Genomic DNA, 72089 nt, shown 5'->3' with positions numbered 1-72089 from the left:
GCACCCTAGGAATTCAGCCGAACAAGTGGGCTTTAGACTGTTCATAAAGACACAGCTTCTGGTTGTTCTGAGCTTCTGCTTCAGTTCTCTGTGAGAGACCATGGTACTTCACTGGGGCATTTGATAATGAAGATCATGCAGCACTCAAACACAATATTAAGGAGAGACAGCAGGGGCTACGAGGTATCAGAACATAAGATATTTGCTCCCTGTTGACTGTAGATGCAATGAACCTTATAAAAGTATTTGATAACAGAAATACTGTCTGATTTCGTCTTCTTGGGACTAAAGGAAAAGTATCAACACATCACTTGCACAAGGGTGCAAAGGAATGTATTTCTAACAGAGTACCATGCATGTATGTCACAAAGGTAATATTGCATGCAGTGCAACATTGAAGAGGTTTAATTCCTTGTTAAATTACAAGAAGAAAAAAATGAGGACATTATCATGAGGAGAACCTTCTTTACAAAAGAATTCATTTCAGTCAGCTTTTCAGTCAGAAGTCATCCTCTTCAAACACCACTGGAAGTGTCTTCTGACAATAGCAAAACTGCTCCTGCATTAATTGATGACAGCAAAAAAGGATGTAATCAGAAGTGCCATGAAGCCGTTCATTCGGACTGTTCCACTTGTAGCAAAACATTCATCCCCACTGTGCTGAAGATGCTTCAGAAAAGTGTATAAACAATGTGAACTACACAGAGTAACACCTTCATCTGCCACAGCATTGCCAAGTAACAGACAGTTTAGCTACCATTTAGACTGCCCACTCAGATTACTTTCATCAGAGTGAGTCCCAGTGATCAGTACCAAATATTTAACACTTCTCCCACCTGTTTTGCAGCAACAGGAAAGACTAGAATTTATTGGCTGTACGATGTTCTCTTGCCACTGGATTCATTTAGTTACAAGTGTACATTATTGGTTCTGCAGAATTTTAAACATTTGATTTCCATACTACCTTGATTTTACGGTGCAATAGCTGGTGAAATCTGTAAGAAGCAACCTGCGTAAGGATGTAAGATAGCACATGTTCCCACACCTTCGTGTCTGCTTTGTGTGCACAGAGAGTAGCATGCTCTTTTCATTTATTTATTTATTTTTTGATTGTAATCCCATTACCTTTTCTACTGATCAGGGCAGTCTGAGTCTGCCCAGCTGATTAGCTATTATTATGTCAAAATACTTTGTAATTCCCTCTGATCTCTTCTTAGCAGCAGTGCCAGGGCAGTGATACACTTGTTTGAATAAGCTCAAACATGCAATCGTAGGAATGATGCAGTGACCTTATCAGTTTTCAACTCTTATTTATTTACTACCAGAATCACAGGCCAGTTTAGAAAACAGTATTTTCTGCTTCTGACTTTTCACAGGTCCAAGACACATCAGGAAGCTGCTCCAGAGCTACCTGGTGTACAGGAGAGGGGATATATATCTTTTGTGGACTCTGGTCACCAGCTGCCCACATATCCCACACCTCCGTATTTCCTTTCATAGAATCCTAGAATCACAAGGTTGGAAACGACCTGCAAGATCATCTAGTCCATCTCATTACACTGCTACCACAAGCACTAAACCATCTCTCGCAGCTCCTCATCCAGGTGCCTCTTGAACAGTGCCAGGGACGGCGACTCCACCACCTCCCTGGGCAGCCATTCCAGTGCCTGACTCTGAGAGGAAAACTTCTTCCTTATATCTAACCTAAACCTTCTGTGGTACAACTTGTGTCCATTTCCCCAGTTCCTTTTTGTTGCCTGGGAGAAGAAGCCAAACCCCTCCTCATCACAGCCTCCCTTCAGGAAGTTGTACAGTGCAATGAGGTCTCCCCTGAGCCTCCTCTTCTCCAGACTGAACAATCCCCAGTCCCTCAGCTGTTCCTCATAAGACTTGTGCTCCAGACCCCTCACCTTGGTTTTCCTTGATTATCAGTGCACTGAGGGATGCTACTCACCCATGTCTTCCTTTGGCACAGCACCAGGATTCTGCTTCTCAATACAGAATGTGGGAAGCAAGCCCTGAATTCCCTAGTCCTCAGTATTTACATTTCCTGTGTTTCTGTGTCTTACAATAAGTAAATCAACAGCTGTCCCAACTAGAGTTACTGTTAGGTAGCTGCATCCTGAGTCTTTGCCACAGCAGACAAAAGACACAGAACGAAGAGAAGAAAACAACCAAAATTTTAAATTAAATGTAAAAAAACAAAGACACTGCTGTGCCGAATTCTCTTTTGGCAAATCAGCACAGAGTTATTTACATCAGCTAAGCAGAAGAATGGAAACTGCTGACAGAATGGGGGCTCACACGCACATGAGTCACCTCTCATTGAATTTCCATACTCTCGTGACCTAGTAGTGTTGAAGGGACATTTGGCAGAAGCTGCTTTCCAGATTTTTTTCTTCCCAGTGAATGAATTTTCTCATTCCGGGTGCATATTGGAGTTTTCCAAAAAGATTTCTAATGGTGAAGAAACAATTCAGGCTATCGGATTGAAATTAATCAGCTTGCATCTCAGGCAAAAACTATTTGCCAGGCAGATCTATGAGAGTAAAACAGCCTCCTAAGGGAAGCAATAGAAATTTCATATCTTGACACATCACAAGCTACACAGGATAAGGCACTAGCACATGCATAAGAAGAAGCAATCTTGCTTTTCAAGAGAGATAAGTTCAAACACTGAACTGCTGAGATACTTTGGGGACAAGTGTGATGTGAGGTCTAAAATAAACAGAGCACTTCATTGCACTATCAGTAATGAACTGTAAAGAACTACCCTGCTTGCTGTACTGTGCTAATAGGGCTCTATCCTGTAAAATATTCAACACCATAAATGCTTGTTTATAAACAAAATAAAGTATTTTCTAGAGGAGGAAAAAAAAAATAAATCATTTTGGTGATCGTATTTATGAAATATAACTAAAGAGACAAGACATATTGAAAATCCCCCATAAAAACAGTGCTTAATTTTAAAAGACATTTCAAAGGAACTACCTTTTCTAACACTCTTTTCAGTGTACGTTTCTGTTGCTTTATATACACAATTTAATTACCCTGAGTTTTCAAATGGGAGTTATGATCAGTATGACTACCTTTCAACATCTCATTGTAACTGCTTCATTAAAAATAAAAATTAATGTCTGCTCTAATTTGGAATTAGTCCTCACTATGTTTGGTATGTCTAACTCTGCCTAAGTACCTCAAAAAATTAATTATTCTTCTGTAGAATTTGGAACAGACATTCCAGCAGTTTTAATAGAATTCTGTACAGTGAATCTGAAGGTGGAACACTAAACTGGTTTCTTAACTACTTACACACCATTTGTGGAATTCTTCAATATAAAATATTCTTCCTAAAGTCCAGAAATCTGTTCCAAGTCCTCTGTTGCTCTGTGGGACTTCAGAAATGCTTAGCATTTTGTGGGAAACCTTTCAAAGAACATGATCGATCAGCATAGTATATTTTTTTGCTGTAATCAAATGTGAAGTCAGGACCTTAAGAGTCAAAATACACACAGGAGAGAAGACTTTTCATTTGTTCTGCTTTGTCATCATGTTTTTTCAGATAAGAGCAACTTTTCTTACCAAGTAGTTTATCAACTATTCTTTACTTAAACTTATACTCCCTGTCATAGATTTTAGCACATACAATTTAAAGTTATGTCATAATAATGTTAAGATTTTTGTGAAATAAATAGAAGTAGTAGCAGAATAGACTTCTCCTTTGCACTGTTCATAAGGAGCACAGAACTTATGATCTCTTCTAAAGATCAGAAAACTGAAATGGAAAATATTTTCGAGATTCTGCAAAGAGAGAGAGAGATACTGCCGCAGCACAGAAATAATTGTCCTGTGAGTGAAAGCCTGAACGTTTTCATGACTTCTAAGCAATTGTGACAACAAATTGAAATAACTCCTGAAATACTTGCTAAAACTTAGCTAAACTGTTCCCATTTTCCCAAACCATAGCTCTGAAGCTTGCACTGAAGCTCACCATTTCTCTAGATGTGTTTAGAAAACTCTTTCTGCAACAGTATGATGCTGCAAATTTTTGCATGAGCAGTATAGGGATGAAAACTATCAGTAGTAGTCAAGAATTACCAGTATTGAGGCATCCATGGTGATAGAAAAAGAATATTCTGTCAAGCATTTTTTTCTTTTTTATTTGAAGGAACAGTACTACGGTGTTTGCTATACCCAAAAATTCTTCCCTAAGGGATGTATAATTTTAGCTATGCATGAAGCTAGGAAGATAGCACTTCTTGTCACAACTGGCATGACAGTGAGTAAAAATATATATTTTTTATGCCTTTGCAGGAAAAAAAAAAAAGGTATTTACTGTATTTTCTCATCTCTTGCTATAAATTTTTCAACTTTTTTTTTTATTATTTATTTTTGTGTGTGTGTGTGTCATGTTAGACTTATTTTAATTATCTACCCCATTTGTATGCAGGCTTACATCTGACAGTCTGCTCTAACTGACTGAGGTGCTTCTCGGTATATATTGTGATGTCTTACAGTAATCACTGCTATCTGATCCATGCAAACTCATTTCTTTAATCCTTCCAGAAAGTGACAGCTTCTGCCTTTGAATATATCCCAGTTTACTGGGAAAGCATGACCACTGAAGTCACTGGTCCTGAAGAAGCCATCCAAGTGGAATACAGAAGTTGTGCTTCATCCCAATGTCAGCTCCTTATCATTTCTGACTGCTTTGTGTTGCAGAGGATCAATACCTACTAGGTGCTATCTATACAGCAAGGAGCAAGTATTGTTCCCATACAGCAAACATTCAGGCTGCATTAGACACATGGAATGAAGTAATCTTTGTATACCAGAAGATGAGCATAGAGGGCATGGAGAAATGGAAGATGATGATAATGTCTTCTACTAGAAGATAAGCATTCTTATAAAGCTCTTCATTAAGATTTAATTTAGAAAGCAGTATAGAAGAAGATGGCTCACTCCAAAGACTAGTGACATCTCAAGAAGAGCACAGTCTGTGAAGAGAGATGTTGCTTTCTCAGCTACTATCTCTTAAATGAAGGTAAGATTGCTCAGATGCAAGGTTCTGGTTGCTCAGATGTAAGCAATGTACCTGAGCTCTCAGGGTTAGCCACACCTTCTCACTTGGTGCCCAATCATTGGTTCAGGTTGAGATTATTTCTGCATTAAGCGTGCAAAGAAATATCAGAGATGTTACAGAATCACAGACTCACAGAACCATAAGGGTTGGAAGGGACCTCTTGGGATCACCTAGTCTAGCCCTCTGCTGAAGCAAGTCCCCTAGAGCAGATTACACAGGGGTACAAGCCTGCTGGAGTTAAAGGTGTGCTCATGCAGGAGTCTCACACAGATTGCTTGAATGTTGGGTGGTTTTATGTGGAACCAGGTGTTAGACTTGATCCATGTGGATCCCTTCAAACTTGTGGTATTCTATGATTCTAAACTGCTGAAGGCTGTGACTAAGTGTGTACAGACCTTGATTTCAAGCCATAATGACCACATTTGATAAGTGAAATAGTTTTCAGCAAAGGTAACTTAGACTGAACTACTAAAATATTGCTGAGTGAGCACTCCAAGTACCTCTATGACTTGCTCCCAAGGTCCTCATCTCACTCTAGCCAGATTCTTCAGCCTTCAGAAACTGAGAAGACTCTAAACCATTTTTTTCCTACAAATATTTTACCTCTGTCCTTTGCCACTCTTTCCATATCAATGCCAGGACTTCCAGGGGAGGCTGCTTCTCTCGAGCTGCACTTGAAGCTGCAAACCCCAGAGGAGCTGCATTTCTTCTATAGCCATGAGCTACTTAGCCAGATGGGGATTTACAGAGATCTACAGTAATAATTATTTCTGAAAACATCCTGTTTCTGTCACAATAAGCTGTTGATGATGCATATCAAAACTCTACCTTGCTTCATCACTTCACAACCAATCCTCTGCATGTGTCAACTGTTTGTTCTTTATATAGCTATTAACAATTTTTTTCCAGAAGTTTTCTTGCTTACATTACGAAGCAGAATTGTGGAGTAATATTGTGTTTTAAGAAGTAATCTAAAAATGAAGCCAAACCCATGATATGTTTTTTCAACGCTTTTGAAACAGCATTATCTCCAGATAACACAAATGAAAAAATCTTATTTCTTTTGAGCTTGATAGTTACTTTTTGTTAAAGGATTTCTTCAGGCTGAATTTGGAGCTCTGAACAAGATGTAATCAACATCCATACTGCTTAGCATCTCACTGTGAATGTCAGGTGGCTTGGCTGACTGATCCTATCTTTTCTTTCCCTGTGCAACACTGAGACTAGGGACATCTTTTTAAACAGAGGAAGGCTAGTTCCCTGAAGGGCTGAGGTTAGAAAAAAGGGCCAGTCTTTTAGTGTATAAGACTGATTGTCATGCTTTGAGTAACTGGAGCTTTGGAGGTCACTGCACCTAAAGCAGGTACAATGTCCTGCAGACTGCTACAGCAGTAGCACAGATGTATTGGTTCTATTCCTTATTGGTCTACAAAATTCACGTGGAGACTGGTAGAAGAAGTATTGGAAGAGACCTCTTTCTACCTTTTCATTCTTCCCTTGAAGATTCTGGCAACTACTTCAGGAAAAAACTCTAGTATGACTTGCACTTTGCACAGAGGCATGTAGGACCAGCTTCTGCTTCTCTGCTCTGCTGTAATTTGTGTCATCTCCACTGAGCTAGCCTAACCTTCCTGCTGCTGTGGTCCTGGCTCATCATGCAGCCACATAGTGCTTTCATTTGCACAGCCATTCCACCCTGGTAATGCCCAATCTAGTCTGATCTCAGATATGATATGATGATCTCTGCCAGCACAACACTCTTCACAGAATGCCATTTGGGTGCCATATAACTGCAGAAGGATTTTCAGTCTTTAAAATTATTTGTTGATACCCATCCAGGGCAAAAACACAAAAGATTTAAATTCATCTCCATTTTAAAATATTGTCATGCCCTCAAGCAACAAGTGGCTAACTCCTCATCTCAAAGCCAATGGTTTTGTGAGGATGGCAGAAAGTGGAATATGAGGCTGCTGTCCATACAGATAATTATCTGAAGTCACAGAGGGCTTGGCTGATAGCTGCGCTGTCAAATAATGAAGCACTATATAAATTGTGCATCCTTAGGAGAAGGCAAAGATACATCATGGCATTGAACTCCATTAATTCCTCCAAATAGATCCTATCACAAAGGGGACCTTTGCTATAAATAATTAACTTGGTCCACTGAGATAATTTTATCTCTAAAATGCTACTTTCACAGACATTTTCATACAAAAAAGATCCACTACTTCTGATATTCCCGATTTTTTAATGTGTATATTTAAAATGTCATGAATATTCTGAAGGCTTCATATTTGGAGGTCAGCAAGGGACTGTGCTTGCACTGCCCTCTTTAATATGCATATTAGTCACTGGTGGTTGGGGAGATTGCTAAGTGTACAGCATCAGCAGTTTGCTGAAGCCACAACTTTGTGCCTCCCTGCCATCAAACACAGATGAAACAGGGTTTTGCTTTAACCCTGAAAAACAGATTGCCTCCAGGATTGGAAGTCAATCTCATTAAGAAACAGGCATTACAAAAAAAAAAAAAAAAAAAAAGAAAAGGAAAAAAGAATAAAAGGAAGAAAAATTTAAAAGAAATGCAATGTTGGTATTAGTCAGTTAGCTATATGTTGTTTATTCACTTCAGTATAGGTTTCATTGCAACATTGAAGGAATACAAATTGACACAAAATTCATGTAAATTTATGTAAATGCATATATAAATGAGTTGCAGCCCTCAGGCTCCTGGCAAGTTGCCACAGTGGCTTTGAGCAGAGCAGAGATTTTGTGCCACTGTAGTACTCTGAGAGGCGTTATTGTGAATTAGAGTGTGGTTTTCTGAGAAACATTAGTAGCTTTATCAGTTCCTACATGAAGTTTGCCAAGGGCGAAAGAAATACCACTTTGTGAACTTTTGGCTTCTTATCTGAGTTAGTAATAGCACTGAGCGTAGAAATAGCTCATGTGTGACCACTACAAACTCTTTCACTTTCTCAGCAGAGTTTATAGTTACTGTGAGACTGTAACACTCAGTTCGTGAACATGATAAACTTCACTGGTATTTCTCTGGAATCTGTAATAGCCATTAACTCAGAAATAGCTAGTTCACGACCATTATAAACTCCTTTGGCTTCTCTGTGGAGACATTCTAATAGTCATGAACACAGAAATAGCTGGTTCACAACCATTAAGATCTTTGTCAACATGTCCATTGAGAATATAATGGTTGTAAATCGGGAACAGCTAGTTCACAATTTGTACACTTTTTTCTTTTTTTTTTTCTTCTTCTCCATATTGAAATACAACCCTGCAGCCAAAAACTTGCTAGTAACAAATAATGCCGTAATACGGGCTTACATAGGCATTCAGGGATAATGCAGCACAGTAAAATATAATACATTAAGGTAAATGGCAGAGCAAGATTTGGGTAGCTTTCGAAAACTTGTGGCTTGTATCTGCTAGTTATCTATCTAGCAGCTCCATTGGACTTGCATCCCTTCTTCATTAGTAAGGACAGCTCGCAGGAAGCATCACAGGCAAGGATAAATGCAGTTGTGGTACTGACTTGGAAGGGCAAAGGGCTGTCGGGGAGGAAGCACTTCTTGTTTTTCAGTATGTGGGATCTCAGAACTTCTATGGCCTATCTACAGCAGCCTGTAGGCAGGACTGCAGAGAGACTTGCGGGAATTTTGTAACCGAGAATGTCTGTCAGCCACATCAGGTAGCTGAGGTGACATCTGAAAAACCCACCTCAGCCCTTAACAGCGCTCATGGGTCACGCTCAGCTGTGGTATGACTGGAGGAAGCCTGCTCACAGGCCTCCTGCATCTCCATGCAATACCTGCTCTTTGCAAATGAGCCTCATCTCCTTCAGAAGTCTTCTGGAGTAACTGTGGGAGGTTGTTGGGATTCTCACAAGTCCTTTGCTAGCAAATAGCTATCATAATAGAAAGGAAACATAGCAGCAGTGTTCCCCTGTACCCTCAGCACAGCCTCTGGATCCACACCTTTTACTTCCCCATGAGCCCACCCTCTGCTGTATGATCCTTCCTTGTCACCAGTCTCCCAGTAACCCATCTGAAAACGTTTCTAATTGCAGAGAGAAAATTTTCTGGGAACTGGAAGTCTTCCCTTTTCTCTTTCAAGACCATGATGTAAAAGACAAAGTGGGGTCAACATGGCATAAAGGTACTGGTGGCAAGGAGGGAAGCACTTCAGTATTTATAAGCTCTTCTTACTGCTTCAAAGAATTTATTTCTGTTAGTGAGAAGTGTTTGTGTAATTCAGCCCCACATGATCTTACTGTCTTGGGACCTAATTCTGTTCCCACTTAACTCTGTGTCCAAATCTCTGTTGATTTCAAATTGAAGCAGCCCTGGGTCTTTTGGTGGTTTCTCTATTTTTCTCACTAAGAAATTGTTTTTTTTTTAATTTCTGACATCACATGATGCAACTCAGTGTAGAAATGGTGCTTTTGAGTGTGCATAGATGTAAAGAAATCATTTTTCAGTGATAATGATAAATTCTCTGCGGCATAGTGAGCGTGGGAAGTAATCACTGCAGGACAGAAAGCCTGTGGAAGAAGATGTGCCACCACTTCAGGATTCAGAGAAGAAATCATTCTCCAGTAATTAAACATAAGAAGAATCAACTGTTTCAATTAATTTTACCTGAGTTTTCACTTTTGTTGTTGTTTTTGTTTAAAAATTAAAACCTTTAGGAAAGCAATGACAGATGGAGTTTTCAAGGAAGTCAAGGGATTAAAAAAATATTGAATTGGCAAACTGGCAGGAAGACAATAAGAGAAAGAGATGCCAAAGAGTGTTGTTATGGTGGTGCTGGGAAATGACACCAGTCCCAAGAAAAGAGAGGAGGCGATCAAGGGCCTGATCCTGCAAATCTTTATTTGCTTATGTGAATGATCTCATTGATCTTAGCTGGTCTCTGTGCCTGGGAAACTATTTGTGGAGTCAGATCACAGAGTGTTAGTGAGCAAATGCCACCTCATTCATTGCCCAACCTGCAAACACTCAACCAGAGGGATAGATCAGGGGGTGCTGGGAGGAGGAGGGGTTGCCAAAGAAGGAATGAAGGAGTGATGTTGCTCCGGCGTTAGCAGAGTGGTATCCTGAACATCACCACTGAGGGATGGCAACCCTTGATCTGAAGGAAAAGAGAGAGCCAAGATTTTAAGAACGGTTTTTAAAAACTGAATGCTGTTCTTGCATTGAGATTTTACTCCACCTAGGGCTTCGCCCGAGGGAAAACCTGACAATAAAGTTATAGACCTCCTTGAAAAATAAGAAATCTTGGTATGAATGTCTCTAGCCTGGTGTGAAAGCTGTATCCTACTCATGTATTATGCCAGGCCACGGTGATAATGAAAGTACTAACAAATAAATACCCAATGAAGAAACAAACCTGTTGGAGTAATTTTTTGTGTTAAATGTTCATTTAATGCTTTTCCCCTGTACTCATTACAGTACCTGCACAGTCCCAAATTCTAAAAGTGTTTGAGTGTCTGATTGCTGCTGAAACTAGCAGGTGTTAAGCACTTAATCACTTTTGAGGGCTCAGGTTCTATTTCACTAATATTATAAATTTAACAGAGCTCTACTTGCTTTCTCCCAGTGATGCTTCATCTGGTTTCTGATTGTTTATTTTGTTTCACAGCACTGACAGCACATTATTAATAGACATTTATGTATAGGGTGCATTAAGAATGTTTTGCAGTGACAAAGATTTTCACTTCCAAAAGGTTTGAATCTAAATAGCAAGCCACGTGCACATTAGTTACTTAAAAAAAAAAAAGAGAGAGAGATTTATGTATTTATGGCAGTTGCATTTTCTCCAAGACCACAGATCTCTATTTATTCTCAGGGTGCTTCTGTCCTTGATGACATGAAGTGTTACTTTACTGGCCCTTGGAGAAAAAGCAGAAGGGAAGATGCAGTGTCTTCTAGTCTATTGCATAACCCACTGCTAATCACAGATCAGCTTAATTGCCACAGTGAGAAAGCCAATGCTGCCAACTCTAACTAAAAACACTGATGCTTTTCAGAAAATGTTAGAGAAAGGATTTCTAGAAACTTGAAGCATGAATAAAATTATAGAGAGAATTTTCTTAACAAAAGGAATGTAAAAGTTGCTTATTTGACTATGATATCTACCATACAAAAATGTGTCTATGATGAAGCAATTGCAATCACTCACTGACACGCAATCAGAAGAAAAGCAGACAGAAAAAAAAAAAAAAAAAAGTGTATGATTTATTTATAAATCTGGGAAATAAAGAATATTTACTTTCCACACTGTATGCAGGTAGGGCAAAAAGACAGGAAAACACAGGTATGTGACAACAGTGATACCTTTAAAGGTACTGAGCACCTTAAAATATGTGTATAAATATACAAGGGCAGCTCCAAAAGTACTGTCTCCTGTAATATGACGTTGGCCCACGATGTCAGAGGTGGATGTTGGTGGGATGGCAGTAGAGGCTGAACCTTTCTGCCAATATTCCATTACATGCTGCTGCCGTGTGACAGATGGCAGCAGAGGGGCACTCTGAAACAATGATGTCTGACATGGAAATGTGTACTAAGCAAAGGTGTGTCACTGAATTCCCCCATGTGGAAAAAAAAAATGGCACCCATTGGCATGCATTGATATGCATTGACATACATTGAGACCAAACAGTGGACGTGAGCACAGTCCAGACGTGAGGCGGTGGCTGTTGTGTTTCAGGAGTGGTGACAGCAATGAGAAAGACATTCTGGATGGCCATGCACAGTTGTCACACCACAAAATGAAGAGAGTCTTCATCAGCTCATCCATATGAATCGGCTAATGCTGATGACTGTGTTGAAAAACAGTGGTTTGCAGTTGAGAATTTACTCTATCAAATAATGTGCTCTTTTCCTCTATTTGAGTTTCCGTGGAAATAAATAGGAGGCATTACTTTTGGAGCTAGCTACACGTATTTATATGTATAAGTTTACTTTTGGAGAGCTTTGGCTCCATCATGACATAATGGCAGAGAAGTCTGTCATTTCACCACCTGAGGAGCAGTTAAATCTAAGGCCATGAGACCTCAGACCTATTTTTAGTGAACATAATATTAAATAACTTTCTTTGTGATAAGTGAACCATTGGACTAATCACTAGAGATATGAGATCAAGGTTAAGTTCTGATAGAATGTTGTAACTGTATATTGGCAATCTTTGCTAAAATAAAGATATATATTATTACTGATTCTGACCTCCCTCCGATTTTGAATGAATGTAAATGTTACTCAGTGTCTTCACTATAGTTTCTTTACACTCACCATAGCATTGATAAGGTCAGGAACAGTGCCATTCATTCAGCATTCTGAGGAAAATACCTGTTTTCTCATAATGACAGAAAATTCCTTTTTTAATTGATTTGTTTCTGACCATTCCTGAAATATTTAGGGCCATACAGGGAGCTGAGTTCCTAGAGTTAGAATCATACAGAAAAATCATTGAATTAGGGTAGGAGATTCATGATCCTTGAGGTTCCTTCCAACCCTGGCCATTCTGTGATTCTGTGAAGTTCCTGTTATTAATGAAAACAATTTTTTGAATTTCTTTTCCTCTGTGAATTTTTGACTATTCAGACTCAAGATTGTCTAAATACATAAATGTGAGTATCATAATTTTTTGTCACACTTCTTTCCCTTTATCAAAAAATCTAGCCCTGAGGCTTTTTTTTTGTTTTAAGATAAATTGTGGAGGCTTTCTCTACCTCAGATATCAATCAGCCCTTTACCCTTGTCAACAATTAAAATTCTTTCCAAAAAGCCATATAGGGCACTTACCAACAAGTCATCCAATTTGTCAAAAAGGGCCTGCTACAAACAGAGGGCATGTGCACTCAAAGACTGCTCTGAACTAGCAAGTAGGAGTGGGTGTAGGGTAAAAGGAATGGTAAGGAATAAAGTAGGGCAGCAGTAACAGAGAAGCTTGCTGTTTCATTCAAAGGTGTATCCTGGCATTCAAAGGGAGAAATGTTAGAGGAGCAGTGTTGAAACTAGATGATCATTGTGGTTCTTTTCAACCCAGGCCATTCTATGATTCCATGAACACCTCCAGGAGCACTGCCTGCAGTCTGCATCCACACCATGTTCAGCATCAGTCAGTGGCACAGAGCAGACCTCCACATTACTGCCACTAGAAGGATGTGCTCCAGTACCATATCTTGCTTTTCTGTTGAATAAAATACACGGCACAAGATGGCAAAATATGTATTAAATAATTTGTACAGTTATTGGTATTTATTAAAAGAAGCTCATTGGGATGAAAGGACTGAGATGGACTTCTGATGAGCGGAAATCTCCATCTTGAATTAAAAATGTCTCATTCTCTCTGTGTGCTGTATAAATCTGGCATGTGTTTTGAAAATTTCTAATACGTGTCAGTTTCAGCTGAAGCTTTTGATGTAAATAGGAGTAAGAACATTTGGCACAAAACCCAAATTACAGCTTCGCCACTGCAGTTTCATTAGAAAACAGATATATTAGAAAACTAATCTGCTGGGAGGCGCAGCACAAACTGACATTTGCTTTTAAGCTCTTACAATGCCTGAGTTACAGAATTTATTATTATTATTATTACTTTAACATATTTAAATTAAAGTCAATCAAGTATGTATCTGAACTCTGGAATGAATTATTATCACTGAGTCAGTACTTTGAAATCTGTTAATTATCTAGGAATAATCCATTTGGAGACTTGCTGCACAGATAGATATGTACCATATGCCTCATCCGAAGACTTTCACCTGTCATTTAAAATAAGATTAATCTTTTGAATATCTTATACGTGAGTGCAGGGTCATGAATCTGAATGAAATGATTCTAAGGCAAACTTGTAATAAAATTAAATTCCAGTTTCTTTTTCTGGAGGCTCAAGTGATAAGTAGACTTTGCTGTCAAGCCTGATGCTTGATTTAATCAGTAATAAATAAACAGCCCCTACCACAACAGGACCAGATGACCAGCTCAGGCTCTGCATCAATCCAACACCTGTGTGCAGAGTACACCTATTTTCAAAGCAGTTTTCAAGGAGAGTAGCTTATAGAACATGTGACAAGCAGGGATCAGGAACTAAAGTCTTGCAGGGATCTGTAAAATCTGAGGACATTAGCCACTCGAGAGACAGGAAAGCACCTGCTCTACAGTGCAGTTTAGGGCATTCAGTAGGTTAAATACACAAGCTGAAACCCTGACTCCAGTCAAATCAGTAGCAAAATTCCCTTATTCTTTAAAGGGCCAACATTTCTTTTTATCTTATTGTTACTATCTGTTAACTCCACTTTGTAAGGTGATGAACACCAGAAGTAACATTCTTGTAGTGACTGCCAGAGTCGTGATGAGATTTCAAATCAGGCATATCTGATACATTTCTTCATCCATCAGAGGAGAGGAGATGCTCTGTACGTGTGGAAATGAGTCCTCCATAAAGCAGCAGTAAAGCTTGTCTTCCTTATCAGGATATGACTTGTGTTTCAGAGAGAGGAACAAAACTTCCAAAGAAGGAAAATCTCCTACATTCATTTCTTCCATCCATCCTCCTCGATCCAGGAGTAATGAAAGTTCTTTTAGACAAGCAATTGTCTTAAGTGCTTCTATCTGAATTTTCCTTGGACCGAGTGGAAAAGGAACTGATGAGACAATTTACATTGCTGGTTATTAGTTTGCTATTTAAAAAAAAAAAACAACAAAAAAAACATCGAACATCAGCACAGTTAGGAACAAGGTAAGAAAGCAGCCCTGGCAAAGAGTAACAAGCAGTCAAACTTTCCTATTGATTTCATAAAACAGTCCCAATTGTTCTTGGAACTGAAGTCAGGGTCGATTGTAAATTATGGGAAAAGAAAAAAGGACAAAGTTATAGAAAAAGACAGAAAACTGTTTTAAATACAGCCTACAGATCCTGGGGGGAGAAAAAAAAAAAGAAAAAAAAAAAAAAAAAGGTGAAGTATATCATGCAAGCAAAGAAAATAATGCATCTTAATTAAAGGAGAAGTGTGATGGATTGATTTCATTCACTGTTTACTTACCTGGACTCAGTCAGTAGGATTCTGTAGCTGTTAATTCAAAACCATATAAAACCTGGTTTCAAAATCCGTGACTTTTTTTGACTGGCTTAAAAAAACTTCATGGTAACACTGTAATTTCTTGCTAACTCCTGAACTCTCTCCTGAACTCCTGATCTCTTTCAAGATGGCCAAAGTATAATTTTCTGTGTTCCTCCTCTCATATCTTTATGTGCTCTTATTTTCGCAGTGTTTGTTCTTATACCTATTTGTCATTTTTTTTCGAGTTCTCTCTCATCTGGGGATTTATATCCATAAACACCAAAGATTTATCTTAAAAAAGGGTATCTAACACGGAATATTTATAATCTTTATTATAATAATTATAATAATTTACAATAATAATAAAATAAATTTATAATATATAATATATAATAAACATATAATATTTATAATAATTTATAATTTATAAGATATATAATTATATATATTTATAATAATTCCTTTATTAAATTTATAAAGGAAGTTTTAAGCAGAAATGAACCAGAAAGCAGTGTTAGAACTTGTTTTCATTCATCATCTACAAAACACAGCAAAACTTCTCTCCCTCTCACAACTGGAATGGCTCTCTAGCCCTTCTTCATCTACACAGTTACCTCCAGATACAAATCTCTCTACAGTCCTATAGTAAGCTAGCTGTCACCCAAAGTAACTAGGTGATATCCACGTGCCCCCACATGCTTAACATCCTACTTGTCTTATGGCAAAAAGCTGATTCTGTTACATCTCTGCATAAAGTAATATTGTGTTTAAACACATAAATCTGTCAGTGCTGACAGCGTTGGTGTTTTATTCTATTTCCCATCACTGCAAACATCAGAGCGCTCTCCTTGTCAAATCAGTAGCATTAGAAAAATAAATCTTCTGTGAACTACATGGTCATAGCTGCTTCTTTTTTTCTCTCTCTTTACTTTGAAGTTTTGATAGGACATATTCTATATCTTTTCCAGCTTTTGCTGATGACTTGCATGTTTCTTGGTGCTTGAAAAATAAGTCTTCATAGGCCAACAATGCCTGCAGTAGTTCAAAGCAGCAGACCATGCACATCTTTGGAAATAGCAAGAAAAATTCTTCCAAGAACTTCTTAGGCAGACGAAATAACCTTGCAGACACTTTCTTGCCTGAATTCTACCTAGATTACGGGGATACTAAAGCACTAAGGCACATGCCTTTGATCTTTTTTATCCTTTCTAATGTCACTACTATGATTTTTATTCATAAAAATGACAAACTCTACTACGACTCCTTGGAAGCTCTTGGTTTATATAAGAAAGAGCTAGACAGACTTGTTCTAACGAACAAAGAAAATACTGAACTCCACAGAAGCTTTCCAAAAGGATTTTGCTAAAGTTCAGGTACAGATCAAAAATTTAATCTTAACTCTGTTAATAGACCTCATTGAGTAGAGTAAGATATCATTAGAAACAATTTGAGATAACAGTATCAGCAGCAGCTTAGCAAACCATGAGTAGCAATTGTAAACAGTGTGCCTAGCTGAGCTTTAGTCATGGCAATAAGAAATAAGATGTCTGAAACGCATTGGTAGTGAGAACATTCAGAATTTTAAGGATGAGTGGGGGCTTTTAGTGAATGAAGGTCAGAAAGCAGATCTGATTGTAAACAAGAGCTCTGTTCCCTCTGACACTGAACACATATTCCTCTTTAGATTCCCACTAGCAAATACCCTAAAACCTTCTTGAAACTTTGACTCTGAACTGAGGTTAAGCTAGGCAGCATTCATCCTAAATGTCATACAACAGCAGCAATTTCTAGAATAAACATTCTTCCTTTTGTTATTGTTCTATATGATAATAACAGCTAGTCTGCTATACTTTTTACTTGCTGACCTAGTCACGTGTTTGAGATTTGAAGTAATATTCTCTTACTATGATATTTTTCCTCTAAAACTGGTCCTTTGAAACATCTAATTAACAGCCCAAAATTTAACAGTCACCACATGCAGAAGAACAAATGCGTTGGTGTTTGAGTTACCCTCAGATTGCTTTGAACACAAGAGAGATAATAGGAAATAGGTACAGAAGTTGATACAGACACAGTTATGAAAAATAGTTATTTACTGTGGTTTACAAACTGAGTACCTGGTTTAAATTCAAGTTTAATGTAATAGAGGAGAACGATGATTATATATAAGTATGTACACATGTACTTTAGCTCAACTCTGAGACATAAATTTACATCTTCACCTCAAATACTGTCAGGATGATCCCATACATAGTAATTCTCACTCTTAGGGTAAAACTCTATCTTCCACTCTCAGAAGTAAATCTTGCTGAAGGCAAAGAAAGTGTGCTCAGATTATCATTGAAGGAATATTCAGACCCAAGCCTTTACCCACATCACAGATACCTGTGCTCTGCAATTTAATTAATTAAATTTTGACACTTCTCCTGAAGTGTTACTGGCTTTCTCCAGCTTTTGACTTGAGACTTACTAATGCTGCTTTCAGGTAGCAAGGTGGAGTCATCACCTGATGAGCAGAAACTTGCTGAGAACTATTTCTATGTTCAGTATAAACAAGTCATTAACCCACTGAGGAGACAATGTTCCCTTCTGCCGGGTGCTCAAAGAATTCAGCTCTCAGTGTATATATTCTTCACAAACAAAAATCTGTATCTCATACAAACATCTAAACTGGCAGTTGTAGTTTACACAAGCACATAAATTACAGCATGATGGAGCTCTTTATGTGCTGTTGATTGAGGGTGCACATAACACTAGACAAAGAACAGATTGTAAAAGGTTGTAGGTTTGAAGGTTTCTGAAGTCTGGACTTTGAAGAATATCATACTGTATTTAACAGGGACTGATACCAAGCAGCCATGGCTATGATGATGAACACTTTTTCATTTCAAACCTAGAAAATGTTCTTCATTATATCTACAGGTAATAGATATAGCACAGATCAGTGAGGTCTAACAATAAGACCCACAAGTTCCTACAAAATTGCTTCTTTGTTGATCCCAGGAAAAGCCTTCTGCTTCCCAACTGGCACCAATACTCAATTTCTACGATCAAAGCGGAAAACAGAGCTGCCACCTTGAAGCTCTTAGCCTTTTGTTTGTCAGTGTAGAGACTCCTGCTTACAGTGGTTTGAATTTCTAGTTCATCTGTTGCTGGAAATGATAATTTTGCATTCACTGAAGCCTAGAAACTAACTTAAGACATTCATCTCTAATGGCAAAGCTGTGTGAAAGAGTCATAGGATCACAGAATGTCTTTGGTTGGAAAGGAACTTAAAGGTCATTAAGCTCCAACCCACCCACTGTGGGCAGGGCTGCCCCCCACCAGCTCAGGCTGCCCATGGCCCCATCCAATCTGGCCTTGAACACCTCCAGAGATGGGGTACCACAGCTTCTTTAGGCAAAAGACCTCATTGGCACCCTGTACTGGCATGCGTGGCTCCCTTCTTTGCAAACTCAGCTGGCTCACCACCACAGTTCAGTGCCCTTGGCTGTGCTGTCTGGAGGGGGTGCAGAGCTGGGTTGGGCTGTGCTCTGATCCCAACCATCCAGAAGGATATAGAGAGATTAAAAACAAACAACAACAACAAACTACTTCTAAAGTGGGATTTGGATGATTTCAACAATGTGGTTGGCAACATAACTGTACAAATGGTTGTGTAAGTACATCTGGAAAAGAAATAGGAGAAACATAGCAGGGAGTGGGAACAGGTAAAGGAATAAGGAAAGGAAGAACCTCTCAGACTGGCTTTGCCGGTGGGAAAAACATTACTGGGATGAAGTTCTAGGGGTATGGTTCTGGGGACATGAGTGGGAAAAGAAATGAAAAGTAAGGAGAATGAGTGGGGGCAGAAGAAGATGGAAGTAGGGAAGGAAAAGGGTAAAGTAAGGTCTGCTCTTCAGGGGCAGCGGTTACTGATCTGGCTCAGATGAGTTATAAAATCTTGCCATTACTGTTAAAAAGCAGCAGCGCTAATAAAAATATAACCACTGCAACCAATAAAAAATACCCACATGCAGACATATTCCTTGTTATGAGGACAGAAATGGGTTGTTGATACTCAGCATATCCCCTCTGTGTGATGTTGTTTTCATGGACGTGATGAAAGCATGATCCCAGAGCTGGCAGTGCTGCACCCTAGCAGGTAGAGAAAAGGGGCTGCATTTCAGACTGGACTTCGGACTGTTGGATACTAAGCAGCTAAGAACACGTCCATTGACTGAGGTAATCTTTAAATCTATTTGGAAGTCTACATTGTCGCACTGAGCCATCCTTCAGGGACCTCCTTCCAGAACTTTCCAGCACACAGCCTGCATTGCGTTCCACTCCTCCTAATCTTCATTGAACCCAGCAATACCTCTTGGATGTGGCTCCAGAGCAAGAGTATGTAGCAGAATGCTGTTGCCAAAAGTCACTGCAGTGCTGCTGTTCAGGCAGTTTTGTCTCCTTTGCATTGTTAACATAATTAAAAATAAGGGTAGATCAGGGTCTTTACAATAGTAACAGTTTTGCATGAGAAAAAGGAATAAAAAGCTTGAAATCACTGACTTCTTACTGACGATACCATGTTATCATTGATAAGGTACTAAAAATCCTCTCTGATGCATACCTGTCATTATAAGAAAATATAGTTCTTCCCGATTCTTCTTTGTTTTTCATTGGTGTACTCTATTTTGGTACTATGTTCCATTGCAGTTAACCCCTGATAGAACTAACAATAATCAAGCACATACTAATTTAGCAAGAGGTTAAGAAACTGAGAATAGATGATAGAATCTAAGCAGCCTGGGAAACAAAAGTGAAGCTTTTTTTTTTTTTCCCCCAAGAAATAAGGTAAACAGCAGTAGGGACACTGTGTTGTGTCCTTTGGTATGACTGTGCAAAGTAGCATTACCTGTTGTCTGAGTTCCTCCTGGGTCTAGAGTTCCTTGCCCGCAGCTTATTAATGGTAAATCTGAGAGTCACTGCCTTAACCATTGCCTCATCCCGACTTTGTGCTCGATTCCAAGAGCATCACCTAGTTTTCTGGCGACCTCTTTGAATCTGAGTTGCTCAGCACTTTTCCAAACAGAGCCATAAGCCGGATAAAGTTCAGTGGTTTCACTGCAAACAAGTCTGCCTTCTGCTGGGTTGATGGTGGTGTTAAAATGTAAAAGATCAATCTGCTTTCTTAAAAAAGATTATTTTCCTCTCTGGAAAATGTAAACAAACTCCAATAACTTCCTCTGTTAGGAAAACATTTTTTTCATTCTCTTTCCTTTGTCAGCATGCACCTGACTGCAGCTGTGGCTGACACCGAGCCTTTGCTCTGTTTACTTTAAAGAATAAGCCACTGCTGTTTGATTTAGTTTATCATTTTTAATGCATAAGCCCTCTCTTGATCTTGCATTCCAGGGAAAAGGAACCAGAGTTCCTCTAAACATCATGCAAGGTGCCAGACTTGTGGATGTAAATCTCCCTAGCTAATTTGCAAAAGTGAGATTATAGGGAAAACACTCCCACCAACAACAAACATGTGAGCACCAAGTTCCCCTGGCAGCATTAATGTCACGGGTGTGCCTCAGCCCTGCCAGTCACTTCTCATTCCACTGTCAGTGCTCCTGTTCAGTGATTCTTGCTGCATTGCACCAGTATAGCTTCTTATTCTAAAGGTCAGCCACCCACATTAGAGTTCAAAAAGACATTTAATGCAAGCAAAAAAATAAATCGAAGGTGGCTTTCATCAAACTTTACTTGAAACAGATTAACATGGTAAGATTTGTTGATGCATAGATCCCAAATTAAAAAAAAAAAAAAATTCTTGTCAGGGATATGTGAATTGCAGAGTGAATAAGATATAAAGAGCTACGTTCTTCCTTGTGCTTCCATCTGTTTAAAATACTCAGGTTGCAAGTGGAATTGCACAGGGTGTTTTTTTAAGCTTGTATCTGCAAAGAATAAACACTGAAGAGCAGGTCTTAATGTTTCGTTCTTAAGGCAGAAATATGGACTGTGACCTTCTCTCAGGAAACCTCGGAGCAGTGATTAGGGTGGCTGGAAGTCGGCTTCAAACAACCTAAAGGAACTCCCAGCCCTAGGTCTTGAAGGCACTCCCCAGGGTGTCTCACTGGAGGTGTCTGACACAGGTGTGACAGCTGCTGAGCATTTGCTGTCAACAGAGCAATGATCAGGGCAGAGCCCTGCTGTCCCAAGTTGCCAGATCCTTCCCCGTATCACAGAGGGGCACAAAATGAGCTGCGATGACATCAGCAGAAGATGTCTCTATGCATTTGCAGTAGGAAAAAAAAAAAAAAAAAAAAAAAAGCCCTTTCCCTTCCTTCTTTCTATGTCTTTTCTTTCCTTTTTCATCTCTGGAAAGGGGCTGGCAGGGGAATCACAACAGCACTTCATGAAACTTGGGGATACCGTGGGGTGGGAATATTCCTTCCTGGCCAAATTGCCTCTGCTGTTTTTTTGGGTTTTTTTTTTCTTTTTTTCTTTTTTTTTTTTTTTTTTTTTTTTTTTTTTTTTTTTTTTGCTGCCAGAGGAACAAAGCAGCCACTGTGTCCAAGAGGAATGGAAACAGGCAATAAATGTGAAGTTAAAGAGGTTTTTGTTTTATTTATTTATTTTTTTTCGCACAGAACCAAAAAACAGCAACAGCTGCTCAAGATGTAAACACAGTCCTCTTTAGCATAGAAACCACTTATAGAAGTTGTTTGAATCGACTGATGCTCAGTAAGGGGAAGATGTTTACATAAATCCCACACTCCATCCAAGATAACAGCACAGTTACATCTTAATCTGAATGACACCGAGCCTGATCTTTCAGACTACTGAGGTGAAGACTTCCTGCAGAATTCCCCAGGTTAGAAACGGGTTACTATCCTAAGTGCATCTGTCTGATGCAAATATTTGCAATTTTCACTCAGCAGTTCAGCCCTGGGGCATCTTTGCTGGTTTTGTGGTACTGTGCCCACACAGTGATCCTGGAGAGGTCTCCAGGCACCAATACAATCCCTGAGATGTTTCTGGCTGTGCTAAGGTAAAAGGAACAGATTGCTGGGGCAATTTGCCAGTACTTTAAAGCTTATTTACAGCTACAGAAACCAGCATTACAAATTATCCTTCCGGAGAAGAGAACAGTCTGAAGAAGCCTGAAAGTTTAGGAACACCTAACTTGACCTCTCTGACCGTGGGGAATCAGGCTCTGCCTCACAAGTGACCATATCCTATCTCCAGACATTTCTTCTGCAGAGCAGGAAAAACAAACAAGAGATTTCTTATCCTTTTGTTTTCATGTCATTTTTTTTTTTTTTCAGTGTAGACCTAGGGATAATGGTCTTGCAATTTTCATAATTTTTCATGTTTTGTAAGAATGAAAAAAAAAAGTAAATGATTTCCAGTTGGAAGCTTGGCTTTGAGGAGTGCATTGTTTTTCCTCTTGTGGAGTATTGAACGATGTGAAATTTTTGCTATCAGCTGAACAGCCACTTCAAGTTAAAAGCAACTTTCTGTGTAAAAAATGTCATCAGTTCCATTCTGAAATGCAAATCTTCAGAATCCTCATACAAATAAATAAATAAATAAATAAATAAATCTGGACATTTCAAGCTATACTCCCAGGCCTTCTCCATGTTCAATAAGGATATGCAGGGGCTCAACTTGAAGTGTTTGTTCAAGTGTTTTGCTGTAGAGGAGGCCCTGAGACCTTGATGGCAGAAGGCATTGTTGTGGTGATTTCAGAGCTCGAGGCAGGAAGCAAATTGCATATGTGGCATCTTGCAGAGGATAGAAAATAACACCGTCTTTTTCTGAAAATATAAAAGTGGGCTTTCCCTTGGATTCTAAATGCACAAATTAGTGGTCGTCAGCAGATTCAAGGAAAAGAGTGAGGAAAATGATAGAGAAAGCGAATCACAAGAATAAATAGAGGTCTGTCTTCCTGCAGGCTTTGCTGAAATGCTTTCAAACAATTGTCTTTGGATCAAGAAAAATTATTGAACGATTTTGTGAAACAAAGTAAAGCTGCAAATGAAAGCAACGCTCTGACAACCAAAGGAGATGTTTCCAAACAGAAACATAGTGAAAGAAAAGGCTGGGGGGAAGGAAGGGGGAATGTGTGGCTCTACGCAAGAGTGGAAAGAGGTTTTTAGAGGACTGGCAGAAGCTTTGAGGATGTTAAAGTACTTTGCTGCCTAAGTTTGTGTGGCACACCTATATTCTCAGTGTTTCACGACCCTGACTCTGGCTGGTGTGGTTTGTAAGAGAATTTGTGTTTTCATCCTCCGGATGCGGGTTTACGTTATCATTAGAGGAGTTTTCCTCCATCCTGAGATATCCATGAATTTATTTTACTGACCAAAGCTTTCACGTGGACTCACAATGTACTGGGGGTGCCTGGGCCCTTTCGCTCAGCACAGATCCCTCTGTCTGGCCTGTCTGTCTGTCTGTCTGGGGCCCTGTGGCACTCACCCTATGTGGGCTCTTTGAAACAGGGACTCCATTTTCTGTTACTTTTTAAAGCTCTTAAACCCAGCCCCTAAAACACACGGTCCTTCCTTCTGTGTAGGGCATCTGGGTTATTTCTTTAATTATTTGGGATTTCTGACTGAGCGATTGTGTAACATTTGGAAGGCTTTCTTTTCTCTGTGGAGCTGAGAATATTTTCACTGCACTGTGGCCATCCTGGACCTTGCCTCATGGTTGCTTCACATGCAGACACGTTGTGCAACCTGACAAATCGTCTGGTGCTGCAGACCCTTACACCAATCCTAATTGCACTTGTGGAGTGGAAAAACATGGTAAGAACCACTCCTAAACTGAGCAGAGCCTTCCTGGCCACGTAGGAAGGGACACAGCCCCATGCAGTTGCCCCTGCACAGCTCTGTCAATTCACATGGACAGAAAGGTCCCCAAAATTGTGCTGAAGCGTACATGTCAGTCTGCAATATCTTTCTTTAGAATGTGAGAAAATTGAGGGCACCCTGACTTAGACTGGTAAAGACCAGCTTCTATTCAGTGTTATTATCCAAACTCCCACAAAAAAACAATATAAAAGAGGCATATTTATTGCCTGTATTCCAGGAACCTGACTGAATAAGCAATGGATGCTGTTTACTGTAGACCAGAGAAAATTATCTGCCAAAATAAGATTTTATTCATGGTTTAACGATGTTAATTCAAGAGATCCAGACCTGGCACTGGAAGGCTTTGGTTCCACAAACACTTGAGTCAGGTACTGAAGCCAAAAGAAGCAGTCCAATTCTCTCTCTGCCGTGATTTTTTTCTGACTGGATGCTGTCCTTTCTCTTGTTCTGGCATCAGAAGGTGTGTGTTCATGCAGTAGACCATATTAAAGCCAGCCAAGGCCTTTTTCCATGCATAGGTTTTCTCCTGGACATGATCTTCCGCTTGAAGCCCCATGGTGGCACAAAGGATGAAATGGCACAGAGTGTGGAGGGAAACAACCCTGGGGCAAGGAGACTGCAGAACGGCTTATGTCAGTGGCACTGCTGTCTTCTCACTTAACTTGTCTGTAAATTACTTTGTGGCATCAGTTATTCCTTCTTGCTGTGGCCTCCAAATTCGTCGGCCTGTTTTGGAAGCACACCCTCCACAGTGCCTTGCTACAAAGAGGGAAAGAGGATGTTATGCATACAGGATATTTATTAAAGTCAGTGCGTAGCACTTACCCAAAGAAAATATACAGAATGTGCAAAGAGTAGGCAGCATACCTATCACATGGGGTTATATATGGTTTAAACTATGTCAGTGCTGAATTTCCAAATCTGGAACTCAGTAGGCTGCATTTTCCAAACACTGGCATAAATGTTTGCATGCCAGAATGGGAAATGGGGGTGAGGCTGGATCATCTTGTTCTTCCATAATCTACACTCCCAAAATCTATGGGATTATGCTGTACAGCAGAACCACTGTTGAAAAAGACCTGGTGAAAAATACATTCCAAAATAATTAACTGGATTTACAAGAGGTTTAAATAAAGAATATTTATTTTTCTCTGCTACATTCTGGATACTTCTTAATAACGGAAAAAAAAAAAAAAAAAAAAAAGAAAAAAAAAAAAAGCCAACAACAAAACCCAGTATTTTTCTGGGACCCAAAAGCAGCAGTTCAGTTGCTGGCATGAATCCCTGTAGAGTACACGGAAGAAAAGAGAGGAATTGGGCTGTGCTATTTTAAAAGGCTGCTTTCATTGACCGGAACTGCTCACTGGACTGCAGCACATTAACACCAGGGGAGTATTCGACTTCTTTGTTGTTGTTGTTAATGCAGCTCTTAGAACTTTGATATTCTCTAGCACTAGCCAGACTAAATATTAAATATTTCTTCTGTGATGCTGATTGTTCTTTTGCTTCTTCCTCTGCTCAGGATGTACTAATCTGCTGACAACCTACTTGGTTGGCATACAAATTGCCATTTTAATTTTTCATGATACTGATACTACCAAATGCCATGTTGCAGGTGGTTGTTGGTGAGAACAGGGGTTTGGTTTCTCCTCATTAACACCTCTGTTTCACAGACAATATGACTTTCCTGGCAGACTTCACTCCATGGCAGGGACCGCAGGAAAGCAGCACCTTGAGATCTGTGCCTCCAGCACTTTCTCTTTTTCTTCTCTCCTTCCCTTTGCTCCCCATACCTCTTTCTTCTCTCAGTCCATAGCCTATTGAACTCTAGTTTTACAGCCCAGCTTCCTGCATTTCTCCTTCTTCTGGAATGATGTCCACCTCACTCATATCAGTCCCTCTGTCCCTATGCCCTTGTCCCCATCAAGACTCATCCCAGACCGCATGACACCCTCCTGGAGAGTGAAGGAAAAACAAAGTAGTGAACAGGGAAGTACCCACTTCCAACCCATCCCCATTATGCTGGTGAGGCAGAGGGCAGTCCTGCACGTACGTTACAGACTCAGTGCTGTAAGACAGAACTGGGAAAGGGCTAGGAGAGAGTCATGTGTCTAGCACAGGGTCATGTGTCTAGCACACTGCAAAGCAGTGCATTGGTATTGCAAAGGCTATACAAGCATCAGCAGCTGATGATTTGGTACTGTTTGATACCATATGTGTTTAGAGCTGCAGCATGCTGACACCTCTGGAAAAGGGGAGATGGGAGAATTGTTGCTATTGCTTGTCTTCTAACTTCTTTTAAAAATATTTTTTACTGGAATTGAGCAAGTAGAGTGGTTACTGTACAACATAAGGTTGGTTATTCACTGACGAGTAGGCACCCTACATCTGCTCCTTGTCTCCTCAGGCAGTGGTCGATGACTCTTGGCTCAGAGACAACATGCTGAGCTCCAGATTCCTCTGCATTACTTGCAGTCACCAGGGAAAGCAGAGCAGAGCACCAGACATCACTTGTGGTGCATCGCTTCCTCAGCACTGTCACACCAGCCTACTGGAAGTTGGGGTTTTCTACTTGGAATTTGACACTGGCCAAAAGGCATCAGAAAGAGAAAACAACAGGATAACAAGGGTGGCAGCACTAATCCCTGCTCAGTAGAAGTGAAAGGCTGTCCAGGCAAGGAAGACGTGTACACAAGTTATCCTCACAGATACATAGCCCTGGTCAGCCAGACTTGAAGTTAAACACACATTTATGGACAGGATTGCAAGCATGCATGGGCCTGACACTCTCCAGATTTGGATTATAATGGTTACACACGGGTGAGTTAATCTTCACTGCACAACCCGATTTGGGATGAGGAAGAGATGATCTATCTTACGAGATCTTGTCTCTGAATCTCCACTCTGCTTTCAGAAGCGCTCCCCAGCCAGGACTAATAATGCCGTATAGATCTCATACATGGAAGAGGAGGAAGAGATACCTCCAGTGACCTCTTGATGCTATGCCAGCTTGGTCAGTGGCTCTCTTCTCAAGCATAATGGGCTGCCCTAGGTTCACCTCGGCACACTGACAATGCATTGCCTTCCTACCAAGTGAGACCACAAGCTCCGCATGCCTCTTAGCTGTGCTGTGAGCTGAGTCCCTGCCACAGCACAGCTTGCTTAGCAAGTTGCCAAGGCTACCCCAAATCCCTCCCCTCGTCTCCTCCACTCCGTGTATCCTCTCTGTGGTGTGCAGATGTCGGCTTGTGTGACCTGCGGCAGGCAGGCAGCTGGCAGCAATGGCAGCCCCAGAGGAGGAGGCCCTTGCTGGAAGGACTCTGCTGGCAGCACGCTACAGGCTGCCCTTCTCGGTTCTCATTCTCTTGGCACCTACAGCCCTGTCTGACTGACTTTGACACGGGCAAAGAATCAGCCCAACAGATGGGCCTGGTGGCAGGCAACCAAGGCTCTGTGAATGCACATTGTCTGGGTGCGGGGACCAAAGCTGCCAGTCAGGGATATCCAAAGAGCTGCCCGTCACAGCCCTGTGACGACAGCACCAAGCTATGCCCCGAATAGACAAGTTTTAATGTCTTTCATAGTAGCAGTGTTTGGAGTGAGAAGAAGCACAGTAAAATGCTGTCAGAGCTGACAGTGTTCCTGAGGCATCTGGGCAGGGCTGCAGCAGAAAGGAGCCCAGAGGAAGAGTGGCTGTAGCTATTCATGTCATTAAACCTTCCAAGCCACAGGAGAGGATTTTATGTAGGGCAAGGCAAGCAGTAGAGAAAGTTTATCGCTTGTCTCTCAGTCCCTTTGAAATTAGTACCAAAATCTCACACATCACATGCTCTAGCTAAATGGCTCAATAACCTTTGGACAATATGCAGTGGCCCCTGCACATACCATGTGAGCAGACCAGCTTTGCAAGCCTAGTTACCAAGGAAACAGGCTTTAAACTTCAAACATAGGTAGTCAGGAAGACAAAGAGATTTTGTACTTTTTTGGATCGCATTGCTTTTCTGATCAGGGAATGTAGAATCTTGCTTTTAAAATTGTCCTCAGTTTGGTCATGGAGCTGATGGAAAATGCTGCAGCACTGCAGGTACTGAATCAGTGACTGAGCAGAAAAATAATATATATATATAAGTTCATTAGAAAGCATTGCCGGGTGGTTTACTTTAAAAGAAAGCAAATACAGGTGTTAACTGGGCAAGACCTTCCTTTCTGTGAGGGAGAATCAATCATATTTTTTCTGTCCTGAGTTTTTTTTTAGCATAAAGCTTTCAAGTTGCAGTGTAACAGCTTTATAGGAAGAGTAAAAAGATCACTGCCATTCCCTGACAAAGTGGCACTGAACTGAAAGTATCTTTCCTGCAAAATTTATTCCTTAGGTCCTTTTCTAACTCTGATCTTCAACTTCTTTGTTTAAATGATTAAAACAATTTTGTTCCAAAACCACAGTCTGCAGCACAATCTTAATCTAACTCTGGGATTGAAGAATGGGAAAGCGTGTGCTATGCTCCTTGCTTTGTATGAACTCCTGTTCTCCAATAGCCAAGTGAGAGCCACTGTGGTCCACTGTGAGCCCCTGCAATGTGTCAGGCATCTGTCCTTGCTGGTTCCTTCACCTGCCTGGCTCTCCCAGCGGCACTGCTGCCCTAGCCATTGTTGCCCTCTTTAAAAACAGCTTAATGTGAAGTGTAAGCAGAGTCACTCTTTTAGCATCTAATTTCTCAGCCCCTTTAGAGTACATAAACTGTCCATGGAGAGTTTGAAGAGCAGCTTTGGTGCATGTAACAAAAAGGGAAAGAATTCTGCTAGCTTCATTGTCATCACATCATTTAAACGCACAAAAAAGTTACACCTTCTGTAGGATAGTGCAGTGAAAGTTGCAAAATTATTACTTTCTCTGTACTTCATTTGATCAGCCTGTCAGGCCTTATCTACACCGTCAAAAATCTGAATCTTATTTCTTCTCTAAAACAGCACCATTTTTGGCAACAGTGTAATGTTAATGCAGACTGAGATCTTCAGCATGTTTCTCTTGAATTTCTTGCGTTATCTTATCCTAGAAAATTAGGAATCAAAGAACAGTAGAAACAGTTTGAGTAGGAAGGAACCCTTAAAGGTCCTCTAGTCCAACTCCCTTGCAATGAACAGGGACACCTGCAGCTTGATCAGGTTGCTCAGAGCCACGTCCAGCTGACCTTGAGTGTTTCCAGGGATGGGGCTTCCACCACATCTCAGGGCAACCTGTGCCAGTGCCTCATCACAAATACTGGGCTCCATTTGTTAACATCTCACAGGATCATCAAAGATGGATTTATCACATAAAGACCCCCTTGTAAACAAGACTTAAGATGCATCTTAAAGGAGCGATAACGGTGCTTGATAGCATGCCCCCTTGAGACTAAGCTTTCTATTGATTTCAGTGGGGCTGCATAAAAATAACTGCCAACAGAATTTGGCTTGGAAACTTTAAAAAAAGGAAAAAAAAGAAAAAGAAAAAAAAAAAAAGAAAAAAAGAAATCCTTAAGCCACAAGCAGCATGTGGTTCATTTTGCAATTACTTAGCTCACCGATATATCGATGATGAAAACAAACCTCCCCCACTCCCAGACCAAAAAGAAATTAAAGTAGGAAAAGCAAAATTGCCTACACAGACTAAATGACACACAAACAAACCAGAGCAGGAAAAACAGATTAATGAATCTTCTTTTCCGGGGTAAACAAAATGCTGGCTCTTTGCCAGGGAGGAACACATCGACATCAAGCAGGGGATGGCAGGCTGGTGCTTCTGGCAGCTGGTGAGGCTCCTGTAGGGCTGCGCACCGGGCGGACTCAGGCTGAGCCTTCACCCCATCACACACGAGTGGCAGTGAACTGTGGGCTGCAGGGACATACACAGGTCTCTGCTCCAGGCCTGGCGTGGCAGGAGGCTGCTTCCTCAGGGGATGTGCTGGAATACTGCCAGGATGGGAGAAGAACTCGGGCAAGGCGGAGCCTGATGCTTTGTGACATTCCCCACCGCTACTGCTCATCTGAGAGGGAGCAGCTTGAGCTGAGCTGGGCAGGCGATGCAACCCATTTGCTCATCAGGCCCCAGTGCTGGGGAGGCCAACATCTGCTTGTATGCTTCTTCTGTACCTGTGAGGCTTAGGGCATCTTAGCTGGTTGAAACGTGGAAAGTCTCCGTTCTCTTCAAGTCCTTCATGTTCTAGAACTGCCTTGCAGATTAATGCATTAAGACAGTAGTTCAAAAAGAGCTTTGCAGAGCACTCCCCCTTGCTAAATCTCAGTCACAGGGATTAATGCGGTGATTTGAATGCATGTGTTTATAGAGGCACACAACAGCAGCCCCAGTGCTGAGGAGGGAAGGTGGTTTCCAGCAGCTGACAAAAGTCAGAGGCCCATCTGAAACTTTGGTTTGCATTCACAGGACATTAGGTCTTCTCCTTGTGAAGCTTCTCTGCTAAAGGGCAAGTGAAATAGTTGCCCACTCATCAGCAAAATATAAGCAAACAAGGAAATATCCTCTCCAAATCTTAGGCAGTGTGCATGCTGACATCTTGCAGGGTATATTTGAGAGCACACACAACTTGAGATTTCTTGTATAGCATTAGTTATAACTAGGCCCCTAGCACAGTACCCACTGATGAGAACTGATGTTGCCTCTGCAGAAGATAAGAACCAGGGAGCTTAGCTGAACAGCATGGGAGAACTCTACCCACAGAGCAACAAACACACCCCAAGTGATAAGAAGGTACACAGCTATTTTATGCATCACACTGAGAATCATCACAGTGTAAATCAGCAGAATTGCTGGAGCTTATGATTTGCAGTTGAATAGGCCATTCAGTGGCTGGACAGTTTAAAGGCAACTCCAAAAGTAACTGAGGTTCTAACCATGTTTTTTCCTTATTTGTGTTTGTGTAAATAAAGAGAAAAGATTGCAGAGACAACCTGGCAACAGATCATAGATCCTCCAGGTATATCTTGTAACAAACGTGCTCGGTAACCAGCAAAAGAGCAGGTCTCCAAACTGAAAACAGGATACACTGAATTTCTCTGCAGTGCAGTTTTTCTGGTTCTGAAGGCACTGGACTACAGCTACTCAATTAGAAATCTAATTTTCTTTATTCCTTTAGAACAGAGAAATCCTGGGGCTTGTTACCTTCAAAGAAATAGAGACAGAGTCAATAAAATAATGAAATGTTTATATTGTCCAAGTATTTCCTTTGAAATAGTAGAATCATTATTTGAGAAAAATAATATAGCATCCAGCACTGGACTATTAATAACGCTGCATCTAAGGCAGAGAAGAAAACCATTATTTCTCTTCTGTCAAATCTGTTACAAACGAAAAAACTACGTTCAAAGTAGAAACACTTCAATATTTGTTCTTTCGATAATTAGGATGAAATTTTAACCTTTACTCTTCTGAAACCCTTAAAGAAACATCCATTTATCTGCATGTGAAATTAATATTGGAATGGTTTATTGATTCATATATAAATAATAAAGGCACAGACTAGCCCTGGAAATTTCTCTGTTTGCATTGATGCCTTGAGCTGGAAAAAAAAAAAGTCATTTAAAAGCAGTTTAGCCTTGAGAAAATGGGCAGTTATTGTGGGATTTGGCATTCTAGGGAAAAAAAAAAGGTTTTTATTGTATCCCACTTAAGAATGAAGATATATATATAGAATAGCTTGGTAGACATGATAACTGACAGCAATTATGTTAATTGAGGCACTGCTCAAGGGCAATAGAAACAGAAAAGCCTTCACAAGACATAAGGTTTAAAAAAAGACCAAAAAACAAAAAAATGCCGCACATGTAAACAATCTCTCAACTCTGAGCCAGAGCTTTCCTTACAGCAAATCACCATGAAAGCAGTGGTGGCAAATTCCTAGTCTACGGTCACTGAGACCGTGGCCTCAGGGTTTATCTTTGTGCAATAGCTTGTAATATTTAGCCTGCAAATTGGCAGCACTAAAATGGCAGTGAGTGGTCATTGGGTATCTTGCAGGTGATCTGGGTGATCGTACTATGCGTGTGCTCAGTGCAAATTTACTTCCCAGCCTCAGTGTTTAAACTCTGATCTCATGGCAAGTGCCATGATAAGATAATTTGTGGTAATCAGTGTTCCACAGGGAAAGTATAAACACCTCACAGCTATTAGGGGTTAAGTACAATGGTCGGTATGGTTGTGCACTTGCTGGATCCCTTATTTCTTCCTTCCTTGTCTCCACAGCTTGTTTAAGTACATCCATACTATTTTGAACTGCAACAGGTACATCTAGGTCTACCACACAGCTGAAATAATGACATAATCCACCACCTCATGCTTTTCCAGTCCATTTGCAGGATAACAACTGTTGTCAGAAAGGTTTAATAAGAACAGACTGCTGGATCACACTGATCAGCTTCACCCCTAATGAGGAGCATGAAGGAGCCCCATTTTGCTCCAGAGCATCCTTGGCAAATGGGGATTGTCAGTCTTCTGTAACAGATGGGAAAGTTCAGCTCCTCACAAGCACTGGTGTCCCCTAATACAATATTGTACTTTCCACAACTCTGAGAGAAGTCAATCACTGTGCTGCCATTTTTTTTTTTTTTTTTTAATAAAATCATAATGTTGAATGAGGAATTTCATCTGCAGCTGGATAAGAATACTTAAGAAAATGATCTGAGTTTTAATTGAGAGTATCCAGTCTTACCAGCCCTTCCTCTTCAACATTTCCTTCAAAATCAGGGCAATTCCCAAATAATACTGATGCTACAGATATTATATGTATGCTTATTTTTTCCTAGGAGTAACTGTTCTGTCAAATAGGATCATCATGTGTCATATTTAGTCTGTATCTTGAAGACCTCTTGGGGAACCTGGCAGACCTTTCCAGAGTCACTTGATGTACAGTCCTGTACAAAACGCCATTACGCTAGAGTGATAGAAAATTTTTTAAAGTAAGAGTATTAGGACATGACTTAAAATTAACTCTGCTGCTTTAGGGTCAGACTTTTCACACACACACACACAAAAGATTTCAGATGTAGTAAATTCAGCCCCTTATACAAAAGTTTCATCGTTTATCTAACATTTTGAATTAAGAATACACTTCAGGTGACTGACTTTGAAAAAATCTATATTGAAAGTTTTAAGTCTTGACTTTCTTGTTTAGGCAAAATTTCAAATTTTGGAATTGTCTATAGTGGAGCTGTAGGCCCAGACACTCATTTCTGCAGTGAAGGTTACTCAAGCTAATGAATGAATGGGAAAGTATAAACTGTACTGTTGGATACACCCATGTTTTCATCTCTACTTAATGAGAAGGAAAACTAAACTGCTAGGAGTGGTAGCATGCATTCCAAAGGTTGAGACAGAATAATATTTTAATGTTAATTCTTGTCAAATGTGGGGGAGTGTACTTTTACCAGTCCATCTGCAGCAAACATGATTCTAAGTAGGGGAATCCTTTACCTTTACCTAGATCCAGTGATGTTCGTATTAATAGGTGTTTCAAGGTGTGTCTAATTCCATCCTCTACCACCTCTGTTTTCAGTATGCAAACATAGCCTGATGTTTATATCCTCTACCTTGTGTAAGAGCTAGCATTTTGGCAGTAGGGTTCCTTACCTACACTCACTTTAGCACTTACTGATGCATTGCATGCATATTAATCACCTAGGGTGAGGGGAAAGAAAAGATTTGAAGATTACCTGTGAATAAGTACTGGGAATCAATTATACTTTTCAAAACTCTTGGAAGCTACACATTCAGCATGTAACATGGCATTGCCTAATAATATGAAATAAATTATCAAGCCAGAGCTTATATGAAGCAATTTTGTTATTTGTCATAGTCATCCCACAGGCCAGTTACCGCAGCTCTATTTTAAACAGTATAGAACATGTTTAGTCTGATATGTAGATTAGACTAATAGTAATAAGTTAGGGATCTGTATTTTCTGTAGTGGATTGTGATATTTTCTGTCTCAATTATTTTGGTAGGTCGCTGGGACACTACAAGGAAGTACTGTTCTCAGAAATCAGATTTCCACTAAATGTCACAAACCATACACCTAAATAAGAAATACCTATAGAGTACCTAAGTGTAACTTAAATATTTAGAGCCCCTAAAATGCCAATCATTCATTCATTAAATGTTTGCATACTCTGTTTGCATACTCTTTCAGAGACTCTTGTCATCCAGGAGAAAAACAGGTGCAAAGGTGATTCTTGCAGTGTATGTTGATGTCTCTGTAAGAGCTAGTTGAAGTTCCCCATGGAGAAGAAGCTGTCCAGGAGTGACTGAAGCAGTGGTAATACACTGAAAGATTTGGTAGGTCTCTGTCTCCCACAGAGCATGAAGGCTTGCATCTCTGACCAAGTCTCTTCCCTTTGTGCTATTCAGTAACATATGTTCAAAGAACTGAAGCTGAGTTGCATTTCCTCACTTGGAATATTCACAGATGGATATGGAATTCTTACAGTTGAGACCTTAAGTCTTCTCATTATTTTTGAGAACAAAAAACAGTTGGACAATAGGGACAGATGTTGAAGAAGGAAACTTGCTTGACCTCTGCTTGTTATCTAAAGGCTATTATGAGATGATGCCTTTTGCAGTGGTCTTCAAGGCCACTCCGAAGTGGAGAATTTTGGAATGTTGCTAAGATCCAGGCACCAGAATATGCTCAGTGTAATCACATTCCATTCCGGGATGTATCTGGACATGTATAGATCCCCCCTGAACTACATACTACAAAAAAAAACAAACAAACCAAAGTTCTCAAGGAGGTCTTTGTGAAAGAATAGTCACTGGATAGGAACCTAGGAGCACAACCTGGCTCCAGGACAGTGCAAATGTTGCTCTCCTACATCACACAAAACTATGCTGTAGGTGGGCTGAGCAGCCAAAGGCTTGACTTATGCTCTATCAGAAATTGAATTCAAGAAAGTTCATACCACATCCCGCTGACATTAGGAGAAGATACTTACGGATAGCTGTGTTTCTCCAGAGCTATTTCAAAGACTAAAGCAATTTTCCTTCAAGGATGTCGGTACCGTAAGATCCACAAGGTGCTATTTTGTCTCCTCTAAGCCTACAGTAAAGACAGTCACGACAGATGACAAGCAGCTGAATGGTTTTTCTTGGGCAACATACACACTGCCTGTGATTTAAGTAGACCAAGGTCAGGGAGTGTACTGCTACTAGCATTCCTTGAAATAAGGAGAAGTGACCATGGAGAAACACACACTGATGCTGGTTCTCAGATGTAATGTAAGGCAGCCTCCCTCAGTCAGTGTGAGAGGGGAGAATGGATACATATAATATTTTGCCACTGTTTTGCACAACACTACAAGCAAGCAAACGTAAGAAATAAGCTGTTTGTAAAAGTATTTACAAGGAGAGTGGTTAGGCCCTGGAACGGGCTGCCCAGGGAGGTTGTGGATGCCCCGTCCTTGGACGTGTTTAAGGCCAGGTTGGACGGGGTCCTGGGCAACCTGATCTGAATGTGTATGTTTGGTGGCCCTGCTAGGCAGGGGGGTTGGAACTACATGATCCTTGGGGTCCCTTCCAACCCGGGTGATTCTGTGTATAAAATGGCTTTGCATTTGACTGGAAAGCTCTGTTTGAAAAGTATTGTTGGCTGGATGGGTAATAAGATGGTGTTCTGCAGTGCTTTTCTACTAATACTTTCTTTGTGAAAATATGCTTATTATACCTTTAGTCAGATGAGGTGAGATGCTGCAGTACCTTACAGGGTGGGCATATAATTAAAATGATTTTTTGGTCAAGTAAAAGAGATAGTATAGAGATAGGATTTATATTCTTCTGCTCCAAGATGAAGAATTGCTGAACAGAAAGGGAGTGAAATCTATGTGGGCTTCCATGAAGTGAAGGTTAGCCACAATGGCATAGGGTTGCAGAAAAGCAAATAGATACAAATGCATAAAATCAAAGGATTATTTGTAAGGTGGAAACCACTCCTGCTCCGCCTCATAAAAGAGGACTAAATGGTCATTAAAAGGTCCCTTCCAACCCAACCATTCTATGATTCTGTGGCTTATATGGACACTTCAGGAGCAACAAGATGATCCTACTGTAGTGACAGACAATTACAGTCACTTTCAGAGAAAGAAAGTGAGTTTGCTGCAACGAGATGGGGTTTTGTCCTTTTAAAACAAAGTTGTATTAATATGCTTCTCCAACTGTGCCCCAAACACAAAGGTAACTATAACAATATCAGCCCACTTAGTGGTAGATGTGGCCAGGAGAACAACATATTGTCTGAGTTTCACTCCAATTAACTTTAAATGTGGCACTTGCACAGTCATTCACCTGCTGTTGGGATGACAGCTTTATAAACTGAAATTAAAAATTAAGACCATATTCCATTCCTCGTTGTTTCCTTCCCCTTTATAATAGAGATTTCTTTACTGTTAAGAAAAGATTTAAAATAATTTCATGGATTGTCAGGGGCAATCTATGTGTTAAAACAAAAGAAAGTAAGTATGGGCATAGCAGATTTACTTAGAGAAAGCATGCTTGACTTAAGAGAAAGTGATTTTCATATAAACAACACCCAAGCCGCCATCTTTAGAGAAAAAAAGGTACAGAAATACTTTACTCCTTTCATAAATAATGTATTTTATTGCATATGGCTATTAAGGAGAGCATCCATGATCAATACAGACTAAATACAATACACTACTCTAGTTCCATTTATTCTGGTCTCCAGCAGCATCACATTTATCCTTATATACAGCGTGTACATTGGAAGACACAGCAAGATAAGTTAAGTCTCTTGTCATATCACAATAGCAAGAAATATATTTAACATCTTGATATCCAGAAACAATACGTACCCAAAAAGAAAACACTGCTTAATAACTGTTAAGGTTATATAGCAAAAAATATTTTAAATTTAAGGTAAGTCAGGCAAAATGTACAAAGACCCAATATACATTGTGAAGTTTAGCAAACAAAACATTTATACATTTTGGTTCCATTCTGTAAACTAAATTAAGAATGTAAGTATTGCATATGCCTTTGTGAAATCTACAGGATAGAGAAGAACTGACTACATTGTCAAGTTTTCGTTTTGAAGTTGATGTATGTATTTTAGCCATTTACTTTAGTGCCATGATTTCCTAATTGGTACAGGGGGCTACTTCAAAATAGATCAAAATATTGTATTCAGCAGGTACCACACTCAGCGCTATGGGGAGGTTCAGAGAGAAAATGTCAACAATATTATTTGTATTTTCAGTTCCAGAATTGAACGAGCAGCATTTTAGAATGTTTTAGAACTATTTTTAGCATTATTATTATCAAAAAAAAACCAACACTCAGATTAGATATTTAAATTGATTTTAGATCTAATGTTGTATTAGCCTATGCATTGCTGTGATTTAAAATCTCCCAAAATTACGATGTAAATAATGTCATGGGGTAGGGAAGGAAATTGTTTACATTCATCTTTGTCTTGTAATACAATCCTCGGTTCTAAAAAGTCACCATGTAAGCAGGAAGATCACATTGTCATTTGTTACATTTGTAAGACATTGACTCTTATCTTCCTCAGCAAAAAAAAAAAAATCCCAAAAGATAATGCATTATTAATAATGATGTACAGGCCCCACCTAGCACAATGATTAAAAAAATGTCTCACATAACTCAAATAACTTAGTAATACTTACATGTCTATCAGAGCAGGCACTGGGGAGGTACCATTAAAATGTATACAAACTCTTCAACAAATTTATCAAAGGAGAAACAAGGTGGCACAACATTCTGCTAGTCTGGTACATCAGTTGTATATGATGTTTGTGACATCATATAGGGATGCTGCCACATCACTTGTGTTTTCAAACTACTGAAAATGTGATGAACAAGTAGTCTTGAAAAAACTCTGGATAAGCAACTGCAACGTTTCTTCTTTCCCTGTAATAATGCCTGTAGCTGCAATGATGCTCTTCCAGTAGAAGGCAGATTTCAGGACTTTCTAGATGGCAAGATAATACTGTGTTAATATTAGTGTTTGAACCTGTCCAGTACCCACTATCATCCCTGCATTCCTAGCATGCCTACCTAGATTTTTGGTTACAAGAAACGCATCTAAGAACAGGGTTAGCTGACAAAAGTGAGCTTGTAGATAGGAAAAAAGGCTTTTGCAATCTGAAGTACCTACATCAACACCTACATAGAGAAAATTAAACAAGTGTGTCAAAGGTAAAGAGAGATAACCCCCAATACAGTCTGATTCTTTTAACTTACATCGCTTCGGTTACATGTTTTTATTTTCACGTTTTCGACCCCTCTGAATTCTCTGTCCCAGTCCAATCCACAGAGTTCCATCCCATGTTAGATTTCCCAGTGCCCTCACCAGGCTCCATCCCAGAATCAGACACCGCAGCTCGTGATGGAGGAGCAGGTAGCAGCTGCATGCGTTACGAGTTCAGTAAGGCTGGCGACCGCTCTTGAGAGACTCAGCATAGAGATAAAGGAGGTCCTGTCGTACACTAACACCGCAAATCCGGCTTTACTTTGAACTGAGGTAGGTAGTACTGTGATAGGCTTGAAATTATGCCAGTAAATACCAGATCTGACTGCTTCAGCAGGTGCCACAGAATCCCCCAATATGTCGAAGGATAAATATAGTTTGTCTTTGCAGAAAAAGGAAATGAAGGCATTGGCCATTAATTAAACAGGCCGGCAGAAAAGTTCCTACTGTCTAAAGAACATCTTCATCTTCTGTCAAAACAGCAGCAAAATGATAATGTAGATGCCATTGACAGGACATGAGTTGGGCAGGTTGCTTTCCCTTCCTCGCTGATTTGCTATAGGGCTTAGTTCACAACAGTTTGAAAGTTAAGTAACTGTCCAGACCAACAATGACAACAACAAAAAGTAAACCTTAAGCAGCTTCAATTAAAAAACAAACAAAACGAAACAACAGAAAACCGTATATGCCGAGCAGCTTCTTTGAATGTTGTACTCTTTGAGGTCATGGTGATAAAACTAACTCCTTCACTCTGAAAAGGAAAATGACAAAGAGTCAGTGACAGCTGCAACAAGAATCATACAAATGATTAAAACAGCATAAAAAATACCTTACAGAGAGTATTCAGGATGGGCTCGCATGGAAAAAAAGCTACGTAATAACTGCTTTTCAATTTGCACACATAGTAAGGCATTACAGAGGCAACAAAGAGAGCTCTTTCCAATCCCACACCAAGTTCTTAGTGTCCAACTTCCTCATTGTGGCTCTTCAAGCCAGCAAGCCCCAGCAGAACCAGTTAGAAAACCTAATATGAAATGCCCCCACTTCAAGTTGTGATCCTCACTGTTCTATACCACTGTTAAGAAAGGGGTCTTGTAGAAAGCAGATATCAACTACAGTAGTGTTTTAGCTGTTTGGCTGCTATTGAAAGCTATCCATTTACAGATACTAAAAGAGTTTCTTAAGACCATATGGATTTAAGGGAAAGAGTCTTCCAAAAACGTAAACAAAGAAAGGCCCATCTTGTAATCTAGTTATTTGGTTTACTAAATAACTATTATTCCAGAAAAATGAGCATGCTAGCATTTGGAAGGAATCCTCTTCGGATTACTGTTTACAAAGCTGCTTTAAACATCTAAGGTGAATTGTGCAGTATCACAGAAACTAATTTATGAATTGTCAATCTTGTTTTAAAGAACCCAGCTGACTTTTTTTTTCTTTTTTTTTTTTTTTCTTTTTTTTTTTTAACTGCAAAAAAAGGAATGGACAGGATGTGCCACTGCCAGAGGGATAACAGCATAAAGGTGGTTTGTTAACATGTTCATTAAAAATCAAATTTCTTCAATAAGTTTTTTATTACATAGATTTCCCCAGTTTGGTATAACATTTGGAAAGCAGCAACACAAAAACAGCAGTGACCAAAAAACCAAGACCATACATTTTACATAGCAAAACGCTGACACTTTGTTTTGGAAGGTGATAGCTCTGGTAATAGCCCCATACAAACCTAAGCTGCAACATTACATTCCTCATTCTTGCTATTAATAGTGTCTAGTTTATCTAGTGATTTACAGCAATTTTGATGTTTGTATGTTGCTATCCCAAGTTTACAAATTAAGTAAAAACTTCAGTTTGTATATGTATTACAAAAGTTTTTCCAGAAATTGAAATGATTTTGAATTCTTTGGGTACTAACACTGCTACACTGCTACTTAGAAAAGCTATAATACTTTAATTTCAACTGCACAGATACAAGTATTTGCATTGGGATCGCTGTGAATTCTATATGAAACCTGGAAGTTAAAGTAAGCGTAGTGTTTGTCTGTGCAAGTTTTATCACACACGAGCTTCTGATAAACCAATATAAAGTCTCTTCGACTCAACACAAAAAACACAGGTTGACATATCTTGGCAAATATATGAGAATTGCTAAATTGCTATTGAATCCCTCAGAGCCAAGGTTTACTTAAGAAGTAAGTCCTGTCTAAGTCAATCGGAGCTGCTCTATGATCAGGTACTTAGGATGTTACTTTGGATTTAGTGTAGTGACGCACACTGAGATGAATTAATAGCTTGCCAAGAACAAAAAGAAAGCATCTCACTGTCCACATCCATTATCATTTATTTGGTGCCACTTTTCCTATCTAACACCAAGTAAATCTAGCCATTCTAACATCATGAAATGACACTTTTTTTTCCCTTCTCAAATTAATAACCTGAGTTGGTTTATGATGCAACTAAGGGAACTTCAAAACTGCCAGTAGGACTAAAGGTACTATTTGAATGCACAGTATGAAGTAGGAGCTGAGATGGAAAGAGGAGGATGCGGAAAACTTGGAAGGAGAGTAAGATTCCTCACTTTTGCTGTTTGCAAACTGTAAATCCAACCACTATGGGTACTGAGGATCCCATGACATGAAATCATACCCTAATGGATTTTGTAAACTTTAAATGTGGAGTTGGAAATTAAAAAACAAATAAACATACACACACACACATATATATACACCCACCAAAGAAAAATCACCTGGATTAGTAATCATCATCCAGCAAGTCTGGTAGGGAGAACAAGTGTCAGGATGGCTTGCTCTCAGAAGACAGCAGAGAACCCTCTTTTGAGGTGCCTAACACACCACTTTGTTCCGACTTTTATTCAGGGAAGAAGGATGCACATGCATCTGCATCATGAAGGCATACAAGTGAGTGCTTCAAGAGTGAGTGCTCGTGGGGAGGTGCAGGCTGGATATTAGGAAAAATTTCTTCTCAGAAAGAGTGGTAATGCATTGGAACAGGGAGGTGATGGAGTCACTGTCCTTGGAAGTGTTCAATAAAAAGATGCCACACCGAGTGAGGTCATAGGCATGGGCTGATAGTTCCACTAGATGATCTTACTGGTCTTTCCAACCTTAATGATTTTATGATTTTAAGATACACGTTGCTTCCGTGTTACTGCTTTCCTCCAACTGAAAACCAACTCAATAGCTAAATTTAGGTTATCACTGCATTAGAGTAATAGCTAGAGCCAAATGAAGTTAATAACTCATTTAAATGGGAAAGTAGAGGAGGAGATTTCTGTACACGAAAAGATAACAAGCAAATATGTTTAAAGAAGTATGTCCACCTATGGTGACCACTAGGGAGGATTATTAGTTATTGAGTCTGACACTGCTCTTATAGCACAAGTACTTTCCAGACATAAACTGGAGTGGGTGAGGTAGCTTGTGCTCCACAGGTTCCTCAAACCTGGTTTATGGGGTTTTGTAAGAGAACAACAGGGACTGTGGGTCTAAGCTTTACAGCCCAGAATGCAATCAACACATCACCCAAAGACACTATAATGCTAGTCTATAACCCTAGAATTAACCCCAAAGTCATCTTCATTAATCATAAATGGCTTGCATTGGAAGGATATCAAGGACCATCCAGCTCCAACCACTCTGCCCAGGGCCCTATCCACCCTGCCCCTCAAATCCAATGCCTCCAAGGAATGGGGCACTCACAGCTTCTCTGGGCAACCTGTTCCAGTGCCTCACCACTCTCTGAGTAAAGAATTTTCCCCTAATATCTAAGTCAAAGCTCTCCTCTAACGAAACAATAACTAGTATTATGCTGCGACACACACAACAGCAAGTGTCAGCTTCAGAGGAAGCCTACTAGCAAGCAGAAAGTCCTGACTTCTACACTAAAATATTCTTTTGTTTCTTTGTTGATATTTTTAAGTATGTCAATATCACTGTTGTTTGTTTTTGTTAAATTCAGTCATTAATATCTCCCCTTTTTTCAAGTCCCAGATCAACACTGCACTTAAATCTATCACTACAAGTTAAACCTGTACACATTGTCTTTATCCAGGGACTAAACAAAATTCCTAAAGGACACAAATATATTATTTGATAACCTCATTCCCCTGGGCACGCACAAATCAAATACAAAGTGCAGCACTGCTTCAATGCTGAAGTTCCCTCTTGGTTCTGGGCTTTATTAAAAAAAAACAAAAAACAAATAAAAAAAAACCTCCCTGTTTGCTGCTGAAATTTCCAGACCTACTTCACATCATATGATTCCACCATTGCTTTCTGGGGAATAAATCAGATAATAAACACACATACAAATTGCTAGGAAACAAGCAAATGCTTGAAGATTTGCTAAGTAAACTGTGAAGAGAATACACTAGCTGATCAATTAAATATCTCTTTTGCTTATATTTTCAAAGCCAGTAAGCAATGAATAAAATTTTTCTAAATTCCTAAAAATGATTCTCTTCTGCTGGCAAGCACAAGGACGGAGCTATTCACATGGCTGATGGCTCAACATAGTGTAGGCTATTCACTGCCTGTCAATTTATTCGAGTGGCAGCGCGACCATCCGAGTGGGTAGAGTGCGGGGTGGGGAGCCCATGGCACTGCCACAGACCCAAACCATGACTCGAGGTAAACAGCTCCCTGGCTTTATCCCTTTGTTCCCCCTTCCCCACATTGCCTGCCAAATCGATTAAGGCTCTGATCCTGCTAACTATTTTTTCCCAGAAGAGCAATCCTATTGATATAACTGAATCCCAAGGTTAACAGCAGGAGTGTTTGTAGGCTTTGGGCCATGCCATTAGATGGCACAGCCCAAGGACCCAGATCCCACCTGCAAAACACACAGGATGAACCACTCCTTACCTAGCTCTGACTCTCATTAAGCGATTTAGCGAGTAACATATATAATAAAAAGCCCAGAAGCAACCTTGCTAAGACAGCAGAACAGCTCATCTGCCTCCACTACTTCTTCCAGAGAATTCAGTGAGACTGCTCCAATTAAGTAAAGCAAAGCTTGGTCATCATCACAAGTAAAGCTTTCAGTCGGAGTTAAATCCTTGCCACAATAATATCTCACAGGAAAACACAAAGCAGTATGCTCTAACAGATTACGAAGTCCATGAATAACAGCAATCCGAAGTGAAGAGCTTCCACACTCAATTGGAAAACAAAACAAAACAAACAAACAAACACAAGATAAATAAATCATGAAATTAAAAAGCCATATAATAATTATTTCATTTAAACAAGACATGGTTCGTCATGTTTATCTACTCCCTTTTGGTACATAAGTCCACAAAGGAACAGCACACAATGTTATTTAGATATGCTTTTGTTGTTTTATGAATTTAGAAAAGCAAGCATTGGGACAATGCAAACTAATCGTGACTGATAATGAAAATTACCGCATTTCTTTGAAGTTGCAAAGTGGGGATGTTGTGGCCACAGTTATCTCTAATAACTGAAGCTTTACAGTACTCTTCTCTCTTGAGTGACACAGCTAAAAAACATAACGTATTGAGTTCTATTATGATTAACATGGAGAAAGATGATATCTTTTAACGTAGGAAACAAAACACTAGATTAGAAAAAGATGCCGCATGCTAGCAGTTGCAAATACTGTTTTTGTTCTCCTAGCATACACACAAGAGGCTGAAATATTCATCTGATCTGTGCAAAAATCCACACAATTTGAATGTCAACTTTTATCCAAAGCTACTAACAAAACCAAAGACATTTGTATTTGATACCATCTAGTTACAAGAATAGCAATTACTTTACTTGTAATTTCACTAGCAGCTGAGTGTAAAGTTAAAGTGCAGATGACAGCGAGGGCTACACTTAGTTGATTTCAGAATTTGATATAATTTGTCGCTCATATCATTTTGTCAAAGTTCTTACAGATTTTGTAATACGAATAACTAAAACATTAAAATGCAATTATGTGGAAAATAAAGGATTAAACTTACAAATGTCATTATAATGAATTTATAACTAGAGTGTGGTCCAGAAATACATTTCCCACATAAATTATAATAAAAATAGGCGCTTCACATTTAAAATTAAGAGAGTAGACATTCATTTTTCCAGGAAAAATTTAATACATTTGCAATCATACCTCTTAATTTTGGACCTACAGACATTGTATAGTATTAAACAAGTTCATATAGATGTGATTTAGACCCGTAATTACGAATAAAAGTAATTAAACAAAAAACAAAACAAAACAAAACAAACCGTTAACATAGTACTATCTGAAATTTGTTCAGTTATTCCCTCTCTTGCAACTTGAGTATACAACTGCTTAAAAATGTTAAATGAAATTTAAAAAAACCAAAAACAATCTTCTCTGAGCAAACAAAACATTAGAAAAAATGTTTAGTCCTTTTCAGCTTCCACTGGCAAGTTTGTAAGAGGGACTCAGACAGAAAGAAGCAGATGTGGAAACTACGTAGGAAATGTGCTACTAAAAAGAACAGTTTGTGGCGGTCAGCCAAAGAGCCACTCTGCAGTTTACCAGTATAGGATTTAGCCATCATGGAAAAAGGAGTCATGTTCTTGTTTGATGACCGTTACCAGCGACTGTAACTGCCTCCCACCTCACAAACCATCATGCTGTTCCTTTATCAATGCAGATGTAAAACCAGAACACTGGAAACAAAGCTTCAATTAGGTTGTTGGCTTGATTTTTTATAGCTTCTTTGGCCACATCAAAGAGAGATTGCAGCTCTCCCCAGGAAAAAAAACCAAACTGATGGCAATGAGTAAGTTCTAGCAGCATCATTTTGAATATAAAGTGAGGCTGGAAGCTTCTTATTAGAGATGATTTTTGCAAAACAACATGCTCACCACCTTAAAATATTGGTAGGACAAGGAAGGACGGGATTGGTGATTAATGCACTGGACTACCTACCAAGCCCATCTTAAGAGATGCGACAGATATGCATGTCTACGCCTTACAGCGCACACTAGATGATATTCATCTCAGCTAACTACTGGCATCCCCAGTGCATACCTCTACACCTCTGACCTACTCACTCTGTGAAGAGCTAGAACGACTCGTTCCTTATAGTTTAGGAGAAGAAACAGGCAATTCTAAGCAGCATTTCACCTGGTTTATTTCAGACTAAGCTCAGATGAGTAAGAGTTATGAAAAATTTTCCAAGTCTTTGAGGTGCATGATTTTCTATTCATATTACAAGCAAAGACCAAATCCTCTTCTATACTGATCAGCAGTCATTAGCAAGGGCAACAATGTCTTACAGGAAAGACCCTTCATAACTAGAGCTTGATATTCTCACACATCAAAATGCTGTTGGCATTGGTAGACCTCACTCATGCAAGCAACGGTGAGAAAAAGAAAGATGAAGTGGACTTCAGGCTAGAGCCACTAGCAAGAACATGACTGACATTTCAAACACCAGCAGTCAACATTGAATTCTGACCGCTTCTTCTAAGCCACTGCGTTACCTCCATGACTAAACACACAATGGTAAAGTGCTCTCAAAGACAGAAAAGTATACTTTTTCTCCCTCGCTTGGGAGAAAAAGCAATCTTTTCCAGTGATTAAATTGAAGAATTATTCATATTAAATATTTAAATATTCATGGGAACAGGGATAAGGACTCACGCAAATTGTGGGAAGTTGTGTTCACTCTCTCTTTCCACTACAACAGATATCTAATTATTCTATTAAAGCAGCTTCAGTAAGAAAGAATGAGAGCACTCTACTGAAGAATATATGGCTAAGATGTGCTAAGGACTATGGGAGTGGGGAAAGAGAAACGTGATTTTTTTCTGCTAGAAAGGTACAGGATGCAGGTCAACGGTGGAAGAGTGCTATAGCCACTTAAACATTATAGCTAGGGGAACATAAATACTTCTTTCAGACCCTCCCCTTATCACTGAGGAAAGGGCTCAGGCATCTAGCATCAAAAGAGATTTCTAATGTACCAAATCAGCATGGAGACTAGGGCATTCTTCCATCCTAGAGGAATACATTTTATCTTTCAGTGGCATGCTTTAAAACAAAAAGCAGCCTTCAGTTTTCACAGTCAACTGTCTGGCTGCTTTGCAAACTGACTTTGGGACTGCTTACCAAGCAGACAAACACATTTCTGCACATCACCTGGACTTTAAATTCTCTATATGGTTACACATTAAAACTAGCTGCTGCAGCTCTGAGACTTTCTTGTGTTCAGGGAGATGATGCTTCTCACTAAGAGATAGTTTGGAAGGGAAGAAATGAAGAAAAAGAAAGTAAGGAAAAGGCTAACAGGAACAACTCCACATATATGGTATGACAGTCCTGTCCCTCCCGTCTTCACTTGTCACACTCTCATTTAGAACTTTGAGCATCTGATGGGAATGGGAAAACGTTTTATGAGATAGTTTTCAATTTTTGACAATGTTTTTCTAGAAATCTTTTAGAAACTTTCAACAATGTTCTCAATGTTGTCACTGTGAATTAGTTAATAACAAAGAAACAAGAGAAAAATGAAGGCAGGCAAGAAGCTGCAGACTTAGCATTCTCAAGGAAGTCCTCAATGAGAAAAGAAACATCCACAGGTGTCCAGTGCTTTTCAACAAAGCTCACTACTTCATTTTTGCCCATTTACTTCAAGTCCTCTTTTAAGGACAAAAATAATAATAATCAAAAAGCCAGGAGCAAAAGAAGTATTCCCTTTTAACACGGTTTCCCAGGGGGCTTTCAATATTTGACACACAGATAGTGCCTCTAATTTGTTTGCTAACCAATCCTTTCTCAGAAGGTTTATATGAAGATTTTTTTTTCTGGATTTTTTTTTTTTTTAAATGACATTTGTTCTGTTCATATGTTGAAAGAGTTGTTTTTTATCCCCATGAGATCAAGTAAGAATCAGGTAAGAATCTTTCTCACTGAAAGAAAAGTGAGCCAATGTGTTTTAGTGGATGCTACAAAGTAAGAACAGTTTGCTTTCTCAATTTTATATCTTCCAAAGTATCATTATGAATATCGTTTAATAACTACATATTTTAATTCAGCTATTAATCTTGTTGCATATAATGTCACTCCTGCTTTTTTAAAACTATGTCTCTAGTAGCGCAGTTATTAATACAGTAGCACGAATCGGGTTAAGCCCTTAACCATTTTCCTTTATTAACTCCATCTGAACAGTAATTGAAGCGTTCATATACAAAAGTGTGCATATTAAAAAAAAAAAAAGATATATGCCCATTAATAAAGCCAACGTCTCCTTATTTAAAGGCTGTGTCCTTCTGTAAAGTGGCTTCTGTATTTCTCTTGTGCTAAGGCACTGTACACGCACACAAGCACAGCATATTTTCCTACTCACTGAGAACAAAATCTAAAAAAGTGAAATCTAGTAAAAGGTAAATTTCACTCAGACTTCAACAGCTTGCTTGTGGCACCAAGTTACAAGTGATAGTCTGGTCCAGTATGTTGTCAGGGCCACATAACAACGCAGACACAAGGGAACTACATCCTTCTGTGAACAAGCCTTAAAATTTGCTCAGCCTCTGAAATAATTCTGAAGATGACTGTAGGAAATACATGCTTATTTTATTGTGGATAAAAAACTTTTTTTTTTTCTTCTGACAAATGACATGGGATTTGGGACACAGCTCCTGCCCAGAACCAAAGGAACCAAAAGAAAAGGTTAAGCAAATACTTTGTAATACCTCCACAGAGAATGATCAAAGCATCTTACCCTTTTCTCAGGTACACATAGGCCATGATCATCTTTCAAGATAATGTTTATCAAAGCAGTTCTAGCGATCCCATTAGAGACAACAAGCTGAGCTCTCACTAACATCCTTAGACAGTAGGCTTGCAGCCAACACACACACCTGGCACACCGGTTACTGTCCTACACTGGGACTCACAAATTTAGCAAGGTGCTTAGACCCTCACCCTTTAGATTCCTTATTTATATACTAGATTTATCCTCCCGTGCATTAACATTCCTGAGAAATGCCTAGAAAAATTGAAAGCATTTCTATGATGCATTTATAAAGCTAGCTTTTAAAACAAACAAGGGTACCTGTAGCTTCCTTTACAATGTGGTGCTCTGAAGATAATCTCTAGATGAATTAGCATTTATTTCTGAAGCTGATATGAATTGTAATGCATACGGAAGCAAATGTTATGTTAGGATATAAAAGGAAAGAATGTATATTCATCACATGGGCATCATAACCATCATCCACATATCACATTTGGAGGATAACTGCTACTTTGTTTGATAGAAAAGGCAAAAAGCTCAGTAAACTGTTTAGAAAAGTTTTTTTTGTTTAAATTTATCTCCTGAGAAGACCAGTTTAAAAACTGGAAGTCAGCCATAAAATAACTTGCGAAAGCAACAACTACATAGAACAGCCTCCTCAGTCCTACTCATATTTTGCTTTCTTTCTCACTCAAAAAGCACAGATTGTACAGAATAAATGAGATTGTTCCCAGCTTCTCTGCATGCACCCTGAATCCTCCCTAACTTTCCTGCAGAAATAAAGTGAAGCAAGCCTGGATTCATTTGGTCTGCAGGTCCAAATAACAGACGCTAAAGTTTCACTTTCAAGAAAGGTAGTTAAAGAAATGCAGAATGCCAAGTTTCACCTACCCTAAGGAACAAGTAAGAATGAGACAGACAATGAAACCCAGCTTCAAAAACAGCATGTACTTGTGTTGTTTCTCCATAGCGAGACCTGGAGTACAAAATGTTACTTCTCCCAAGAAAAGAACATTTGTTTAAATATAAGAAATATTATGTTCTCAAACCACAGTGTGCTTTCCCAGCACTCTTCTCCAAACTTCAGAGACTAAAAAAGAGACAAAAAATAGGTATCAATCATGTCCTGTACTGCTGACTGCAGAGGATGAGGCTCTTTCTCCTGTAATTACAAGAGCTCTTAGAACATATTTGCATAAAGCTGTACTTGGCTGTCTCAAGAGCTCTGTTTCTTCCTTATCTCACAGGTGCTCTCACATATGCATCTTTGCTTCCTTTTGTTTAATGCTTCACTGATATGCTGCTACATAAATACGCTTATAAGCAACCATTGATGCATAATTTTCTCTTCATTTTTTAAAGTTTTCTTAAGGTTTGCCAGTATCTGGTATAGCATTTTGAAAAATACATTCTACTTAGAGCAATTAATCTGACCACGTGACCATGTAATGAGATCAGTATCTTTATGAAATTGTCAGGACTTTTTCTATACAGCAAGAAGACTGACACCCATCTTCATCACTTCATGAACGACACTTGAAAGTTGGGCTCTAGACCTACCAATGCTCAGAGAATTCCCCTAGACTTCAGTGGGTGTTTCCAGCACAGAGAGCTGGAGTATTTTCTCCCATTGCCAGCATCCTAACCTTCTAAACCTGTAGGACATCTCATGTAGGTGTTGTGAGCACTTCAGGATGTCAAATTCATGATCTGGAACCTCCTGGAGAATACCATGCAGTAGATAAGACTTTGTAAAAGCTAAGATATTGTCATAGAAATACTCTCTGCAGAAAGACTGCAGAAGAAACACTTTGCAAAACAAGTATTTTCCCTGATATGCCTGTAGCTTTAAAGCACAAGTTTGTTTCCAAGTTCTAAGGAGGTGATATCATTGCATATTTAATGTATTGTGATTGAGACCAGGAAATGCATTGAAAAGTGTTCAGTCAACAGTGCAGCAGCTGCATAGCTAGAGAAAACACAAATCCCTTTTAATTTCACATTTACTGAACACACACAATGCATCATAAACTATCATAGAGAGCAAGGCCAGGCCAGGCAGGACTGCTTAGCTGTACCAGTGGATACACATATGAATATCAGTCTTGTTTTCAAGTCCTTTTGTTTTAAATAGCAAATTTGACGACACAAAACCACAGCCTCCAGAAGTTACATGCCTCTTTTATGCTAAGTGTGTAGGCTCCCTCTATAGTCAGGGAAGGCCAAAGGTTTGTATCAATTATGAATACTGGCCTTGACCTGCCTTTTCAGTATACCTTAAAGGTTCACATATCTATCTTTTCAGTGATTACTAATGGAAGCTTGAACCTCATTTTAAGAGGACTTTTTAATGATGCTTCTAACAATTTGCTCAGGAGATGTCTACAGATGGAGTCCAAACCTCTTAGATTTACATGTAGTGAAAAAACATGACTAGATGAAGAAAGCACCACATATGGAGAAACAAAACAGGAATACTGACACTCGGTTCCTACTGGAGACACTCGCACTAGAAACCTTCAACACTGGATGAACTGAGCAGCTTCATTCTGAACACAGAATGAATTAAGGCCCCTAAGGCCTAAGGTATTAAGGCCCCTAAGATTTTATCACAGAATCACTGAACTGTTTGGGTTGGAAGAGACCTTTTAAAGCTCACCCAGCCCCACCTCATGCTGTGGGCAGGGCTGTGCCCCCCTACCAGCTCAGGCTACCCAGTGCCCCATCCAGCCTGGTCTTGAGCACCTCCAGGGATGGGGCACCAAAACATCTATGGGCCCACACAATGAAGAATTTGAGATACTGTGATAACCCTGTGGCCTCAGACAAAGATATTGCTGGCTATTAATGATACTTTTGGATCCATCAGGAGACCAGAAACACAAAATCCCACAAAACGCATTAGGAAACAAATGGTTAAATTGCCTCCTTTGGAATATGCTCCTTTACCTTTCAAATAGTCCTACCCAGCCTATGCTAAACAATCCAACTGAAACTTTTCTGTAGCAAACACAAGATGTCTGCTTACAAACAGAAAAACCAACCAATCAACCTGAGGCAAAACTCCACCACTGTTTCCCGGTTTGATTCTCAACCTCCCCAGTAGTCATCAGAAAAGTCCCTAAATCAAAAAGCCAGATTCAATCGATGCTTAAGATAAAAGACCACAGGAACACTTCCCCATACAGTAGATACAAGACTTCAACACGTTTACTCAGGGGAGAAAAATATTTCCATAAAACACGTACAAAATAAACCCAGAATGATCAGCCTTTAAATGAGTGGTTCTTCCATAGAGCTTTACAAATTACCACCCATGGACTAATTCAGAACTGTCAGCTTACTCTGTATCAGAGATTCTTAATTCCAGCAGCTATTTTTAATTAAAGTACACTGAAAAAAAATTAATTGAAGTAATTAATTATTGTGATTTCAGAAAGATATGATGTGGTTAAAAAGGGCCCAAAAAGGGATCTAAAACAATTCAGGAGAAAGGAAAGAAATGGTTGCAAGCTTCCCTATTAATATCTGATAGCCACTGTGGAAAAACTTTGAAACCTCTGTCAAAATAAGATTAAAAATTACCACTTCATAGAGGCAGAAGAGAAATTTAAAAGTAGGTGCCACCATGTAGTTCAGGCCAAATATCCATGCTATGAAAGAAAAGCTCCACTAAGATCTGATCCAGCATAGAAACAGCAATTGGACTTCAAAGATATACGGCAATGCTGTCCATTCCCACACTCAGTGTCATAGCCACATAGCACAGGGTTATCTCAAGTACCATTCTGGGTTCCATGTATTCCCAGTGTTTTTTTCCTTAACTAAACCACAGAATTTGGACAAGCATCCCCTGCTCCTGCATTAACTGAAAATCAAACAATTATTTTCAGCACTGTGCTAGTCTTTGTTTTTTAAACTGATGACAAACAGTTTTCTGTGAATCAAACACACTGCATTTCCTGCTTCCTAGCAAGAATTAGCTTTGCTTGTGTTTTACATAAGTAACGAGTTAACACCTTCTTTGACACATATCACAATATGAGTTGTCTCTTAGAGCACAGAAGGAAAATGAAAGCTTTACTCAGGTACACACAGACTGCTATACTAATCTGAGGATGATAAAGCCACTTCACCATTGAGCAAAACAATGATTTTACATAATTAAAAAGCAGTGATAAAGGATTATAAAGAAGGACTTATTTGCCTACTACTCTGCCACCCTCAGCAGAGCTTGCTGGAGGCTTGCCTACTGAGTGCAATGAATAAGAGTTGGCTGCTCAGGCAGCTGTCAGCACAGTGCTTGGGAAAATGCCTCCAAAAGACCAGTTGAAAAATCAGTGTTTGGTGAAGGGAATGGGATTGAAACCAAACAAACAGGAAATACTGAACAAAGAAATGTTTCTCAATACTCACATCACCAGAGCTAAGACACCTAAGGACACAATGTGTACACTTCATTCCACTAGGGATGTAGAGTCCAAATTTTCGTCCTACACACGAAACCTCTGCAGAGCTCAGTGTTTCTCTTTAAACTTCAGCAAGTAGAGAACTGCTGAAGGCATGGCATTTCTCTGTCTAAGTGCACTCAGACCCATAACTCCCATCTGCTGGGGGTCTAAGTCCTAGGAACACACCTTAAAATCACACTTACACTTCAATTAAGGAAACAGCAAGCTGCAATATAGTTATGTAGAAATTGTGAGTAAAAAAAAAATAAAAATCAATGCAAGTATGTCCTTTGGCAAATTAAAAATAAGCGAAACACAAGCCTGTATGAATAAAAAAAGTCATTCAAATATCTCTATAAGTGGTTTTAAAATTGTATGGCTGAAGTTTTACTATCCTGTAAAGCTACAAGAGATAATTTACGAGTACAAAGAAGAAAAGTACTTGCTGAGGAGTGTGAATAGTATAAAGTGTTGCATTCCTTTCTCTTACTATGGTGACAGAGCATCCACATAGCCAGGAAGGCAAGTCAAATCTTGCCAGGTTCTTGACAGATGCAGTAGACATGGGGGATAACTTCTCTTGCAAAACACTCTCTCAGTTGACTTTTCATAACCACTGCGTCAAAGAGCAGCATGGTACCTAAATGTCTTATATACCTCATTCTGAGCACAGACCAGCTCCTTCTGCCATAAAGCACAATAGTTAAGCTGTGCTCATCCAAGCTCCATGTCTAAGGCTATTGTTTACGCTTCCTATCATAGCCAAGAATACAGAGACACAGAAACACAAGGGTTTGGAGGGACCTCTGGAGATGATTTAGCCCCACCCCATGCTAAACTAGTTTCTCTAGAGCAAGTGACACAGGAAAGTGTCCAGGTGGGATCTGAGTATCTCCTGAGGAGGAAACTCCACAGCCCCTCCGGGCAGCCTGCTCCAGTGCTTTGTCACTCTTCAAGGGAAGATGATCTCTCTCATGTTCAGGTGGAACTTCCTGTGTTTCTGTTTGTGCCCACTGCCACTGGATCTGTTGCTGAGCACCACCAAAAACAGCCTGGCTCTACCCATTTGCCACCTGCTCTTTAGATATTTAAAAGCATTGGTAAGATCCCCACTCTCCACAGCCTTCTCTTCTCCAGGCTGAAAAGCCCCAGGTCTCTCAGCCTTTCTTTACAAGGGAGATATTCCAGTTCCCTCACCATGATCCCTGTAGCCCTGATAACAAAACAATAAAAAACAACAGATACACTATTCTAATGTTACCAGCTCTTACATTTCATTAAGTTTCCTGTCACTTGAATATTTGCACTAATGGGGAAAAAAAAAAAAATAAAAATAAAGAGGACCTGGTCTAGAAATCATTTGCAGTGCTGAAATACACTGGTGCATTTATATCTGGAAATCATCCTATTGGCTAACATTCAAGAACTGATTACTACCAAATTATTTATTTAGAACCCATACAATCTACTATTTATTTAGATTACACCAGTTACTGTTGAAGGTTTATCTTCTCAAACAAACATCTTGTCTTTTACAGATTAAAACAGAGAAGTATGACAAATTATATTTTTGTAGAACTCCAAAAGAAAGCAGTAGCATCCTAGCACTTATTTGTGCAAGCAAGAATCTCTCTCTGATGTTTGTGAGGGGAACTGCTGGAATATTGGGTTTATAAGGTCATTAGTACTCCCATTTTATGTTTATAGCCAACTCCCTGAAGCTTTATGTGCTCCACAATCATACATTTATCCCTTATGCCTCTTTGCATACTCATTTCCTGTAACTGTTGTTAAAGTCATGAACACGAATTCCGTGACCACTATGGAGCCAATTATGTACCCCTGCACTGCTTTACCAGTTTGATTCCAATTCTAAATATAAATGCTCATAGTTTTATTAGATCAAGACTAATTAGTTGTAAATAATGCTCATAATAAAGTAATTTTTGCAGTCCACAAACAATTTGAATACTTATCATCATCACAAGTTTTTATCAAGAGCTCTTGATTATTACAACAGGAGCATAACTTTTCTTCTTATTATGTAGAAGAGACAATATTATTACAGTTAATGCTTCATTGATTTTTGGCAGAAACAATTGCTCAGGAATTAAATCTTCATTGTAAAAGATGCAAGTCCAGCCTCTTATAAATATTTCCAAATGATATTATGACACAATTGAGAGAAACTACCATACAGATGAATTTCACCTCCACCTTTCAGATCCAAATCTCAGAACCCCCTTGCAAAGAAATCCTTTTCTGGTATGACCTAAAGGGGTTTGTGTCAATTCTACTCCTGCTTCTTATAAATAATGCTAAAATGTAGCACTAGTAGTTGTTAGGAATAACTTTGCATAGTGTCAGTTACTCCATTTCCCAAGGCTAACTAAGCCAGCTTCGCTGCTACTTTCTCGTCCTCAGTAACTCTCCCTGACCTGCCCGGTACTCACCTCCCATGTGAAAGCCAAGCCTAACTTTCCCACAGAAGACGTTCACAGGAATGTTTCATTCAATCAAGACTGTAACTTGCAGGGAGGAAAAGACCATATCCAAAAGAAAAATCTTCCAATTCCTCATTCCGGACATTAGCCTGACAGCGTTTGCCAATTTAAAGGTTTAAACTGGACATAAAGAACCCTCTTTAACATCATTTTTAAATAATAAGCTGCCAGGGAAGACACAAGACAATGGGTAAATCTAAAGTTGCTTAGATCTAATTTCACTGACAGGATTTTCCCACTGCTATTGGAAAGATTTAGTGATTCGTCTTTGACTTCAGAGAAGCCGAGTCCTCACCTCAAGTCTTGCTTACAGCATTATTCTTCAACTACTTGAAACTGCCTGTGAAATTGAGCCAAACTGAATAGTGAGTTTCATACCTTGCACTCATCACCAGAGCACGTTTCAAACACATTTTTTAAAGCATCACTTCAAAAAGCTTAGAAGACTTTCCACTGCATTCTGTTGTTTCTAATAAACTTCTGCTGTTGGTGGTAGTGGCAAAGTTCCCCGGCTTGGCATTGCACTCAAGCCCCAGTGCCTCCATTTCTGACCCCTTCAAACAAAAACAAGCTGCTCAACAATGTCTAATCCGTGCGTCATGTAATCCCGCTTAATACTCTACAAACTCTGGGTAATATTTGGGTAGTTTTTAAATTTAGCAAAGAACATCCTGGCCTACTTCAAAGGCATCCTCGCCTTGGGTAGCGTCCGCGAGGAACGTCACCCATGTGCGTTTCAAATCAGAACGGCAACCTAACGCAAACACACAAGTGAAGGAAAGACAAATTAAGAGATCCCAGCCTAGTGACATAATAACAACATTTAACACTAGCAGGCAGACGACAGAAAAATGAATGCATTATGCAACCGCGGCACACACCATTCATAAACAGCTAAAGGCAGCCTCCGAGCAGTGCAGGGCTGAGCCCCTCACCGGCACCCCACAGCCCTGATGGCTAAATCACACACGTGCTCCTACCATCTGCACTGAGCTGTGGAATAGGAAGTCGGGTGTCACTCTAGCAGAGAAACAGAAAATCCCTTCTTTGAGGCACCCTTTGCTTTCTACAATGTAATTATCTCAGAAGCGTCTCACACCACGAAAGCTTCTGAAGAAGGCTAAATTAAATGCCACAATAATTCTTGCGTATACACCCAAACGTCCTTCCTAAGATCTTTCAGAGCCCGGCTGAAGGACAAATGTGCTCCTGTTTTGTTGAGGCTGTCAGGCAGACAGTCTCCCATCATTAGCCTTTTGTCAACAGCGATGCTAGGGTAGATTACGAGCGCAGAGCCTGTCGTGGCAGGTGCATGGCCCTGGGGCTGCCATCTGCCAGGAAGGAAGTGTTCTCCTCTAGGATGCTGAAGAGATTGACAAAATGTAAACAAAACACTGAATCACTACTAATCTATGGAATCAGGCTACTACGATCCTCTTCCGCAACGTAGATGTTACGATCAGAGGAGGGGCTTAGTCTGGTGGTTCAGTTTTTCAGTCAGCAAACCAGTGACAGAAATACTTGAGATAAAGGCACTCTAGAGCTGGTTTTTTTTTTTATTATATTTTATTTTTAAATATATTTTGAGAATAGCCAAGATAAGCAAATCCAGGTTTGACAGAAAACAAACTCAGTGCCAAAAAGATGCATTACTTCTCCACTTGCAGCTTCTAGTGCATTTCTTTACAATACGTATTGCCCTCCACTGTGTGGATGCAAAAAAAAAAAAAAAAGCTTTTTGTTATTATTTTCCTACACCTCTGCATAACTCAGGACTGTCACTGCTGATAAATAATTGATCATTTGAAAAGAAAAACAGATAATCTGTAAATAGTGAAAAAGTGGGCAGATAACAGAACTCAAAATATTGGTTTTTTTTGTTTGTTTTGTTTTTTGTTTGTTTGTTTTTAAAACAGACTTCCAATTGAATCCCTCACATTTAGAGCAAATATTTATGCTGAACAATGCTAGTTTTGCTTTGACTGGCGTTGGAGGTCTGTGCTTCACTGCAGCTGCCAGACAGTAGCACCCCTCCAAGGCACACCACTTACCAGAGGAGTCCCAGCAACAACACCTGTTCCTCAGGAGAGCTGCCCATAGCGCCTAATAGAGATGATGCTCCTCTGCTGTCCTTTAGTAAGGCTCAGGTGTTACTGTCTGACTTAGCGCTCTAACACTGAAGTGCCTTGTTTTAAGTTACCTTCTGTGAAGGTGCAAATAACCTTTATGGGGCTTTTTCTGGTTTTTGTCTAAGTTTTCAGTCCAGCTAACAATGCCTAAGCCTCAAATATAAATACAACCCTGAAACTACGAGATTCATCCAATGTAAAGGAGTGTGGAAACAACAAATGTGATCTAAACCAGTAACCCAGGTTTCTTCTACAGCTCACAGAGGTGCAGCCAGGTGGAGGGAAAATTTATGCTGCTTTCTAGTAGGTATCTACATAAGGTTTGGAGGAGCACTTCTCTGGAGGAGCTCTGTTTACTTCAGCTGATTCTAGAGGACCAGGAGATACACACGGTCAGGCTCCAGAGAAAAACACCAGGGAGAAAACAAAAAAAAAAAGTTGTCCTTTGGACAGGCTCCAGGAGGAAAAGCTGTCTTTTCAGCAATTGGCAGCAAGGAACTATTCAGCTGAACTTGGCTCTTCAGGACTGCCACTCTTGACCCCCTTCATGTACACACACCAACTTTAAAAACAACTGTGCTCCAGACAACGCACACACAAGCAAAATGCATCTGAACTCTGAGGTCAGTGCACTATCTCTAAAAATGAATGGATGCTACTGATTTCCACAGGCATACAGCTCACTTTTAAGCAAACACTCAAAGAAATAACAAAAAGAACTGTGAAACCCTCAACATTGCACACCCTTATGGATCAAATAAGCCACTATACTTGTATTTTACTTTTATTAAACACATTTTGCTAACAATGTTAAAACTCCACAAACTGCTACAGTATACCACAACTAATACATAACACACGTAGACATAAAGAAAACAAGCAGACAACTACTTTAACAGCATACTACACCCTCAACAAATAATAATAATAATAAAAAAAAAACAACAAGCTATGGCTACTTATGTTTATTACTTTGAAAATAAACATATTAACTGTGCTTTCTAAGTGCTTTACTGCAAATCTGATACAAAGAGAAAAATGCCTGAATGTGTCTATGTTGCCACTGAACTGACAAATAGGGAGGAAAGTTACATTACATACACTAATGATAGCATCATTTTTGTGTAGATGCTTGAACTTTGAAACCACTTCAGCATTCCAGTATAATTACTGCTATTTAAAAATGCCAGTAAATCAAGTGTAAAAATCCCATGCTATTCCCTCCTTATTAGAGAAAAAAACAACCAATACACAACAGCAACAAACAAACCAAAGACCGCCATATAAAACAAGTCCTAATGCTCTTTCTGTTCAAACACTCCTTTATGCATTTTGGTTACAAGGAAACGTTAGTTTCTGTAGCTATCTTGAAAGAAATCAAGTAATCAGAAGCAATCACCAACCTAAGCATTTCCTCTGCCTTGAGCAATGACTGTACCGGTGCATTTTAGAACAAACTCACCATTCAACTCTGTCTATAACAATTTATCTTAAATGACTCAAAGCAACCATGACATTCCTAACAAGAACAGTATAGCTAAATGTAATTTAGAGTATAAAGCAGAATAGAAGTCTAACACGTTACAAGTTTAAATATTCTATCTGCTTGTAAAAAGCTGCCATCCACATAATCAACAGAATTTAAAATATCAAAGGCTTCATTTAATCTCAGATAGCTTCAGTTTACATTCTGTTCCACAAATGGCGCTGCTGGGTTCAGGCTTTGCCATTTTGGTGTGGTTACCTGTAAAATGCAATCCGAGAGACAAAAAGTGCTTTCATAGAGGCAGTAAAAGACAACCTCAAATGTTTAATTCTAAGCAGTAAAATCCAACTATGTGAGTTGTTAAAAGCAGTTCAGTTCTTTCACGTGTTAATTATGATGTTCTTAAGGAACTTATCAGCAAGGGAAAATACTATGCTTACAACTAATTTACTCAAAGATGATTTTAAAGGATGTACGGGTTGCTAACACAACACACAGTTCTTTCAATCCTTTTAAGAAGTCATTTTAAAAAAAATGAATACAAGTTTTGGAAATGAGACAATTAAACATTCTCACGCTGCTCTCAGAATCAAAACTTTATGGCAGTTGGCATACTAGAATGGAAAAAAAATTAATAATTCATTGTGCAAAGATATCTGAAGAAAAAAAAAAAGGAAACAAGGGTTATGTTTAAAATAATCTGAAATGCCATTAGAAAGACACAGGGAGAGAGTTCTTGAGATAGGCTTTTTATTTGGTTTAGATGCAATCACAAAACCCTCACAAAAGTAAGAACTAATTAACAAGGGGGAGGTTCATTATTATCAAAAATCACCTTATTACGATCTTCAGTAGATGCATTACAGATGATTACTTTAAATTAAGACAACAAAACTAACACAGGAAGTAAACAATCCTCAGTTGTTGGTGGTGGTGCTTTTTTTGTTTTGTTTTTTGCACCATTATACATAATATCTGTTCAGTTTTAGAAAATTAGTCCAAATACTATAAGCATTTAAGTTACAGAGCATTTTGTTAAGAGAAGACAAAAATGAATTATAACAAACCCAAGTCCATTGTTTTCAATTAAGCAGAACTCCCAATTACACAGTCACTAACCTTAATGGGAATTTTACTTCAAATTCCAGGATTACACACAAAAGGTAAAATCTTTACCCCACTGAAACTGAGACAAAACTCCCACTTTACTTCAACAGAGTTAAGATTCAGCATTAAAAAGTTACCTCATTTTTGAGTGTTATCTGCTATAAATACACTGGAATAAATAATTGACACTATATGAGAAAAAGACTGCAAATGTCTCTATAAACAATAAAACCATACACAGGGCATACATTTCTTTAAGTGAAAAAGCAGTCAGAATGTCAGAATGAAAGGCTAGCTAATTATCCACATCCAACAAGAGCTTTAACTGACCAATAAAACCATTATTTTATTTACAAATTGGAAGAAAGCAAGCGTTTCTCAGATTCTTAAGTATGCACACACTTTCGGAGTACAGTAAAACTAAATGCACTGATGATTTCAAGCAACCTTTTGATTTCTCTGTTGTCACAGCCATTGTGGTGGCACAAGCTCGCCCTTGTCTTGCGAGGACAACATGGAAAGAGATCCCAGAAACACAGCGTTACTACAGCAGAGGTCAGGTACCGGCAGCAAAAAAAAGCCACATGTGAAAACCAACCACCTTCAAATAACACAGACAATTTCCTGCAAAGCATTTATCCATGTGAAAATACATTGATTGCTACAGAGCTTAAGAAGAATTCAAATTGATTTTTTCCATGTAATTTACACTAATCTACTATTAAAGTAATTATAAAAAGCTTGTTTGTATATCCTGTATCTGACTTGTTCGCTTGCTCCAATTGTTAAGCACACATGGATCCTCACTGTCTTAAGAACTCCATAGAAAAATCCCTCTTCTGTTTGAAAAGGCAAAGCGTACCACTCAGATACACAAAAACAAAATTTGAAAATAGTGCAAACAGCTCAGTAAACAATGCTGATTACATGTGATGTAAGAGATCTCTCATGCAAACCATTATTTTACTAAAATAGATTCTCTCAAATCTACCTGAATTACTGCTGTGTTAAAATAACAGTTTACTCTTGCTTTTGCTCAAATACAGTCTCCTTTAAATTGTCTCTATATTTCTCTGCAGAATATGGAAGTCTTAGCAATCTCCCAAGCCACAGCTTTCAGAATTCAAATACACAACACTAAGTGATCATTTTAACAGTGGCAGAAGCAGCTCTGTAAACAAACTCCAGTGTTAAAACCTAATGAAAACCAAAAGAGAAACCTGGAAATTTGCACAAGCGGATCCCATATACACCAGGAAGAAACTTGTCAGGGTATTTCTACAAACCCCTGCTACAGCTTTTCTTGCTCTCCTGCCACAAACACAGCTCACATGAAGCCCTGGGTTTGACATACAACCCAGAGCACTCTGACTGATGCTTGTGCAGCTTTTTTCTTACCGCCCTCACTTCATACTGGCTACAGCAATCCCAGAGTAGAGCAACTGCGCAGCAGGCAGACACATTTTCCAGGGAAACAGGAGGGTGGAAGGAGAGCTTTGCCTCCTACGTGGAGATTAAACCTCAGCGAGTTTACCCAGAGCACTTCTGGATGAGGTCTACGTTTATGAGCTTAAAGGAAATAGGGAAAATAAATACACATACAGATTAAATATTAAAGTCTGTCTATAACCACGCTTTGATAAATATACAATAGAATTAAATCCTCTCCTCAGTACGTTATGTACCAAATTGACGTGGCCATGTTTCTGGCATTACCCCTTTGTTTACTTTGCAGGAAGACAGTAGTCAGTCCCCAGCTCGGCTGCCCCACTCCCGCTCCCAACCCGGCTGATGGGAGCTCTGCCATACACGCCAGGTTTTCTCTGTCACTGCCTCCCACAGCCCTCCCCCTGCTTTCCCCCTCTGCCTTGGGGTCAGCAGTTTGGAGACTGTTGTGGAAATAGTTGTTTCCCAACAACAGTTTGGTTTGCACTTAGGGCCATAGGTGGTCTAGAAAACCCGTTATTTCTGTGAAAATCAGTTTGCAAAGAAACACACACAATAGCTTGTGTATCCTAGGCTGTGAATTCAAAGCTGGCCTTGTATAGGGCAACGCAACCCATACGCGCAGCATCTGCACCGCTTCAGGTCACGACATGCGAATCCCGAAAATGACCCCAGCAAAAACAAAAGCAACCGCCAAATAACACTCTGCCCTCAGCCCTTCAAGTCATTCAGAATAAATGTGCATCCTTTAAAACTTTGCCATCTCATTCAACAATCCTCTCGCGTTAATTAGGTTCAACGCTTGCTCTGCCAGCGCTGGAGCTCTCATCTTTTCCATCTTCCTGTACTTCCTATCAAAAGAGAAAATATTTTCTTCTTCAAAATCAACTGGCTAGGAAGAAAACAGAAGGAAAAACATTGCAAGCGTGGCTCTTACAGACTGTCACTTTTCGCACATAATTGATGACCTCTGTCAGCAGCACGGATGCAGAAGCAACACGTATTTACCTCCAAGCAACCGCTTCTGCGCACTATGTCGTTTCACCCAGCCAGCCCATAAACATCTATTACAGCTCTATATGCATACAGGTTTAAAGAACCGTGTCTTGAATAAATGCAACAGCAAAGAGAATCCCTACGGTGCCTCATCATTAACTTTTAATCCTTGACAGATTGGCTGTTCTGGGCCCTCCCCAGCAAGCATTCACTTGTGTACAAATTCCCGCTTGTTAGGAAGAGGCGGGTTGCTATTTGGGGGGGGGGGGAGGACGGGGGAGGAGAGCAGGGAGGGAAGGGTGTCCTTTGTTCTTCCCTTTTTAAGAAAAAAAAGAGCAGGAAAACCAGCACCTCAACAAAGGAACAGCTACAGAATTAAAACATGCATTCTCCCTCGGCCCTCGTTTCACATTTTGTTGGCTTGCTTTTGTCATTGAACACAGAACGTTGGTGCCCCGATACCCTCCCATCACTCCCGGAGGCGAGCCCAGCCGCCATGGGGCGCGCTCCAAGCAAGATGCACAATGCCACATGGGGCAGCCTGGGTGCACAGCAACTGCTAGACATACGGGGAGAATTTTTTGGTTTTGTTTTTAATTTAACATTCACCATGATTCAGTGTTAAACTTTTGCAAGAGATAAGAGATATCAAAATTTAGATATTCAAAATAACCCTTCTAATTTTGTTATGATTGACCTTCTTAGCCTGAGTGCCAGGGATTTTTCTGTAATCTCCTGTCCTCACCCCAACTCGATCATTTTACATTGTTAAATAATATTTAGAAGCTGTATTAACATGAATTATTTTGGCCACGTTTTCCAAACACTTTCTGAAATCTTACATGAGAAAACTCTGAAGTATAACCCAACCATGGCAACAACGTAAACATCAGCTTCTTTGGGGTATCCCGAAGTAAACACTCATAGCAGCCCAGAAGAATTTAAACACAAAGGAATATCCCCAAAGTAAACTTTTCCCTCATACAAAGAGGCAGCAAGCTCCTTCAAGACTGGTGATTACAGCATGCATTTAGGAAAGGAGACTTTAAAGAAAGAGCGATGAGAGAGCGCTCTCTGCCACAAAACCCAGTCCCACTGTGAGGAATAAACCCACTCCAGCCAAACACCATTTGGTGTAGCTACTCACCTTTCACAGCGCTTGCTTCTTTCAGGTTGTGAGACAGAAAGTCTATGCTGGCGTAGGCGCTCATCTCCACTCCATTGACACCTCCATTCAGGACATGCCTGGCTTTCGACCTGGCTTTGTCACAGCCTGCCAGGCTGCCGTCTACCAAGTCGACGGCGATGTAGTTGAGGCCGTTCTGGAAGCCAGCCGAGGTCTCCCGGCACATGGGGCTGCTGCCCTGCTCCTCCTCCAGGCCTTCGCTTTTCCTGAGGGACACATTCTCCACCGAGGCTGAGTTGTGCCTTTTGGGGTTGTGTGCAAAAGAGGGGGACACGGGGGTCACAGTGGTGGTGGAGGAGAAAGTTTCCGAGCTGTGCCTCCTGCGCCCCTGGGGGTCAGCCCGGATGACCTTGGCCCCACGGTTGGGGTCTGGGGGTGGGCTGGAAAGAATGAAGGCCTCCACCCCAGAGAGGGTGAGCCTCTTCACCCCGGCCGTTGGGCTGGTGACCCGGGCACTTTCTGGCTTCTGAACGATGGGTTGGGGTGGGGTAGTGGCCATGCCGAAGGTCATCTCAGTATAATCTCCGCTGTCGGATGGGCTGGACAGACAGGCCACCCCCCCAGCCGCCTTCATGTAGCGCCCATCAGGCTGGCTGGTGCTGGAGGAAGAGCCAGGCGAGAGTGCTTCCAAAGAGCCCACCGAGACCGTGCCTGACTGGGAGGGTGATTGTGAGCTGAAGTCGATGTTCATGTAGTCGGAGAGAGGGGAGCGCCTCTGCCCTGTGCCCGAGCCCAGGGAAGAGGCTGGGCTGTCGGTGGGCAGCGAGGGGGGAGAATAGACAGCGGCATCCCCAAAGTCAATGTTGATGTATTCCCCGGGGCTCTTGGGCTCGGGAGGCAAGGGGTGCTCGTTCATGCTGGGCAGCATCGTCCGCAAGGTCTCCAGAGACAGGCGGCTGGGCCGGACGGCCCTCTGGCACCGCTGGCTGAGGAAGCCCTCGGTCCGGCTGTGCCGCAGGGGCGAAGGCACCGTGTGGCTGGAGGGGGCAAAGGTGCCGGCTGGGGACGGAGCCACTCCGCACATTGCCTCCTCAGGGATCATCCTGCCCGGAGAGTTCATGAACACGTACTGGTCGCTGTCCTTAGCCAGGCCCTGGCTCTTGTAGGAGCGGGGCAGGGAGCTGTAAGAGTAGCAGCCGGGTTTGAGGGGCTCGCCAGCCCCGTGCCCCGCGGGGATGAAGAAGAAGTCCGGGGGGGTGAGGGAGGGAGCTTGGGACCCCTGATGGGGGTCCCGAGGGGACATATTGATGTAGTCGCCGTTGCTCAGCCTCCCATCCGAACTCTCCATGGACAGCTTGGAGCCGCACCACATCCTCATGTAGCCGCTGTCGTCGGGGGAACTTTCCCCTGGCGAGCTGGTCTTGTAGCTGCTCCCGTTGCCGGGGGAGCCGCCTCCCACCCCCGCTCGGGGCTGCAGAATCTGCTTGGGGGCCGACACGCTGGTGGGGCTCATGGGCATGTAGTCATCGCCACCCCGCCCCCCCCCGACCAAGGGCCGCGGCCACGCCGGGGGTCATAGGCATGTAGCCATCATCATCTCCGCCCCCGCCTCCGCCTCCCCCCCCTGCCGGCGGCCCCAGGTTGGTACTGCTGCTGCCGGAGCTGCGGTGAGAGCCGATCTCGATGTCCCCGTAGTCCTCGGGGTAAGGGGTGTAGGTGACTTTGGGGGAAGCCCCGGCCGGGCAGGAGGGGAAGAGGCGGCCGGCGCTGCCGGCGAAGGTGGCCCGCATAAGCGTGTACTCGTCCAGGGAGGCGGAGGAGACCTGCGGCGGGGCGGGCCGTTGCCGGCACGGGGTGGTCAGCGAGTAGGTCCGCTTGCGGTGGCCCCGGTCAACCTCGGGGCAAGGCCGGTAGCAGAGACGGCCGCTCGGGGGCCGCTCCATCGCCATGTAGCCATACAGGTCGGTGCCGCCGCCGGAGTCCCGCACCGGGGGGGTCTCGGCCACCGATTCCGGCGTGTTGCTGCGGTTGCTGGCGGTGGAGGAGGAGGAGAAGGGCCGCGGGTCGCCGCCCGGGCTGGAGCCGTACTCGTCGAAGGACATGAAGCCCGCGTCGCTGGGCGAGCCGGACACCGAGGCGCTGCCGCTGGACGGGCGCTGCGGGTGATGCGGGTGGGCCGGCTCGGAGCCCAGGCCGCTGCTGGAGGAGAGACTGACGGGGCTAGTGGCGGAGGGGGGCGAGTGGGAGGCGGGCATGGACATGGAACGGCTGCTTTGCAGCCCGCCCCCGGCCAGCACCGGCAGCAGCTTCCCCGCCGGCCGCCCTCCGCCGCCGCTCAGCGTGTGCGAGCGGCTGAGTGGGGTCCGCACGGGGCCGGGGCTCATGGGGCTGCCGGCAGCCGAGCCCACCCGGCAGCCGTCGCCCTCGCTGGCCGTCCGCACCCGGCACGGCGCGGCCCTGCTGCCGGCGGCCAGGCTGTCGGTGCGGGAGCGGCGGAGCAGGCCGGTCTGGCTGGGCGGCAGGTTGACCAGGTGGTGGTGCCGGCGGCCCGGCACGGTGATGGGGTGCGTGGCCGAGGGGCCGCCGCCTCCGGCCGCCCCCCCGGAGGAAGAGGAGGACGACGACTGGCTCTTGCTGCGGGGCCGGAACTCGGACAGCTCCTTTAGAGCCTTCATAGCCTCCAGGATGGTCTCGTGGATGTTCTGGGCCACCACCGAGTCGTCCGCCTGCATCCACAGCTCGCCGGGCCCGGTGGCGGCCGAACGGCCCACCTCAATGAAGAAGAAGCTGTCCGAGTGGCCGCAGCGGCGGATGTTCATCAGCTGCAGCGTGACCGAGGGCAGCTCGCAGTTAAGGCGCACGAAGCCGATGGTGCGGGCCGAGAGGCAGAGGCGGTGCACGCCGGTGAGGTTCTTGCTCTGCCCCAAGCCCTTGGGCTTCAGTGTCACCTGCCAGACCTCCCGGTAGGCGGCGGCGGCCGGCGTCACCAGCCCGTAGTCGGACTCCTCGCCGGCGGCCAGCGCGGCGAAGGGCGAAGGCAGGGGGCGGTGCGGGGAGCCGGCGGCCGCCTTGCCCTCGCTCAGCAGGTCGGTGAGGGCGCGGTACCAGCCCTCCTGCTCCTGCTCGTTCTCGGCCGCCACGGCGAAGTACTCGTCCTTGGTGTAGAGGGCGATGAGGTACTTGTGCTTGGCGTCCGCCCGCTTGTTGATGTTGAGGCACGAGTCCAGCGCGATCACCCGCTTGGGCGCCCCGGACTTGTTCCTCCATTTCTTCTCGCTCTCGTAGTACTCCAGCCGGGCGCCCCCCGCCTCCTCCCCGCCGCCGCCTGGGCCGCGCAGCACGAAGAAGCGCTTGTGGCCGTGCTTCTGCTTGCGCAGGTAGCCGCACTTCCTCACGCCGCGGTTGTTGTTGTTGTTGTTCAGGTTGGGGCCGGGCGGCAGCCCCGGCGCGGCGGGGCTCGCCATCCCCCGGCCGTGCGCTGCCGACGCCGAGCGGGGCTGGGGTTGAGCGGCTCCGCCGCGGGGAGAGCGCAGCCGCCCGGGCTCCTCAGCCGCGCCGGGGCCGGCTCTAAGCAGCGGGCGCTGCCGGCGGCCGCCCGGCGTCCTGCCCGCCTCGGCTCCCGGCGGCGGCGCCCGGCCGGTGCTGCTGCTGCCGCGGCGGCTGCTGCCTGTGCCGGCGGGAGCGTGGCAGTGAGTAACGCATCGCGCACCGAGTGCCCCAACTAAAGAGCAAAACAACACGTGACCGCCGAGTTACCGAGGCGCTCGCACACCGAGACGGGGCGGGACAACGCCGCCGCCGCTCTCGCCCCGCATTGGCCGCCACGCCGCTCGAAGGACGGCTCTATCCGCCAATCAGGCGACGGGGCGGGCACTGAGAAGCGAGGCGGCAAGCTACCATTGGCCTTCCGGCGCCTCGCCTACCCCCGCCCACGGCCCCCGGCTCCCCTCAGGCGCTGCCCCGCCCCGCCCCGCCTCCCCGGAGCGTGCCTGCGGCGCGAGAACAAACGCGCCCGGCGAGCTCGCGCGCGAGGCAGCCGTTGGGGCCGTTGGCGGGGCGGCAGCGGGATATAGGGCGCGCAGGGGGCCGCTGCCGATGGGGGTGGCTGCGGCGAGCGGTTGCTGAGTCTGCGTTGTAGGCTGAGCCTCTCCCGGCGCAGCCCTCAGTCGCCACCGGGTTCCCCCCCGCAGTGGAGCTTCCGGGCGTGTGCGCGCGGTCCCCCCTCACACGCGCGCTGACGTGCGTCAGCCCTCCCCACGCACGCACGCAGCGCCCACGCTCGCAGTCCCTCCACCTGGCGGGTGCGCATCCCACCCCCGCCGCTATGTGCGTGCGGCGGGGAGAGATGCACAAAGCAGTTCTTCCGTTGAGGTCACGCGTGCCGCCTCTCCTCCCCACCCTCCCTCTACACACCTCACCCCGCGCGGCCCCCTGGGGGCCTCCCGTTGATGCGCCGAGATCAATGGGCTCCTTTCTCCTCCCGAAGGAGGAACGGCGGGAGGGGGCCCCGAGGGGGGCAGACCCGAGGGGTCTGATGCACATGTCCGGGGGGAGGAGGAACGTGGGGGTTACGGCCGTCGCGAAGAGAGAAAAAGACGAAAATAAAAGACAAAAAAATGAGGAAAGTGCTGCTAGGGAGGTGCTCCTCGCTCTCCCTCCCGCCCGCTGCCCGGGTCATCGTAACCCGGTTAGAAATCAACAGCAGAACGGGAAGGGCTGGGGAAGACCACTGCGACCGCAGCACCGGCAGGCTGAGGGAAAGCGGGAGAAGGACCTCTGCCTTCGTCATATGGGGAGCGCTTGCATTTACGTATGAGGTGGTAGTCACCTGCTTCTATTGGCGGTTTTGTGTGTGTGTTTTTTTTGTTTTGTTTTGTTTTGTTTTGTTTTGTTTTTTAAGAAAGGGAACGGGAGAGAAGAGCAACCTCCCCGGAACGAGAAGGGGTGCCGTGGGGCAGCTCCCCAGTGCCGGCAGCGCCTTCCCGTCTGCTGCCCTCGCTGGACTCCGCGTTGGGAAAATGGGAGGAATAGGGAATGGTAAATGCGGATGATACGTTCTGATTGCATAACAGTTCTCAAGATCCACATGAAAAATCAGGAATTGTTGCTTTTCTACCTAGAGCTGCACTAAGTCTACTTGAAGACTTAAGGGGAGCAAAGCTAGGTGAGCAACTGCTGCCCCTCGGAGCAGTCCAGGCACACACACTGACAGGAGTCATCTGTCTGGAAACCCCTAGCAAATTTGGAAAGATTTTCCCAAGAGTTTATGAAATATGCTCAGTGACCTTGAGCACACATTCCTGGATCTGACATATTAGAGAAGATGAATATTCATTCGCCTCAATGATATTTTCATACATGTTACTCATTACTATACGGTCAATAAACATTTTGATATAGTGATTCGCAGCAGAACTAAGCACGCAATTTGTACGACAGGCATTAAGACAGACTCGAATTCAAGATTGATTTCTATATTGACATTGGTATAAAGAGTATCTGTAGCATTTAATTTTTAGCAGTGGCTGATGAGTAACAAGCCAGTATTTTTCCTTCTTTTTTTTTTTTTCCTTTTTTTTTCTTCTTTTTTTTTAACATATAACTTTGGTACAGAGCACAGCATTTGATACCGAGGTTTGCATAAAATTCAGGTAAAAAACAAAAAGAAAAACACACCTATTGTTTCACAACCAGCTCCCTAGAATGAGTGCCCCTAGTTTACATAGTTGATCTACATCCCAACTATACACCTTCCGGAAACATTTCCCAGTCCTTTCAGTTTAATTATGGCATCTTTAATTAAAATAAATGGACTAGTGCCACTACTCCATCCCACTTCTCTACTGCAGTTCACTGTTTCTACAAGCCGGCATGTCTTATGCTTCCACTATTGCAATGCATCGTGTTAGCAGCCCAGCTTTGATTTCTGTGGGCTTTCAGCGAGGCAGGCTGTGAGTCAGAATGGCCAAAGATTAGCACTTGTTCTCCCGTGCCACCAAGTTGTGCAGAACACAGGGGTGGACAAATAGGGACAGTAGTATCTTCAAGTAATTGCAATAGATTTGCCAGAGGATATTTGCTCAAATAATCTCCAAGGGATAATTCCATCATGATGAAAGAAAAAAAAAAAGATCTTGTTTTACCTCTCCCATTCCTTTTTGCCTGTCATATCTTCCTGCCCCATCTCTATTTCACCACATTTATCTTGTAGCTTGAGGTCTCTGCTGGGGATGCTTTGCCAGTATATGAAGTACACCAACAAAATAGTGTTCAGATTCACATCTTTGAACTGCTAAACTTTGCTTTTGCCAGCATACCGTGTTCCAGCCATCTCCTTTTTCATCCAAGAAAAATAAGCTGTGCTGGGTAATGGTTGAACATCAGAACAGACTATCCATGGTAGGGGCCTTTGCCTACAGTTACATCAGCCATCAAGTGGTGCCTCCTTTCACCCTAAGCTGGCAGAAACATGGCAAGGGAAGAGCAGCCTTTGCTCATGGAAGGGGTGAAGTTCAGTTTAGATACAGCAAACAGAGTTTTGCCAGCACAGAGCCTTACTGATTTCATGCTGCCACTCTTCAAGTATTTGGAGGTCCTACATGCCAAAAGAATGCATGTGATCCTTTCATATATTTACAAATGTGCTTAGACTCATGTTACTGAACTATATGGATGGATAACAAACAGTGATCAGCAACACCGTGGTCTGCAAGCCATGAACCTCCCAAATGAGTTTTGCTTGGGAAGACTGCCAGAATGTTCAGCATTACCTGCACCTGGTCAGATAAAAGTATTACCTCTGGGGACATGCAACTGTTTTCAGGTGCATGTGGAAGCTTGATTCTACAAGCCCAGCACAAGCAGGTTCCATCTTTAATTTTTTCTCACGCTAGGGGGATTGGAGATCCAGGTGCTATGAGTATGTTGCTATGTTTACATATTGCCCCCAAATCACAGGCAGGTTACCCAAAGCTATCGGAGAGGCCGAGTGCATGAGTTGGCTGGATTTCAGAATTTGTCACGTGCTTCAGAAATACAGTTTTGTTTGTTCTTAGCCTAAATCTAATTTTGAAATACGTTTCAATCTGAGAATAAGGAGTAAGAATTGAAAGGGATGTGCCTGATGTTTGGCTTGGCCATTGCCTTCTACCTGCTGCCAGGATCACAGAGTTGATGGTAGTCAAGCCATGGGAAAAGCACAGAGAAAGATTATGTGCGTCAGCAACACTTTCTTGTACTATCAGGAGTACACTTATCTGTTCCAACAAAATAGAGTGATTTATATTTTGATGTCCTTGAACTTCCACATAAACAGGTGAAGTCAGTTTATTCCCTTGTACATTTGTTTGCATACTTGCGATACAGTGTCATTCTGGTTATACATTTCATAACCTTACTGTATGAGGACATGAACTCTAAGCAGCGTCTTCCTCCCTAACCTTTCTCAGCTCCTTTGAGCGCTAATGGGCCGTGACAGCTCCTGCCCATGCGGGGTCCATGGTGCTGGGGGGGAGGGAGCTTTAGGGAGCTGCTTGTTGATGCTGCTTCTTGGCTGGTGTCAGCTGCAGGTGTGTGTTATGCCTCTGTAACAGGAGCAGCTCAGAGGGGTATAATCTTCTTATTCCACAAACTGCCACAAGCACAAGTGATGTTTGCTCAGACGTTCTAACATGGGATGGGGAAATGCACAGGGAAATCTGCCACACACCCAGTTTCCAGTTCATTATTTTCTGTAAACGCAGAGTTGGGTATTTTCCTATCCGTCTCACAATTTATGCCCCCGGTAGGGAGTTCAGACCACCACACTCCGGACCCTCTGGGAGAGAGCATTGGGGACAGCGGCAGGGGGAGCCCACGCAGCCTGCGCACGGAAGCGATTCTCCGCGGGACGGTTACATCAAGACACGCTGCCGCGGGAGCACAGGCAGCGGGCAGCGTGTCCCGGGGGCAGCACGAGCCTCGAGCTCGGCCCCGCTGTCCGGCAACGCGCATGCGGAAAGAAGGGGTGAGGCGCGCTCCCGCGCCCGGTACGCGATCGCGCTTCCCTAAGCGGGCTCCCCACGGTGGCGCTCCGGTGCTGCCCCCGTCCGGCCGTGGTTGGAGCCCGTGCTGCTGTTGCACGAGGGAGAGCGTAAACAAATACGTAGCGCTCCTTGGAAACAACGTCCTTTCAAATTTTCTTTTTGAAGAGATTTTGTAACGTCCCGCTCTGAGCTGCAGGGATAGCCAAGCTCTAGGGTCTTTCAGGGCCTTCCTGTTCAAAAAGAGGCTGATGTTAGAATTCAGTATTTCTTTGATGCAGTGTTTACAGAATATTCGTTGAGGCCTTTTTGCCCAAGCACAACATGACTCCAACAGAAGTCGGGTTTTGTTTTCTTTTTCTTTTTTTTTTTCTTTCTCTTTTCATTATTTTTTTCTGGTCTGCTTTTTCAGGCTATTCCTTCCCAAGAGGCTCCTGTGTGAAAGCCCATTGCTTGCCCCCTTCCCCAGCAGGTCCCTCCAGCATCCATCTGTTTGCCTCTTACTGCCTTTGGAGGCTGTTCTACAGCCAAACAATCCCCAGCATTCAGCGCTCCCCTCTACCCTACTGCTCCATTGACTGTCTCTCTTTGTTTCAGATCTGCCTTAGGTAGTAATTCTTTCTTTTTCCTCTTTTTTTTTTTTTCTTCCTCTTTTTTTAAAAAAATCATTTTGTTGGTTTTATTTTTGTGTTTGTTTGCTTGTTTGAACTTCAGAAGGGAACCCAACATCCTCAGTTATTTATCTTGACTCTGGGATAATTCAAAGAGCAGGGGTTATGCAGTCCTGGGGCAGAT

At 41.8% G+C, this 72089-nt stretch overlaps 1 protein-coding gene across 1 annotated transcript; it reads right to left on the bottom strand.

Annotated features, from left to right (window-relative positions):
* Nucleotides 1-36627: 36627 nt before the first annotated feature.
* IRS2 (insulin receptor substrate 2) lies at nucleotides 36628-66737 on the bottom strand. The gene is given in 3 exon segments (XM_042867261.1): nucleotides 36628-39034; nucleotides 63295-64816; nucleotides 64818-66737. Coding segments are annotated over 3 exon segments (3447 nt in total). The 3' UTR covers nucleotides 36628-39029.
* Nucleotides 66738-72089: the final 5352 nt, after the last annotated feature.

Source organism: Lagopus leucura, unplaced genomic scaffold, assembly GCF_019238085.1.
Source record: "Lagopus leucura isolate 7727_CA_CO unplaced genomic scaffold, USGS_WTPT01 Super-Scaffold_100001, whole genome shotgun sequence".
Classification (NCBI taxonomy): domain Eukaryota; kingdom Metazoa; phylum Chordata; class Aves; order Galliformes; family Phasianidae; genus Lagopus; species Lagopus leucura.
The sequence above is the reverse complement of the archived record's forward strand: the minus strand, read 5'-3'. Positions and strand labels throughout refer to the sequence as shown.